The sequence below is a fragment of the Coregonus lavaretus genome (assembly GCF_964263955.1).
Source record: "Coregonus lavaretus genome assembly, chromosome: 8".
Lineage (NCBI taxonomy): Eukaryota > Metazoa > Chordata > Actinopteri > Salmoniformes > Salmonidae > Coregonus > Coregonus lavaretus.
The window spans coordinates 45,507,687-45,577,709 of NC_139995.1; the positions used below are offsets into that span (position 1 = coordinate 45,507,687).

The 70,023-nt window shown below is 43.7% G+C and overlaps 5 protein-coding genes, 1 long non-coding RNA gene and 1 pseudogene across 9 annotated transcripts in view; 5 read left to right on the forward strand and 2 right to left on the reverse strand.

Moving 5' to 3' along the window:
* LOC311134240 (helicase ARIP4-like) overlaps positions 1–11,692 on the forward strand; it is a 23,048-nt gene extending 11,356 nt beyond the window's left edge. The window contains exons 7-22 of the mRNA XM_084167860.1: positions 65–247; positions 543–676; positions 917–1,113; positions 1,623–1,965; positions 2,252–2,429; positions 3,001–3,225; positions 4,934–5,052; positions 5,285–5,409; positions 6,088–6,187; positions 6,602–6,807; positions 7,046–7,221; positions 8,211–8,407; positions 8,643–8,827; positions 9,257–9,346; positions 9,748–9,840; positions 10,245–11,692. Of these exons, the coding sequence (XP_084023986.1) occupies positions 65–247; positions 543–676; positions 917–1,113; positions 1,623–1,965; positions 2,252–2,429; positions 3,001–3,225; positions 4,934–5,052; positions 5,285–5,409; positions 6,088–6,187; positions 6,602–6,807; positions 7,046–7,221; positions 8,211–8,407; positions 8,643–8,827; positions 9,257–9,346; positions 9,748–9,840; positions 10,245–11,242 (3,549 nt within the window). The 3' untranslated portion in view covers positions 11,243–11,692. The remainder of the gene's footprint in view (positions 1–64; positions 248–542; positions 677–916; positions 1,114–1,622; positions 1,966–2,251; positions 2,430–3,000; positions 3,226–4,933; positions 5,053–5,284; positions 5,410–6,087; positions 6,188–6,601; positions 6,808–7,045; positions 7,222–8,210; positions 8,408–8,642; positions 8,828–9,256; positions 9,347–9,747; positions 9,841–10,244) is intronic.
* Positions 11,693–16,383: 4,691 nt separating this feature from the next.
* LOC311134069 (transmembrane reductase CYB561D2-like) lies at positions 16,384–17,813 on the reverse strand (annotated as a pseudogene). Its single transcript has 4 exons — positions 17,800–17,813; positions 17,181–17,269; positions 17,017–17,054; positions 16,384–16,856 (listed from the first exon to the last, which is right to left on the reverse strand). The product of its transcript is annotated as a transmembrane reductase CYB561D2-like (transcript).
* Positions 17,814–20,161: 2,348 nt separating this feature from the next.
* LOC311134394 (ras association domain-containing protein 1-like) lies at positions 20,162–31,622 on the forward strand. 2 transcript variants are annotated; one of them, XM_084168074.1, is made up of 7 exons: positions 20,162–20,387; positions 21,617–22,231; positions 26,369–26,502; positions 27,833–27,937; positions 29,353–29,641; positions 30,031–30,146; positions 30,318–31,622. In XM_084168074.1, the coding sequence occupies exons 2-7, from the start codon at positions 21,859–21,861 to the stop codon at positions 30,465–30,467; spliced, it is 1,167 nt and encodes a 388-aa protein (XP_084024200.1). In that variant the 5' UTR covers positions 20,162–20,387; positions 21,617–21,858; the 3' UTR covers positions 30,468–31,622. The 2 variants fall into 2 exon arrangements, with proteins under 2 accessions (XP_084024200.1, XP_084024201.1); XM_084168075.1 differs by having other exon boundaries at positions 21,621–22,231.
* Positions 31,623–31,761: 139 nt separating this feature from the next.
* Positions 31,762–38,435, forward strand: LOC311133209 (tumor suppressor candidate 2-like). Its single transcript, XM_084166693.1, has 4 exons — positions 31,762–31,901; positions 34,116–34,407; positions 36,696–36,816; positions 37,185–38,435. Exons 2-4 carry the CDS (start codon positions 34,253–34,255, stop codon positions 37,248–37,250), a joined length of 342 nt encoding a protein of 113 aa, XP_084022819.1. The 5' UTR covers positions 31,762–31,901; positions 34,116–34,252; the 3' UTR covers positions 37,251–38,435.
* A 5,351-nt stretch (positions 38,436–43,786) lies between these two features.
* LOC311133307 (hyaluronidase-2-like) lies at positions 43,787–54,308 on the forward strand. 2 transcript variants are annotated; one of them, XM_084166808.1, is made up of 4 exons: positions 43,787–45,094; positions 48,299–49,274; positions 51,827–51,916; positions 52,412–54,308. In XM_084166808.1, the coding sequence occupies exons 2-4, from the start codon at positions 48,315–48,317 to the stop codon at positions 52,802–52,804; spliced, it is 1,443 nt and encodes a 480-aa protein (XP_084022934.1). In that variant the 5' UTR covers positions 43,787–45,094; positions 48,299–48,314; the 3' UTR covers positions 52,805–54,308. The 2 variants fall into 2 exon arrangements, with proteins under 2 accessions (XP_084022934.1, XP_084022935.1); XM_084166809.1 differs by lacking the exon at positions 43,787–45,094 and adding an exon at positions 46,443–47,465.
* Positions 54,309–58,667: 4,359 nt separating this feature from the next.
* Positions 58,668–60,478, reverse strand: LOC311133308. The gene is made up of 3 exons (XR_014613575.1): positions 60,404–60,478; positions 59,712–59,927; positions 58,668–59,605 (listed from the first exon to the last, which is right to left on the reverse strand). It is a non-coding gene; the product is annotated as an uncharacterized lncRNA (long non-coding RNA).
* A 454-nt stretch (positions 60,479–60,932) lies between these two features.
* On the forward strand, positions 60,933–66,621 carry abhd14a (abhydrolase domain containing 14A). Its single transcript, XM_084167317.1, has 5 exons — positions 60,933–61,036; positions 61,486–61,768; positions 62,093–62,208; positions 62,814–63,049; positions 65,273–66,621. Exons 2-5 carry the CDS (start codon positions 61,506–61,508, stop codon positions 65,453–65,455), a joined length of 798 nt encoding a protein of 265 aa, XP_084023443.1. The 5' UTR covers positions 60,933–61,036; positions 61,486–61,505; the 3' UTR covers positions 65,456–66,621.
* Positions 66,622–70,023: the final 3,402 nt, after the last annotated feature.

Sequence of the window (70,023 nt, forward strand, 5' to 3'; positions counted from 1 at the left end):
CCCCCCCCCCCTCCTCTCGCTCCATCTCTTACCTCCCCCTTCTTTCTCCCTCCCTCCCTCCCAGGTTGGTGGGATCCGGTTCCTCTATGATAACCTGGTGGAGTCTCTGGAGCGCTATAAGGGCAGCAGCGGGTTTGGCTGTATCCTGGCTCACAGCATGGGTCTGGGCAAGACACTGCAAGTCATTTCCTTTATAGACATCCTGCTCAGACACACCGGGGCCCACACCGTACTGGCCATCGTCCCTGTGAGTAGACCGTTAAGGAGATGATGGGTGTGTCTCTCTCTGTCTCTCTTCTCTTGCTTTCTCCCTCTCCCGCTCTCTATTCTCCCATTGCTCTATGTGCGTCTCCCCTGTGTGTGTGTCTGTCTGTTTGTCTATCTGTGTGTGTGTGTGTGTCTGTCTGTGTATGTGTGTCTGTCTATCTGTGTGTGTCTGTCTGTCTGTTTGTCTATCTGTGTGTGTCTGTCTGTGTGTCTGTCTGTGAGCACAGCTGTGTCTTTATCTCTCTTTCTCTCTCTCTCTCGCTTTCTCCCCCCAGGTGAACACCCTCCAGAACTGGCTGGCGGAGTTTAACCTGTGGCTTCCCACCCAAGAGGCCCTTCCCCCTGATAGTGACCCTGCCGTCGTCACAGGACGCACCTTCAGAGTCCACATCCTCAATGACGAGCACAAGTACGTGACATTATATAGTAGAGCTGACTAACACACTGCAGTGTGTGTCAATTGTATACTATCGTGTGTGTGTCAGTTGTTTACTGCTGTGTGTGTGTGTGTGTGTGTGTACTGCCGTGTGTGTGTGTGTGTACTGTCGTGTGTGTACTGTATAACCATGAGGTACATAAAGACAGCACTGACGTGTGCCTGTGTGTGCGAGCATGTGTGCGTAACATTGCTGACGTGTGTGCCCTACAGAACCACGGTGGCCCGGGCTAAGGTAGTGGAGGACTGGTCCAGGGACGGAGGCGTCCTCCTGATGGGGTATGAGATGTACCGCCTGCTGTCCCTGAAGAAGAGCTTTGTGACGGGCAGGAAGAGGAAGTCCAAGAAGCCCCAGGGACCTGTCATCATCGACCTGGACGAAGAGGAGAGGCAGCAGGAGCTCATGAAAGGTCAGGGGTTAGAGTTCGCTGCCGGGCCCATTGTGATCTGGGGCCGGAGTAGTAGTAGTAGTTACAGATTAGGAGTGCTGATCTAGGAACAGGTCCTACCTGTCCATCTAATACTATTAATTGTGATCTAAAAGCCAAAACTGATCCTAAATCAGCACTGACTCTGAGACGCTTTATGAATATGGCCCTGATCCATTGATAATGAGAAACAGCACACCAATATAATGATACAATACTGTAGGCTGACAGGAGTTCACTAGACGCTGGATGAATAATGCCTTGTAAAAAAGCTGCATAAATTACAATATTAAAATGCCAAGGCTGATGAATTGCCTGCACATCAATGACATTCTACTACTAATAGTAGATCAGAGAACATTATTATTTTATCTATTCATCATCATTCATGTAACCTGTGTTTTACTCTTTTTTCACACACACATTCTCCCAACCTGTGTTTTACTCTCGCTCTCTTCTCTACTCCCACAAACACACCTACACCCACCTAGGTATTGAGAAGGCGCTGGCCAGGCCCGGTCCAGACGTGGTGATCTGTGATGAGGGTCACCGCATCAAGAACTGCCACGCCAGCACCTCGCAGGCCCTGAAGAACATCCGCTCCAGGCGACGTGTGGTCCTAACAGGCTACCCCCTCCAGAACAACCTGATAGAGTACTGGTGCATGGTGGACTTTGTCAGGCCTGATTTCCTGGGCACCAGGCAGGAGTTCAGTAACATGTTCGAGAGGCCCATTCTGAACGGGCAGTGTGTGGACAGCACGCCGCAGGATGCTAGGGTGATGAGATATCGAAGTCACGTCCTCCATAGTCTGCTGGAGGGCTTCGTCCAGAGGTGAGCGCAGAGAAGAGTGCAGACTGTCTGGTTTAAAATGATTCACCTCCCTCGCTCACCCTTTGCTTTTTATATCGCTCTTTCTGTCTCTCTCTCAGGCACTCTCTCGCTCTCTCTTTCCCTCTCTATGTTTCTCCATCTCTCTATCCTCTCTATCAAATATGGTTTCTTATCCCAAATCAAACCCTAACTCTTAGCCCTACTCTCTCCTATAGATCTGTAAAGGATTGGTGAGGTATATGCAGTCTGATAATAATCTGTTGTGGTTCATCCGTGTCTGTCCCAGGCGAGGCCACGACGTACTGAGGGACCAGCTCCCCTCCAAGGAAGAGCATGTGATCATGGTGCGCCTGTCGCCCCTGCAGAGGGCCCTCTACGCCGAGTTTATGAACCGCTTCAGAGAGGCAGGCAACAGCGGCTGGCTGGGCCTCAACCCACTCAAGGCCTTCTGCGTCTGCTGCAAGGTGAGGCTGAGATCGCTGTACTGGTGCTGTGGGGTTACAGACAGACAGACAGGCAGGCAGGCAGGCAGGCAGGCAGGCATACCACAGACCCCTCAAACTCAACTCTGGACCTCGAAGCCAGTTCCACTGCATTTTTTAATTGTTCCCCTCTAATTAGGGACTGATTTAGACCTGGGACACCAGGTGGGTGCAATTCATTATCAAGTAGAACAGAAAACCAGCAGGCTCTGGACCTCATAGGGTAAGAGTTGATTACCTCTGCCATAGACCATAGTGACCATAGGGTACTGCTGTGGGTTAGTCAGCCTAGCCAGGATATACACCCTCATCTTAATAATAATAATAATATGCCATTTAGCAGACGCTTTTATCCAAAGCGACTTACAGTCATGCGTGCATACATTTATTTGTGTATGGGTGGTCCCGGGGATCGAACCCACAACCTTGGCGTTACAAGCGCCGTGCTCTACCAGCTGAGCTACAGAGGACCACATCTTAAAACCTGGAATCAGTAACACTATTGAAGTCAGTCCATTGATGTGTGCGTGTGCGTGTGTGTGTGTGTGTGTAGATCTGGAACCACCCTGACGTGCTGTACGAGACCCTTCAGAAGGAGAACCTAGCCAACGAGCAGGACCTGGACCTGGATGACATCACGGCGGCCGCCAACCCCCGCTGCCCCGGCGCCAGCCTAAAGGCCAAAGCGGCCGACTCGGCCAACAGTCGGATCAACGTCGGCCTGCCCCCGCTCAACCCCATCCAGGAGAGAGCCAATCAAGTCATCACCTACGAATGGGTACGTAACGCCACTCTCTCTCTACCCACAGGCTGGCTGAGAACATGTTAGATACTTCTCCTATGTTAGCCTGGGTCCTATGCATTAGGAAGAAAATGGGCCAAAACGGGTAGAAACCTAGAGTCTCACCTACCTGAGTTTGTCCAATAAGAAACGCTTGTTTTCATGTTCGTTTGAAAATCGTTTTGCTACGGTGTGCACTAATGAATAGAAGCCTTGTTAAACCAGACCGAATGCTGTGCTCATTATTGCATGATTTTCCACTGTAAAGATTCTAAAGTTGTATTGTGAAACCTAGGGATGTAATGATTCACCGATACGCATAGGCTCACCAGTTTAACTGTTTAAGATATGAGCGCATCGGTCCGCGGTACCCCAAACCGATCCAAATGTAGCATGCATCGGTCAGAAAAGCGATTCAAAAGTCACGAATTGCTGGTTCACAATTTTTTGGGGGTTGCTCAAATTACTTTCTTTCTACCTTCAGAAAATACCTCATATTTTGTGACAACTGCGTCCTCCCCTTCGGTGTCTAACTAACCATGCCATTATGTTGACAGCCATAGATCTCCAAGTCATTTTGCATGCCGATCAACCCCAGACTATATGAGTAGCCTAGTCAAACTGCATGCCGATCAACCCCAGACTATATGAGTAGCCTAGTCAAACTGCATGCCGATCAACCCCAGGCTATATGAGTAGCCTAGTCAAACTGCATGCCGATCAACCCCAGGCTATATGAGTAGCCTAGTCAAACTGCATGCCGATCAACCCCAGACTATATGAGGAGCCTAGTCAAACTGCATGCCGATCAACCCCAGGCTATATGAGTAGCCTAGTCAAACTGCATGCTGTGCACAGCTTTGCGCACCCACCAACAAGAGGTAGACCCTGATCTGACACATCTACGTGTCACAGGACAGCATTCAAATGTTTGTAAAATGGCTTGCGCAATATTAGGCTTTATTAGTTGAGTGACAACCAGTGTAATTTGCTAGGTTATTTTTATGAAATGTGCTGTTGAAAATTGTGTTTTACCTGAAAAAAGTAGCCTAAGCTACTGCCCGGTCGACGCAGCAGAAGAGAATCTCACTAACCATTTGATTATTAGACGGGGGTGCAATCCAAAGTTGTTCTATTTATTTATTGGCTATGTCATAGTTCATTTTTACAGATAAATATTGATAAATGAATTAGTGGGTGATGGTGATTTCAGATCAAAAGTGGGGGGACAAAAAGCAAATATTGCCCCCCCAACTGATAGTGGGGTGGTAGATGGCCAGTTTCCCTTATGGCTCAGCTCAGGTGCCCACATCCACCATATACATCATTTACACACACACACAGAAGCCAGCTCAGACAGATCCAGCTCAGACAGATCCAGCTCAGACAGATCCAGCTCAGAGGCCCAGCTCATGAGCTCCATCAGCAGCAGATTTTAATTTAGAATGGAAAATGAATGCGTTTATGCAACAAATGCTAGTGCATCGAACCGACTCACATCGATTCGTTCCTCTAATCAAACCAAATCGCACTGTATGTTTTCAAACTAAAACTTATTGTTCCTGAATCGTATCTCATGTATCGAATCGTCTTAAAAGGGAAATCTGCACATCTCTAGTAAAACTTAAGACCTCCTCGTTGGTGTGAAATAATGAACTTCATTCACCCACCTCCTGTCCTGTTCCATGGATCTCTGTCTCTCCAGGCCAAGGACATCATGAGCAACTACCAGACTGGTGTTCTGGAGAACTCTGCCAAGATGCTGCTGCTCTTCCACCTGATCGACGAGAGTGTGAGCAGAGGAGACAAGATATTGGTCTTCAGGTTGGACCTATTCCTATGTCTGACGTGGAACACTTCATTCAGACACTCCAGACACTTCCTACGACCAGACTCATATACTTAGACTTTATTGTCTTTTTTCTTAGAGAGACTGGAAATTAGTATTTTTGCTTTTCACCTCGAAGTATCAATGTGGTTGTAACTAACTGACTTGAATGTGTTTTTAATGTGTGTGTGTGTGTGTGTGTTTGTTTGTTTGACGTGTGTCCATCAGTCAGAGCTTGTCCACTCTGACAGTCATTGAAGGCTTCCTGTCCAGACGGCCGATGCCAGCAGGCCGAGTCTCCCCCGACAACCAAGGCCAGAACCAGACCTGGGTCCGCAACATCAACTACTACAGTGAGTCACACGGCACAACCCTGTTCCCATGGCAACCACTACTACCCAGACCATGCCATCATCATTATTCCCATGGCAACCCTTTGACTCTTCACTTGTGACAGCTCAGCTGTGATTTGAACCCAGATCCCACTAATGTACTCTGTTGTTCCAGACTAACTATTAGACTAGTTAGCTTGTTTTCACAGCATCCGGTGGAATATTTTGGCTTCAAACTGCTAACTGAACTATCTACACTCACATCAGTCTTTCTGTGATTCCTCACATCCTATCTCCTCGCCTCCTCAACTGTCTTGTAAGGAAAGGTCCAGGGTCTCCATCAGACTTTCTTCTCCAATGGGTTTTGAAGTGGAGGCAAGAAGAGACAATACGAGGAATTGATGAAAGATGAATTAAGAAAGAGCCATGCTTTTTCTCAGACATCGATCTCTGGGTTAATTTTCTAGATCATACTGCCCCCTACTGGAATGGCCACCACACTACACTAGATACAGTATGTATTGTGTCCCAAATGGCACCCTATTCCCTAAATAGTGCACTACTTTTGGCCAGAGCCCTATATGGGCCCTGTTCAAAAGTAGTGCACTACATAGGGAATAGGGTGCCATTTGGGACATAGCATATTTGCTGGAATCGCCCCATGATGCTGATGTAGTGAATGTGTCTGTCTACCCCCAGGGTTGGATGGGAGTACGTCTGCCTCGGAGAGAGAGAAACTCATCAACCAGTTCAATGACCCAGAGAACACCTCCACATGGGTCTTCCTCCTGTCAACGAGGTAATATACTGTACAGACACACTGATACACATAAAAATATAAGTGAAATTGATGTAGTGTGATGGGCTCTTCCCTTTCTAGTAATTATATTTCTATGCTTATATTCTTCACTCAAATACACAACAAAAGCTGCGTTTACACAGGCAGCCCAATTCTGAATCTTTTTTTTTCACTAATTGGTCTGTTGAACAATCAGATCAGCTCTTTTGCCTATAATTGGGCAGAATATCATAATTGAGCAACCTGTGTAAACGCAGCCAAATGCACTCAATTAGACACACTAGCTCACACATATTTATTCACACACATAATTGGATATATTGCCCCTCCCTTTTACATACACTTGATTAGCCATTCACTTACACAAACACACTTGTGCATGTTCTTAATAAGCCTGTGTTGTGTGACTTGCAGGGCGGGCTGCTTGGGGGTGAACCTAATCGGGGCCAACCGGGTGGTGGTGTTTGATGCGTCATGGAACCCGTGTCACGACGCCCAGGCGGTGTGTCGGGTGTACCGCTACGGACAGAAGAAGCGCTGCCACATCTACCGCCTGGTCTGTGACTTCACCCTGGAGAAAAAGATCTACGACCGACAGGTCTCCAAGCAGGGCATGTCTGGTAAGAGAGAGGGGGAGAGGGAGGGAGGTTAGGAAGGGAGAGAGAGAGAGAGTGGAGGGGGGTGTGTGTGTGTGATGGTGCTGCTGCTCCTGTGTGTGACAGGGCATGTCTGGTAAGAGTGTGTGTGGTTTAATATATTGAATATGTCATGGCATGAAATTGAAGTTGAAATGCGAATGGCGGCGTAGTACAGGGGAATCTCAGTGGTCAGTAACACACTGTGATTGGTTGTGTCCAGACCGCGTGGTGGATGACCTGAACCCGGTACTGACGTTCACCCGCAAGGAGGTGGAGTCTCTGCTGCACTTTGCGGAGGAGGAGCCTGACCCGGCCAAAGCCCCTCTGCAGCCTCACGAAGAGATGGAGACGGTCATCAGCCAGGCCTGTCAGCTCTACCCCCACCTCATCACTAAGGTACACTCACACACACACACTCACTCATGCACAGATACACACTCTCACACGCGTAGACACTCAGTGCCCAGTTTATTAGGTTCACCACCCCGGTCACGAAAATGGTTCGCTCCTGAGTCACGTGGCCATGGCTTGCTATATAGAGCAGGCAGACGGGCATCTTGGCATTCAGTTACTGTTCGATTGAACATTATAATGGGAAAAACTAGTGACCAAAGCGACTTTGAGTGTGGTATGATCATCGGTGCCAGTTGCGCCGGTTCCAGTATCCTCCTGGGCTTTTCACACACGACAGTGTCTAGGGTTTACAGAGAATGCGGCGAAGAAACCAAAAACATCTAGTCAGCGGCAGTCCTGTAGGCGAAAACAGCTCGTTGATGAGAGCGGTCGAAGGAGAATGGCAAGAATCGTTCAAGCTAAGAGGCGGGCCACAAATAGGTCAATAACAGCGCAGTACAACAGTGGTGTGCAGAACGGCATCTCGGAACACACAACTCGTCGGTCCTTGTCACAGATGAGCTATTGCAGCAGACGACCACACTGGGTTCCACTCCTATCAGCTAAAAACAAGAAGATGCGGCTCAAGTGGGCACGCGATCACCAACACTGGACAATTGAGGAGTGGAAAAACAACCCCTGGTCCGACGAATCCCGGTTCCTATTGCGTAATGCTGATGGCAGAGTCAGGATTTGGCGTAAGCAGCATTAGTCCATGGACCCATCCTGCCTGGTGTCAACGGTACAGGCTGGTGGTGTAATGGTGTGGGAAATGTTTTCCTGGCACCCGTTAGGTCCCTTGATACCAATTGAGCAACGTTTCCATTCCCCAAAGAATTCGGGCTGTTCTGAAGGCAAAGAGGGGTCCGACCCAGTACTGGATTGGTGTACCTAATAAAATGTATATACACACCGTCATGTCATGGATCACTGTATTAATATGGTACACACACCACTCACACTAACATCCCTGTTGATATGTACCCCACCAGGAACCCTTCCATCATGAGTCTCTGCTGGTGGACCGGAAAGAGTCCAAGCTCACTAAAGCAGAGAAGAGAGCTGCTAAGAAGAGCTATGAGGATGAGAAGCGTGCCTCCGTGCCCTACTCTCGCCCCTCCTATGCCCACTACTACCCAACAAGCGACCAGACCCTCACCAACATCCCAGCCTTCAACCAGCGCAACTGGTGAGTGGTCCAATGAATGCACTATTCCTACCACTAATCATACAGCATCCCTAACCAATCCTCCAACAGCGCTGTGTAAGCCTGTTAAGCAGGCCTAAACAAAAGCCTATCCATACAAATGATCCTTCTAGCCTCCAAACTCAACCATGCCATCTGCAGCAATCATCAGTCTAGAAAACTGTCCCAAATCAGACTGTGTATTGATATGATCCTCATGTGTTTTTGAATCCTCCAGGCGTCCCATAGCTCGGGGTGATGAGAAGCCCATGGCCAGCGTCCGGCCCATCCAGTCCACCCCCATCCCCATGATGCCTCGCATGGCGGGCATGGGCATGGCCGGCTCCAGCTCCGGGGTCAGCTTCCCGGTCAACTACCTGCAGAAGGCGGGTGTCTATGTTCAGAGGATCGTCACTACCACTGGTACAATAGATATCCTGCAGGGATAATCACTTTTGAATTGAATTGGTGCTGATAGACACTGAAACGCTTGGCAGGGTCCTGTTCATTTGGGCACATCATGTCCAATTTTTTTGCCGCGTACAATGAAAATGAGTATTTAATAGACAAGGTCAGATAGAACTTCCCAGTTTCGGAGCGGTTTCTTCTGTTTTGGGCCAACTAAACACAACGGGTTAGGAGTTTTAGGAATAACTCCTGGTCTTGGGTCAGGTGAAATGCTTTGGGGCTGCATTAGGATAGACAGGTGATATTGGGCTACGTCCCAAATGGCACCTTATTCCCTATAGAGTGCACTACTTTTGACCAGGGCCCATAGAGAATAGGGTGCTATTTGGGATACTGCCGTGGTATTGTTTGGACCTTTTTGACTCCTTCTGTTTGCCCCTTCAGATATAGTGATCCCTGGAGCCAACAGCACCACGGATGTCCAGGCACGTATCGGTGCAGGAGAGAGCATCCATGTGATCAAAGGGTCAAAAGGTAATAAGAACATACTGTATACTGTAGAAGCTGTACCTCATATCTACCTGCATGTGTAGTTAAATTAATTCTCTACATACTCTAATCAAAATACTGTGCTCAGCTTGGAGAGCGGTTTACAATATCCACATGGACACCTGAATTCCCAGGTTGTTATCTCATTTAGATAGGGCTTGGTACTTTAACCTAAGCATCAAAACTGACTGGTGCTTCCCTGCATGCTTATTTTTATGTTTCTTACTTTACCTTATTTTTTACTGAATAGTTTTATTAGCTAATGTCATGAGAGGAGAGCTTGCAAGTAAGCATTTCATTGTACTGTGTACACTTCTCTGTATCCTGTACATATGACAAATAAAGTTTGATTTGATATCAGACACTAACTGCGGTCTTCCTCACAGGTACCTACATCAGGACCAATGATGGGAGGATTTTTGCCATCCGCTCAGGGAAGCTCAGCAGAGCAGTGCAGGGGGGATCTGCTACTAACAGAGGTGCTCTACATACACAAAGTACTTTACATTACATGATGAGGAATCCATGTAACAGGATATGACAGAACAAAGTGACTTGGTGTTCAGACTACATAGATAGGGCTGGGTGGTAGCCTAGCGGTTAAGAGGTTGGGCCAGTAACTGAAAGGTTGCTGGTTCTAATCCCCGAGCTGACTAGGTGAAGGTACTTAACCCTAATTGCTCCTGTAAGTTGCTCTGGATATGAGCGTCTGCTAAATGACTAAAATGTCAAATGCGCTGGGTAGTAGACTGAGGTATGTAGTAGAGAGAAAAAATGACCAGAGAGGACCTAGTACCGAGCCCTGGGGGACACCAGTGGTGAGACATCAACATGCTGCGTTAAGGGAATAATGACTCTCTTTTGACCCTCCTCTATTCCTCAGGTTCCCAGGCTTCCCTGCTCCACGCCATCGGTAACGGCTGTTTGTCTCCCATGGAGCGCCAGCGGCTGACCCCCGACAGCGCCTCGCGGCCCTCCACCCCCGAGAGCCCCGAGATCCTCAGAGAACTCAGCCGCTACGCCGTCACCGTGGATACCGTCGCCATGGGCAACGAGCTGCCGTCACCATCGGACATGGCTACAGGGGACGGAGAGGGGGGGAGCAGAACGCAGCAGTACAGTCAGAGCACAGAGTCGGACCTCAGTCGGCAGCTCAGAGAGGACATCGGAATGAGTATCAGCGAGGCTCTACGATGCTCCAAACGCAAGATGGCCGCAGCAGCGGGTGGACACAAGCAGGCGGGGGGCAAACGCAGCTCATCTGCAACCGGGTTCCCGGGCCTCTCCCTGGGCAGTGGAGGGCTCAGCTTCCCCCCCCTGAACCAGGCCCTGCTGGGGGGACACATGAGCCACCCAATGCTGATGGGAGGCAGCTCCTCGTCCCCCTTCCTCCAGTCAGCAGGACAGACTCTGGGAGACCTGCAGACCATGTTCCCCTCGGCAGGGGCGGACCTCCTCAGCCATGCCTCCTCAGCCACAGGAAACAACGGACACCTCCCCTCATCCTCCACCTCCTCCTTGTCCTCCACCTCTTTCTCCTCCACCATTGCCACCATGCCCATGCCCATGTCCTCGGCCTCCACATCCTCCTCCTCCACCCTTCCCCCCTACCTGATGAACCCCAGTGTGGCTGGTCTGCTTTCCCCAGGCTTCCCTCTGAACTACAGTCAGTCCCTGTTGCCTGAGCCCAGCATGTACTCCAACAGCCTGGGAGGAGGCCCAGGCAGCACTGGAGGAAGCTCCAGCTTCCTCTCCCACTTCCCCTCTTCCCCCTCCAGCCTCCTGGGTGCAGCGCTGAGCCAGCCCGACTCCCACCACCTAGCCACGGAGAACGGTGGCAGCAGCTCGGACGATGATGTCATTGAGGTGACAGGACAATGAGCCATTGAGCATTCTTAGACCCTGACAACCCCTCACCCCCACTCTAACATGGCTAACCTTCATAGCCCCCCTACACACACACACACTCTCCCATGAGCGTATGAATGAGAGAGAATGAGTTGTACCTCAATGTGCTTACCAAGACAGAGTAACAAATCCTTATGCTGAATATCTTACTGAAGAAGAGACTGAAGATTTGCCCGAGCCTCTGAGTTTGGTGAGGCTGAGCACCGGAGACCATGGATGGGAATGGATGGACGTTTTGTTGAGTGGGACCAGTTGAGATGAACATGGGGCTTCCAAGCACTCCCTCTCCGGCTATATCTTCTAGCATGGCCCAGCCATCCCCTTATTAGACCCCCATGACGATCTCTGAGGCCAGTCAGGATACTATCTGATCTGAGCTCACATCAGATGGAACTATATAATCATCTGTTGGACCGTTTGCATAAAAAAAAAAAAAAAAAAAAAAGTGCTTTTAGAGTCGTTAGCTGTTTGCTAGATATTGTAGCGTCCCTGTTGGAAAGGATGACAAGACAATACAGTATATGTGACCTGGATGTTTTGATTCTAATAGTATTCTAAACTGATCTTGTTGATATTTTGTAAATGGTGGTTATAATCATTAGTTGTTTATACAGAGTGTTCAGACTGGGCCAGGGTTGAGTTCAAAGTTCAAAGGAAAGGGTTGGACGGAGAGACGGTGTGTTCTTATGATCAAGTTGTCATAACGACGGTGACGCCCTTAGCTCGATTGCCGAGGCGGCCATTTGAGTTACTTTTATTTCAAAGAGAGACCTTAAAGGTCAAATGAATGTACATCCATGTCAGCCTTTTGATAACAAGGGGGGCTGACCTGGGTGGGTTCGGACAATGTGTTCTCATTCGTTCGTTTAGCCTTAAACGACACTAAGGGGTCTTCTTCTTGAATCTTACCATTTACACCTTTAGTACACCCTTTCCTCTTCGGAACGACTTCAGACAGAACTACTGAGCATCCAGGCTAGTTGGTGTCCAACTCAAGGGACAGGCTCCACTAGCTCTGGTCCAGGGCGTTACGTGCAGCTTGCCGACACTCCGCAAGCCGCACGTAACACCCTGGACCAGAGATATACAAAACACTATTACACTTGCACTATACTAATAGGGATATGGATCATATACATTCACAAACAGTTTATAGATCTGGGCCCATATTTATCAAGTGTCTCAGAGTAGGAGTGCTGATCTAGGATCAGGTCCCCCTGTCCATCTAATGTTATTCATTATGATCTAAAAGGCAAAACTGGCCCTAGATCAGCACTCCTTCTCTGAGACGCTTTTATGAATACAAGCCCTGACAGAATCCTTTGGAGCCATAGGTTTACTCTGTAGCATGACTGGGTGTATACCTTCAGAAAGCGACAAACACACAACCATTTAGCTACAGTAGTTAACAATGACTACGGTAACCCACCAAGGACTGTGGCCATTTGTGTGGCATTGTTAAGCCAGCCCGTTGTGTGGGGGTGGATGTATAGATGGCCTTACCCAATGAGAAGCAAGCAGCACACAGGAGTAGCCTGTCTGAGATAGCTAGGTGTATCCCTGACCGCAAGGCAGACAGACAGTCAGTGTAAGTAGCTTCTCTCAGTAGTGTATCTCTGTAGCTCTACAGTGCTTTGGGTCTGTCTGTACTGGTCTGTGCTGTTCTGTGGTTGGTCGATACGTTTTTCTTTCTGTGATGTCATCTCAAAATCATAATGTGAGTGGAATGAATCGGGCCTCCAGGTTATTTTTCTCCACTGGAATTGGACATGGAACTCAAGTTGGGCTACAGGAGCCAAGAGAAATGTCTGATATATATCACCCAATTTTGTGTGGAGTTTCAGTTTAGTCTCTACACCCTATTCCACCTATAGAGCTATAAAAGAATGGGGGATTCCACCACACATCCCTCACAACCTCAACTCTACCCACCCACTACTGCATACTTACCTGTCATTATCCTTACAACCTGTTTCTAGTCGATCATGTATGTTGGATGTTTTCCTCCACCTCACCTCGCAACCTCCTTAACCTTTTCTAATTGGCCTGGTCTTGTGTCCATCAAATGATTCAGCCAATCATCCCAGTCCTTTTAAGAGACAATTATTTCCTTGGAGGAAGAAGCCCCATCCTCCCTCCCAATCAGAATTGTTTTACTGTGCTTCTTATTTTTTTTAAGTGTCATCATGAGGAGAACGTGATCCGTATGTTTTTTTAGTAGCAATGTTCTTTTATAACATCTTGATGTTAGCTCGCCTCTACTAGTTTGTCCTTTTATTTCAATGTATGAATTTACCAAAATTATTTATTTATAATGATCGAAATGAATTCATCTGTCGTATTTTTATTTTTTTTGTACATTATGCTCTCGTTTTTTATTCTGTTTTTATCAACGTTGATCTTTTCACCAGTGTCTGTGAAAGAGCAGACCAGTGTCGCAGACTGACTGTGAGATCGGGAGGTCAGTCACCACATGTATCCAGCATAGAGGCGAGCATAAAATGACGACTGTGTTACTTTGTTAATGTTATTTTAACAGTGAATAAAACACTTATCTTGCGTTATTACATTATTTTGGTTGTGTATTACGCTGACGTGATGCTCTTTGCGCAGATGTTTTTTGAACATACTGTATATTCACATGGAGACACAGACCAATATGCTAAATGTATCAACCTTCAATTGCACTCCTGCAGCTGGGAATCTGTGATGGATAATTGATTTGGTTATGATGCAAAACTATGCGTATGTCCTTATAGTAAGACTGCTGCGGGAGTTACAGAATGGATGGAAGCAAATACTGCACAGCTTTTTGACACTACATTGCAGTCAGTCTACCACATCAGTAATTATGACATCTTACGTACAATATTAGCAGATATCTGGTCCTCTGGTTTCGAGACCTGCCATTTTGGGGGCACAACACAAGTGTCAACTTTGGATAAAATAAATGAATCGCAAGAAATGTTCATTGGTCCATTCAAGCCTAAAGGCAATGCAAAGAAAACAAAGCAGCAGCATCAGTAACCAGCTTAAGAAATGACCCATGATGCCTTTTGGCCTCCAGGAGTTGTTTGCATGGTTACACGACACCATAATTGTTGTAAAATAGTATTAACATCATTATCAACAACCAATATCAGCACTTCCTGGGTTTTAGACACAAAACTGGCTTTCTTTTTCTCCTTGGCTCTCAGATACAAAATACTACTGAACTATACATTACTAAATACTCCCAAAGACATCCCTCCGCTGGACAGCAGATGGAAAAAGGCAGTATGGCCACCCAAAAGAACTGTGAAGGAGATGAAGGACTGAGGCCTGTCATGAAAAAAACATCCCCAAAAAGGCAGATGATCGGCAGCAGTGCCGCTCTCTCATGGACGCCTTATGTTCCACATATGAAGTTAGTAAGTATACACTACTAAACTACACTACTGTGTAATTCTCTGCATTACAACACTTTTCTACTAGGCCATGCTGACATGTGCTATCCAATTCTATACTTATTGGTGATTCCATACCACTTCGTTGCTCAAGGTAAAGTTAACACACTCCAAATTGAAACAATGACCAAACTATGAAATGCTCTTCCACTTTGACATTAAAACTAGTTCAGCAGTAGATGTGACAAAATCATAATTGCACCAATGTGAGGCACCGATACTTTTGGGCATTAGGCAGAATGCATGTTGGTCCTCCAAAGAGAGTTCCACAGTAAAGCTTCTATTAAAGCTTTAAAGGGGAAGTTCACCCATTTTTACTGGTGGCCTTATTTTTACTCTTTCTGTGCTTGTAGTTGATCCCCCCCCAAACCGTTTTTTAATATTTTGTTTCGTTACAGAGAAAATTGGTTGTCACATTTAGCTGAGTCATCACTTGCCATGGACTACAATGCATTATGAAAATGTGTCTAAGCATGTTATAAACAGTAGCGGTGCGTGGGTAAAATCACTGGGGAAGCAAAGCCAGAAAGAAAATGCCATATTACAACCTATGTTTTGTAATAATTGCGTTGTTTTCTCTATAACCTGTTAGTTCATTTGCCTTGCCACTGTGATATATATAGGCCTAAGGCCGAGACAATAAGAAGACAGTGGCAGAATAAATTGAACCACCTTTTTTGCATCACAAAACCGAAGAGCATTTTTAGTTTTTGTTGTCCTAGGCCACCTGGCTAGCATGCTTGCTTGCTAGTCTAACTTCCTTTCATGGGCAACAATGAGCCAACTAGCAACATATTGAACTTCCATCCTCTTAGGACAGGGGCACAATGTATACATTTATGGTTAGATCAGAATCGCCGTTATAATCATTGGCCAGTACGGAGAATTAAGTAAAACCACAAGTCCAAATCCCTATCTCCATCCATGGCTAATTTAGGAAAGGGATGATTTTAGCTTGCTAGCCACCGGAGGGCAACAACCCAATGAGATGCAACAATTAAAGTTTTCTGTCAATGACGTTTGGTATTTTGATGTGATGTGATTGGTGTGAAGCCAAATCCAAACTGGCTTCCCTTTACACTTTTTTTTTGCGCCAGGAGCATTCACAGCTGAGCTCACTCAGTTTAGCTCAACGCTGATTGGCTTATTTTATACTTTTTTTTTTATCAAGGGAGGCCAAATGTTCACTGGCTTCCCTTGCATTCAATGCTATGGGCAGCAACAATGTCATACTATTTTTGACCAGACAACATCAGATAGATGGGCTACACATACAGAGACAGAGGGGCGCTGTTTCACTCGCTCAGATGCTTTCTCCGGTGAGATACATTCAGCCTCTTGCAAACTGAAGAAAATTATGAAACACAGAGAGACTGGCTTCCCCTGGCATCCATGAATACACACCACTGGTTATAAAACACTCCAAAACACTCCAAACTACCTCATATTACATCAGAATATTATTCTGGATCATGTCTCTGCACTCAATTTTAGAACATAAATGCATATTTGCATATTTTTGTTGTTGTGAACTGCATCATTCAAACATGGATTTATGGCACAGTGGGGAAAAAATCTAAAATTGAGTGCAAAGGCATTATCCAGAATGAGATTCTGATGTAATATGAGTTGGTTTGGAGTGTTTTGGGGCATTTTATAACATGCTGGTCAGGACACCAATCGTTTCTTAGTCATGTAGGTATTGGACACCTGGCTCATGATGACCAGGGTGCTGACAGCAGAGTAGGGTGCCACCAGGTGTATCTTCCCACAGCGCCTGTAAACCACACAAAGCAGGTGCCCAGGAGCAGACTGGCACTGCCAAGCAGGTAGGTGATGAGGCTAGACGCTGCGTGGTAGCGCTTCAGCCTAGCCAGGGACCAGTCCTTAGCCAGAGAGTGGTAGAGAAGCGGCAGAGCTGCCAGAGACTGCACCCCAACAACACACACCATCCCCAGGTCCACCAGGCCGTGCCACAAGGTGAAGTGGGGTTTGCCGTTCAGGTACTTGTTGTAGGAGAAAGATGCCAGGCCCAAGGTGGCACAGCTGACACAGAGGCACTGCAGGATTCAGTGGACACACGCCTTGGTCTTGTGGGGAAACTTCCGGATGGGAGAGCAGTGTGGAGAGAAGAGGGAGAACTTAGAGGGGAGGAGAGGAAAGGAAAGAGGGGAATCAAAAGGAGATGGGAAGAGAACAGCAAGGAGGATTGTTGAGGAAAAATGTATGTCACACTTCTGTGACATTTGAGTGAGATTAATTTACAAACTACATTATGTACACACAGATGTGTCAACTTACAGCCAGTGACATCAGGAAAGGGTGCCAAGAGAACAAACCTATTGGGTTATTTCATCTCAATTGAAAATATTTATAGTGGGTTAAGGTGGAAGGAACCCAGTAGCTATGTAACAGCGTTGATTGGGACCAGGGTGCTCTGCTGGCACCAAGGTTGGGTTACTCACTTGTTCCAGGCTTGGCCAGTACCGTGATAAACACTGTGAAGACAACACACAGCACGTGAGTCAGTATCCCACATGCGACTTTCCCATAACTGTAAATTCGAGGCTCTGATTCTTAGCGTTTCGACATGGTTTCCAGCCTTTCCTTTGCTCACAAGTTGGACAGGTAGAACTGTGCGTGCGCATCCAATGTCAGTGCAACCCAATTTGAACCCACAGATAGGCCTCGATTTTTAATAGTAAACATTTTTTGTAGATTAATCGAAACCCATAGTAGAGAAAGTTAATTACAAAGTCTTACACCAGTTTCTCACTAAATTCATTACATAAAGTGAAATAGGCTACATGAGAAAGCTGTTGCAACCCGTTATTGACAAGCAAGAGTAAAACTTAAGCAGTCAAAGCTGCAGCCGACCTAACGTTAGTCGTTACACAATAGATGACAAGTTTAGCTAAATAACACGATTAACTACCGGGCCAATAATTAAATTACGCAGATATGGTAAAAAGGCTCATTCATTGCGTGCAGTGTTTTATTCTCATCAACTGAGTCTGTGCGGCATTTCTTTATATTGAAATTCAAGCTACGGTGTGACGTGAACAGAATCACTATCCTTCCTACTTTCTCATGTGCATTTTGGGTATTGTAGTTCAGGTGAGCAGTTGTGTGAGTTCTAGATACAGGCATTGGTTCCACGCTAATTCTTCCTTGACCAGACTCCAAGAAGAGGGGTTAATTACTTAAATTGTCATTGTGGAACAGACTGTGAATTCCAATCGTTAATGAATAACCTCTATGGCACCAACATTGTTTTATATTCAGAAGGAATGTTTAAAATAATCATCATGGAGCACAAACCATCAATCAGCAACCCTACATTGTATTTTCTTTTCTTTACTAAAATAATGAACCTTTCCTGATAATATTTTTTTGGGCATTATAGTAGAGCTTGCAAGTAACAAGCAGTATAGTCCTAGAGACTGAAAACGGAATCAAGAATGCGACTGAATGTCCAGAGTTAATTGCCTAAATCTAGAATATTGCACAGTCTGTAACCTCATCATGGTGTGCATATAATGCTCTCTCTGTGGAGCAATGGTATGATGGTATGATTGTAGCATTGTGCTGTGTGTTGCTCACTGCTGTTATTAAACCGGGCATCTGGAATACCGTCCATTCCAAACCGCACCACTCAATGCACACTCAGTGCTCCTCCATTCACTGGTCATTGTGCTCCAGTTCCTCCCAAACTAGCATGTGACTTGTGCAACATGGCTAGACACTAGTCTGCCACATTCTCACTAGAACATAAAGATACACTGCAACCAACTGTCTGTCCACTAACATGTGCTCACACCATGTTCTCTCTCTCTCTCTCTCTCTCTCTCTCTCTCTCTCTCTCTCTCTCTCTCTCTCTCTCTCTCTCTCTCTCTCTCTCTCTCTCTCTCTCTCTCTCTCTCTCTCGCTCTGTCTGTCTGTTTAATTATACAGTACTTGTCTCTTAGTTTCTATTTCAACTGTGTACAAATGGACAGGAAGGAAACAAGCTGTTTGCCATCATGATAAAAGTGTATTTTTCTTCCTTCATCCTCTTGCCTTCTATTTGCCTTCTCAAGAATGAGGGGAAAAACGGTTTATACAACACAACACATCAAAAGGTAGGAATACACTTTCTTGTAATTCATGAAATGGTTTCGGTTCAGGATTTCAACCTGGGCCAATATTAATAATGCAACATATTTATTGTGAATTAGTTTTGTATCCAGTTTATTAATGTTGGTTTACTGGTCAGAAAATAGCCAACACTGATTGATGAATTGAAATTAGTGGATTCATTTTGGTCTCCAGCAGCCATAGCAAATCAGAAATTCAAAACCAATTAAAATACTTTTTTTCTAATGGGAGAGAAGGAGAGGATTCCTCCCACCATTGTGACCCATGGCCCAGTGCTAGACTCTCTCTCTCAGCCCAGTGTTTGTTATCTACTATGGGCCTCTTGGAGTCCCTTCCCTCCCTTGCCCCTGATAAAGAAGGGACTTCTTCTCTGAGCAAGGAAGAAAATCAAGGATGAACATAAACTCACACTGGGCGCAAATCATAAACAGGAGGGAGCATGATAGTGTATAGGCCAACCATGCAGATCACTATAGGCTCTGGTCTGGCTCCCCATAGCCTACACCTGCTGTTTATCACTCCGTTCATGTTGTTCTATATATTGCCTGCAAAGCCTTGTATACATACTAGAATAAATATATTACATACACTTTAATATTCATACAATATAGTCTAACATCTCTGCTTCCATCTCCACTGTGTGTTTTGGAGAACAGAGCTCCATATTTCTAACCTGAGGCTTCTCTTCGGGTGATTTCCAAAACATTGAACATCTGAACATTTCGTATTTAATCAGTCAGACAGCCAACTTGTCTATAGGGCCAGGCTACATTTGGGGACTTGGAAATTACATAATGTCTTGGAATATCAGATCTGATTAATATTTGAATATACAAAATTACATAGGTGGTCTAGTATTTTAATATCACATCTCATAAAATGGGACTGTCTCACTTTCTCTCACACCTCGCTGCTGATCGATTTCAGCACTTTCAGCACTGGACAGCTCCCTAATTGGACGTACTTGCAACTTGTTTCATGTGAACAATTAAATAAACACTTCCAGGAACTTGTAGCCTTTAGAAGTACTAAATGCAGAAATATTCTGCTCTGTTTGATGGAGAAGAAGCTATCCGGGTAAACCTCATGGCATGATGAGTGAGGAACTACAAGAAACAGGACGGGATTAGGCATCAGTAATCTGTCGACGAGAGTGTGCTTGGAGAGAAAAGAACGAATCTATAGCCCTAAACCTTGGACACCAGTCAACATTTGCCCACGGTTAATACATAACCACCAACGACGAGGAGGGGGTGTACACAAAGAGAGGTGAGCAGACGTCCAAAATCCTCTTTTACAAACATACTGTTTGTGGTGCATCATGGTGGGTCGCGCGCGGTGTCACTAAAACCAGGTACCTCACCCGGTTTCAGAGAGCCATCGGATTAAAACGGGTCGTTAACTGGTCTTTATTAACATCGTCATCAAGAATAGTGCTGTTCTGGAATGTATATATATCTATAGGCTAGTGTTAAATTACGTTGAAAGAAAAGTGCCTAAACGTCGATGTGATGACCTCAATAACATCTCCAATGGTAAATTACAATTTAACACCAATATACACTATAGGCTTTCCTTTTAGCCTATTGATATATATATTTTTAAACTGTTAAACATGTTCGAGTCTGTGTAACTAATTTGTAACCAATGTGGATGGTTGTTGCTGAGCTGCGCGTAGTGGTGACCCAGTTGGCGAGTTGTGACCGTGCAGCGCCTGTTCTTATTCTTGTCAATACATTAAGCTATAGGGGACACAATCGTGGTGCACTGAAGGGAGAACGTTCCAACTCCAACAACTGCATTCCTAATATAAAAAATATTATAGTTGCACTTGCCCTGGTCACAGCTAGGGCACTGCTGGGTTTAGGGGGTTGGCCTCTGTCAGGGCTGCTCGTTTAGCTAAGATATATCACTTCCAATTAAGAGTGAAGGAAATCCTTTATTATATTCCAGAACATATAGCCTAAATGAGCATACGGCACATGCTTGGAATAGCAATATATAGGCTATTGTCATTCAACCTCTCAATTGTATGCATTCCCTAGTAGAATAGTGCCTTTTTGTCTACAGTCTATATAAATAATAATAATATGCCATTTAGCAGACGCTTTTATCCAAAGCGACTTACAGTCATCCGTGCATACATTTTTGTGTATGGGTGGTCCCGGGGATCGAACCCACTACCTTGGCGTTACAAGCGCCGTGCTCTACCAGCTGAGCTACATAGGACCACATATATACATATATAGTCAAGGATTATTTTTCCCACATGTCAATTCCTGCTGAGTGCCTCTTTCCCAACAGTCACATGAATACAGGTGGCCTGTCATGTTGTCATGTTTCTTTCATGTCAAAGACTATGCTCTCCGCTATGCTCCCGTGCAGGAATAAACTAGTCAACTTGTCCCACATTTTATATATCATCTTATGAATCCTGGCTTTGGCCAACAAATATTAATCTTCATTTTTTTCCATTTGTAGGCTGTATTTCATATGTAGCCAGAGCCAGCTGTATTCTACCAACGACTTGTACTGCCTGTTAAACTGTTGAACAGAATTGAAATCTTTCTCTAGTTTTGGTGGATGAAAATGAAGTCTGTGAATGGCATGGTGAAAGGAATGACTGCAGCTAGCTTTCTGTAAAACATGTTTATATTCTGTCTTTCTCTTCCTGGTATAGACAGCAGTCAGAATACTGGGATGTGATGAAGTCTGATTGTGATTATAGAACTCCTGTATAAATGTATAATTCCCTCTGATTTAGAAAGCTTGTTTGGTCTGTCACGGAGCCTGAAGAGGACTCCATGAACAGATGTTGTTCAGCTGACACCTATTCTGGCACACTGCTCATCACGCCGAAGATAGCTTCAGAGCCAACACTTTCTCTGCACGATAGACAACATCTGACATGATCAAGGTTCTAAATACGGATGCTGCGATGGTCCTTGGATGGATTAATTCCAGTGAGACTGAGTTCCCTGTGTGGACCGGGTGTAAGTATAGTCCATGCTAACCATGGGCAGTGAGCCCCCACAGGCCGTTGCCCGGCTGTTTGCCTGGGTCAACGGGATCTCCAAGTGTGAGCTGATTGAGCTGAAAGATCTCAGCCTAAATGATCGCATTGAGCTGGCACCGGACCAACCAGCCCCTCCGCTCCCAGCAGCACCCCTGACTCCCAGGCAGGTGAGGGCTTCGCAGAGGTCCAGCCAGGTGGTCCGGCTGGTGGGGGACAGTGTGAGCGTTGAGGGGCCCTCGTGGTTCACAGGGCAGGGTGGGAAGGGACATGACTTCCAGCCCTGCAGCTACACCCAGATCACCTGGTGTGACCTGTGTGGAGAATTCATTTGGGGCCTTTACAAACAGAGCCTGAGCTGTGCTAGTAAGTACCAACCCAGTGTGTGTGTGTGTGTGTGCACTTGCGTGCGTGTGTGCGTGCATGCATGTGATCACTGTATGTGTGTTGGTATGTGGGTATATACACTGAGTATACCAAACATTTGTACCCCCCCCCCCTTTTGCCCTCAGAACAGCCTCAATTCGTCGGGGCATGGACTCTACAAGGTGTCGAAAGCGTTCCACAGGGATGTTGACTCCAATGCTTCCCACAGTTGTGTCAAAGTTGGCTGGGTGTCCTTCGGGTGGTGGACCATTTTTGATACACACGGGAAGCTGTTGAGCGTGAAAAACCCAGTAGCGTTGCAGTTCTTGACACAAACTGGTGTGCCTGGCACCTACTACCATACCCAGTTCAAAGGCACTTCAATCTTTTGTCTTGCCCATTCACCCTCTGAATGGCACATCTACACAATCCATGTCTCAATTGTCTCAAGGCTTAAAAATCTTTCTTTAACCTGTCTCCTCCCCTTCATCTACACTGAATTTGGATTTAACAAGTGACATCAGTAAGGGATCATAGCTTTCACCTGGATTTACATGGTCAGTCTATGTCATGGAAAGAGCAGGTATTCTTAATGTTTTTATACTCTGTGTATATGTATGTGTGTGCAGCATGTCAATTTGTGTGAGAGTTGAGAGAGTCAGACATTCACACATGCAGGAATATATATAAGTGTGTTAGCATGTTTTCTGTAGCAATCTCTTTTTCCTATAGTGTGATAGAGCCTTAAAATAACATTTCTCTCATATCCTGTGCACTCATCCCAATAGGATGTTTATTGATTAGGAATCAGATCTGTCTTATTGCATCTTAATAAAGATAATTACATAATTATTTCTCAAATATATGAACTACTCCATAAGACAAACAGCCTGCTTTTTGGATTTGTTTCTCATCCAATCAGGTGAAAGCTTGTCCCAGAGCACGACCCTATCAGCAGGAAGCTCTGGGAAGCTTGGTGTTTTTAGAGCATAGGGGACAGCAGGAGCATGGGAACATTCTTGTCTTCTAAAATAACCTTTGGACTGCATGTATTTCTGTGTTGTGTATTTTAAGTGGTAGTGAAGAAGGAAACTGCAACAGCCATCAAAAGTATATGGCCAATTCCAAATGGACCCCTAGACCCTACGCCCTTGTGGAGAGAGTCTAGTAAGCCATTTGGGATAGAGCTAGCCAGTTTGTAATCCTAAAACCCGGAAATGAGTTACCTCTGGTTCGTTCAGCAATCCCTATGGGAAAATATCATTGGGAATGAATAGGGATTTGGAATAAATGCAGAAAATAAAGTCTGAGGTTAATACAGGCTTAGGAGATCTTATATGTTTTGTTCTATGAGCTAATATCAGTCAGTTAACATGACCTTTATGAATTATCAAGCCTTTATGTGCTTTATGTGTTTTTAACTTAAGTGATAATGCCAGAGAAGCCGGTGTTTGGAGGATATATTGGCACGGTGTTGTTAGGCCCAAGACGAAGACGAGGGCCAGCAAACCGTACCAGTATATCCTCCAAACACCGGCTTCGAAGCATTATCACTTTTAAATAACGAGTTACCAACATATTCAAATAATGATTGACATATTTTCAATTAAAACGTTTTTTTAATGAATTTATTCATACTATTTCATCCTTCCACAAGATATAGTCCCGACACATATCTAGGTTTGCTACCCAAGCCGGCTGGTCGTTTGTTCTATCGGTTCGTTTGCCAGAGACTCGACCCAGTTGTTCAGTCTTTTTGTTCTTTCTATGGACTCTTCAACAGTCGTTGCTACCCAATCGTTCGTTCTAAATGTTCCATTGCCATACTGGCTGGCAACGTTCTTATCCCTTACTTGCTAGCTAGCCAACTACGGCTAACTTACAGTCACGTCAAACAGTGCAGCCAGAATAACAACAGTAGCTGCATTTGCATTTGTTTAAGCTGTTTTCTAGTGACATTTATTTGGATACATCCATAACAATGAGCTAATGAGGCACGATTTCGCCTGGCATAGAAAATGTGCTTTCTCATCAGGACACTGTTGTTCATAGGAGCTAGCCAACAACACAGCTAACACAATCACTTCCAACTGAAGCTGGAAAGACTGCAAACTAGCTGCACTTCGTTTCATTTTACTTTTTTCAATTTACATTTATTTGTATATATCCATAAAAACTATGCCAGCTGATTCATGATTTCGACTGGCTGAGAAACGCTGCCTACCTGTTTGTCTCGTCCCGACTCCCGACACATTCATTACTATGGGACAGCTGGAGATCGAATTTGAATATTGAAACAATGTTGCAAATGTTGGAGAGACAAACAGGAAGGTTTATACAAATCTCTGCTGTTGAAAACTAAATGTTAGTCTAAAAGTAATGTGAGATAATGTCTAGAGTTTATAAATTGCCTGGCTGGGCTGATGAGACAGTGGATTGCGCAGTCAGATGGAACAGAGTAAATAGGCATTTTAACGTCATAGATTTAGCCTTGTGGAATAGACACCGGCTGGAATACGCTTTGAACCAATCAGTATTCAGGATTAGACCCACCCGTTGTATAATATTACATAAATGCTTCAAAATTAACAAAAAGTGACATTAGTGGATGAAGATTATCTCATAGAACAAAACATGTAAGATCTCCTAAGCCTGTGTTTACCACCCTACAAAAACCATTCATTTTCTCCATAGGCTTTGTCCAATGAACCATGGCAGAGTTAGTGCCAACAAAAAGACGCCGTTACTATTTGTCTCTATTGGGCCCATGAGAGTTAAATATGTGTAGATAGTATGGGGCTGAATACAGTCAAGTCTGTTTAGCCAAAGCCACTAATTCATTAGACTTGCTTGCCAGACTCATGGCGGCTGTGGGACGAGACTCATTCATAGTTGATGTGGTGGACAGAATCAACAGCAGAGGGCAGTGAAGACCTATAGTGCATTCAGAAACTATTCAGACCTCTTGACTTTTTCCACATTTTGTTACGTTACAGCCTTATTCTAAAATGTATTAAATTGTTTTTTTTCCCTCGTCAATCTACACACAATACCCCATAATGACAAAGCAAAAAAAGGTTTAAAAAAACCTGGAAATATCACATTTACATAAGTATTCAGACCCTTTACCCAGTACCTTGTTGAAGAACCTTTGGCAGCGATTACAGCCTCGAGTCTTCTTGAGTATGACGCTACAAGCTTGGCACTCTGAGAGTCTTTAGGTGCCTTTTGGCAAATTCCAAGCGGGCTTTTACTGAGGAGTGACTTCCGTCTGGCCACTCTACCATTAAGGCCTGATTAGTGGAGTGCTGCAGAGATGGTTGTCCTTCTGGAAGATTCTCCCATCCCCACAGAGGAACTCTAGAGCTCTGTCAGAGTGACCATCGGGTTCTTGGTCACCACCCAGACCAAGGCCGTTCTCCCCTGATTGTTCATTTTGGCCGGGCGGCCAGCTCTAGGAAGAGTCTTGGTGGTTCCAAACGTCTTCCATTAAAGAATGATGGAGGCCACTGTGTTCTTGGGGACCTTCAATGCTGCAGAAATGTTTTGGTACCCTTCCCCAGATCTGTGCCTCGACACAATCCTGTCTCGGAGCTCTACGAACAATTCCTTCGACCAGTCAAGTCCAATCAAGTTGTAGAAACATCTCATGGATGATCAATGGAAACAGGATGCACCTGAGCTCAATTTCGAGTCTCATAGCAAATGAATACTTATGTAAATAAGTATTTCTAAAAACCTGTTTTCGCTTTGTCATTATGGGGTATTGTGTGCAGATTGATTAGGATGTTTTTTATTTAATCCATTTTAGAATAAGGCTGTAACGTAACAAAATGTGGAAAAAGTCAAGGGGTCTGAATACTTTCTGAAGGCACTGTATATCTGCTGTGCTGCTCGATGATAATGAGAAAGCTGGGAAGGGGAATTCAGTTACCACTTTAGTCTCCATGTCATGCACAAGATGAATGGTAGAATAAACACATTTGAGGCAAATAGTTGATCCAAAATGTGTGAATGGTAATGTTGAAGCAATCAACCGTCTCTCTTCCTCACATGTGACCCATCTCCCTCTATGTAACAATGTACATATTGCCAAAGCTTACTTTGGATATTTACACTCTCTATCTCTCTCCCTAGACTGCAGTTACACCTGTCACTACCAATGTCGACCGTTTATCCAGTTGGATTGTAGCACAGATAGTAGGCTCCTCACTACCAACCAAACTGATGTTTCTGAAGACACCGTGGAGACAGATACTAATGTGGATGTGGTAAGTAGCCAAATGTCATCAAATGTAAATCCTGTGAGGAACTTATGTAACGGGACAAGTAGAGTAGTAGTAGGAATGGTAGAATATTAGAATGTGTATTGGGGAGCTTATTGTTAAATTGAAAATAATTACCTAGGCTATGATTTTGAGAATTGATGACAATTAGTGAGGGACGCACAAATACGTTAACATTGTAACATAGAGATATGGCATTAAAAGAGGCAATGGAAAAGACCACATCATTTGAGATGACTTGGGCAGCGCGACCAGCAGCGGAAACTGTAGCCAGGATGACTCGGACTCGGAGCTGGAGCAGTTTTGCACCGCGTGCACATCCTTCTTTATCAAAGTCAAAAGGAAAACGGTAAGGCGTCCGCGGCAATAAATAAAAAAAGTCAGAAGTCTGGTCTATCAAGTTAATAAGATAACATACTACCCTATGTAGCCTAAACGTTTGTGCAATGTCTTTGTTGATGGACTGCATTGTAGTCGGTTTTCAAAACAATGTCGTTTCTTATCATGCTATTGCCATTTGATGCAATTAAGTAACTCATACACAGAAACTCTCTGTAACACAGAGTTGGGTCAGGTAAATGAGATGTTTGTGCACACAAAGCTCCACACTAGAATAGTGTGTATTGCTTTTTTCCCAGCTGGGAATGATTCTGTTTTTGCATGACACATTGGAGAATTCGTTCAAAGAGAACTTGTGTTGCTGTGTGGAAATTCTTAATATGCTGGTTGGAACTGGCAGAGATATGACACCAAAGCCTAAATTTAACCTGTGTATGTGTGTGTGTGTGTGTGTGTCCTCAGTGAATTCCTCTCCTCTGTTCTTGTGGAAGGCAGGGATTCCTGATGTGCTTACTAGCTGGGCTTGGTAGGGAGGGGGTTGAGAGAGCAAGGTTGGCCACAGCTTCCATCTGCTTCATGCACCTGGCTTTAAACCCAAGGGAGTGAACTCGCTGTTTACTGGACAGAAAGAGAGGTTGTGTTATCGTGGGAATAAGTTATGCCAGAGGACATAGGATACTGTACTTTTGTACTACTCTTCTAACTACTGTATGCGGAAGGGACGTAGTCCACGTTGACTTACCACATGGCAAAAAAATATTTAGGAAAAACTTGAAAAAAATCACTTGTTTCATGAAAAAATAAAAACATTTGGGAGATCACTGATAGAGCAGGTGTATAATAAAGCTGTACAACAACACAAGTAAGTTCTCTGCTGACCTCTTGTGGTTGGTTAGACAGTGAGCCTACAGCCAGACCATAGGAATAGGTCCTAGGAGATTTGTTTTGAAACTCACATTCCTTTCCTCTATTTCAGATTGAACCAATTGACTGGGGGAAACAAGTGCTTTCTGTCAGTGACATCCAGCAGAAGGTGAAGGAATACAATGCTCAGATCAACAGCAATCTCTACATGGTGCTGGTATGTAAATGTAAATGCAAATGCATGTATACACACACACACACACACACCTGTGTCGAATGGCCAGTTAACCTCACTTTGTAAATTAGTTGCAGACCCATTATATCCTCTGTCCTGTATATGTATGTGATAATCTGTAAGTTAATATACTGAACAGAAATATAAACGCAACATGCAACAATTTCAAAGATTTTACTGAGTTACAGTCCATATACGGAAATCAGTCAATTGAAATAAATTCATTAGGCCCTACTCTATGGATTTCTCATGACTGGGAATACAGATATGCATCTGTTGGTCACAGATACCTTTTTTTAAAGTAGGGGCGTGGATCAGAAAACCAGTCAGTATCTGGTGTGACCACCATTTGCCTCATGCAGCGCGACACATCTCCTACGGAATGTTGTCCCACTCCACTTCAATGGCTGTGCAAAGTTGCTGGATATTGGTGGGAACTGAAACACGCTGTCATACACGTTGATCCAGAGCATCCCAAACATGCTCAATGGGTGACATGTCTGGTGAGTAATGCAGGCCATGGAAGAACTGGGACATTTTTAGCTTCCAGGAATTGTTTACAGATCCTTGGAAATGGGGCCCTGCATTATCATGCTGAAACATGAGGTGATGGCGGCGGATGAATGGCATGACAATGGGCCTCAGGATCTCATCACGGTATCTCTGTGCATTCAAATTGCAATCAATAAAATGCAATTGTGTTCGTTGTCCGTACCTTATGCCTGCCCATACCATAACCCCACCGCCACCATGAGATACTGTTCACAAAGTTGATATCAGCAAACCGCTCGCCCACACGATGCAATACACGCTGTCTGCCATCTGTCCGGTACAGTTGAAACCGGGATTCATCCGTGAAGAGCACACTTCTCCAGCATGCCAGTGGCCATCGAAGGTGAGCATTTGCCCACTGAAGTCGACTGCCAAATTCTCTAAAACGATGTTGGAGGCGGCTTATGGTAGGGAGATGAACATTCAATTCTCTGGCAACAGCTCTGGTGCACATTCCTGCAGTCAGCATGCCAATTGCACGCTCCCTCAAAACTTGAGACATCTGGGGCATTATGTTGTGTGACAAAACAGCTCATTTTAGAGTGGCCTTTTATTGTCCCCAGTACAAGGTGCACCTGTGTAATGACCATGCTGTTTAATCAGCTTCTTGATATGCCACACCTGTCAGGTGGAGGGATTATATTGGCAAAAGAGAAATGCTCACAAAGAGGGATGTAAACAAATTTGTGCACAAAATTTGAGAGAAATAAGCTTTCTTTGCATATGGACGATTTCTGGGATATTTTATTTCAGCTGTGTATATGAGTTCCTCAGGCACGTTATGTTCACACTGTATTGACATGTCCATTGACAATCCATCTAAGGACTCTGTATCCTTTTTTCAGAACCGAGACGGATCATACACTGGCTTCATCAGGGTCCTTTTTAAGCTGACTCGTCCTGTGTCACTCCCACCCCCTCGGAAGGTGTCTTCACCACAGGAAGAGGGGCAGCTGGAGGGGGGGCTGAAGTGCCGGACTTCTTTCTACCTCCCAAAAAACACAGCCAAACACCTGCACATAAGCTCCCGGACACAGGCACGAGAGGTCATAGAGGCCCTGCTCAACAAGTTCACTGTGGTGGACAACCCGGCCAAGTTCGCCCTGTTTGAGCGCAGTGAACATCAAAACCAGTGTGAGTGTCCATTAGCACAAATCATTCCACTTAATATGATACCAAACACAATGTAAGAAAATGTCCGGGTCACTTTTCTCTCTCTCTCTCTCTCTCTCTCTCTCTCTCTCTCTCTCTCTCTCTCTCTCTCTCTCTCTCTCTCTCTCTCTCTCTCTCTCTCTCTCTCTCTCTCTCTCTCTCTATTCAATTCAAAAGGGCTGTATTGGCATGGGAATCATATGTTTACATTGCCAAAGCAAGTTAAATAGATAATAAACCAAAGTGAAATAAACAATCAAAAATGAACAGTAAACATTACACTCACAAAAGTTTCAAAGGAATAGAGACTTCAAATGTCATATTATGGCTATGTATCTCTCTCTGTCTCTTTCTTTGTTTTACCTTTCTAGTATACCTCCGTAAGCTGTCTGATGATGAGCGTCCGCTCCACCTGCGTCTGTGTGCCGGACCTAATGAGATAGTCCTAAGTTTGGTGTTGAAAGAGAATGAGACTGGGGAGGTCAACGTGAGTCATCTCCAAAACCATACAAATATAATATATTTCTATGTCCCAAAAAAATACACAAAGAGGGCTCTCATATGCTCAACACTGAAAATGAAGTGTATTGGAAAGTGTTGACAGAGTAATTACTTTACTGCATTGAGATTGAACATTGAGTTACTCTCTCTCCCACAGTGGGATGCATTCAGCTTTCCTGAGCTGCACAATTTCCTGCGGATCCTTCAGCGCGAGGAAGAGGAACACATCCGGCAGATCATCAAGCGCTACGCTCTGGCCAGGGACAGGGTGAAGGAGGCAATGGCCAGCGTCACCACCCCCGGCTGATGTGATGTGATGGCATCATGGTGGAGAGGCATGCACACTATTGACCAGCAGCCACCAGGAGCATGGTACACAATATGGTCATGGTACACAATATGCCATTCTGAGTTCAAAGGTCTTTAGAGCTGTCCTTGCTGTAGCAGATAGAGCACAGCACAGCAACCTCTGCAGCTGTAGATGGCAACTACGGCCAAAGGGGGTTAGATAGGGGGAGAGACAGGAAGTCAGAGATCAATCATGAACATGTCCTTGAGACGGACTTTGGCCGTGTTCCAGAGGATTAAAATCGTAATGTATCATGGGTAAATTGTGACTGACTGTCTGATCTACAAATAATAACGAGTCGTTATTTATGATGCAAGGTTCTTTGAAGATCAGTTAGTCGGCAGTCGCATGCACTGTCAGCTGCAATGTAGAACAAGCCCAGGGACATAGTAGTGTAAGCTAGGAGAGAAGGTAGGGATATTTAGTGCAAACCAGTGGGCTACTACTACGGGTGTTGTGTGGCCTTGATTGGGTACTACTATGATGACTGGAAGAAGTTGTCTGAGGAGTGAGGACAGATGATAAAGTCATTGACTGGACACGCAGGAGATGTCCTGGTCTGGACACTGCTTAACCTGAGAACTGGAGTTTTTCACTGGGAAAATGTTTGCTGCTGCTCAGATGTTGGGCGAGGGTGCGATAACTGAAGATTGAACTGTATTGAGCTGTTGTTACTCTCATAATTCCCCTTGTCGTTAATAAAGGGATCATTGAATGCGTCTGACATGTCAATCTGTTGTGGGCTTTCTCTAGATTTCTATCTTAGTTTAGGGACGTGTTATGAAACTTGCCAACTGTTTTCGATCAGGGTTGTGTTGAGTAGGGCATACTATAGCAAAATGTTTTTCAATGGAAAACAAAATTCTGTGTTCTTATAGGGACAGTTTAGGTCTCTCCCCGTTTCGAAAACATCGTCTTCCTACTGCACATGGCCCAGCTTTCTGGGAAGACATCTGTCATAAATACTCAGATAAATCCTTTAAACTTTTAGCTAGCCAGTGTCATACATGTTTTATTATGGGAATTACATATCTAAGGAAATGAATCAATTTTGCAATGTGTTCATATTTCCACGAATAATAAAAAGATAACAAATTAGTCATTTAATCTTTATTTTGTTATCAGTGTTGTTATTATGCCTTACATCATTTAGAGTAGACTATTTTGCACTCTCTTTCCTCATCTCCTTTCCTTCCCAACAAGGAAAGTAAATAAATAGACGGGAAGTGACGCAAGTACATGCCCTCGATTTAACGGAAGTGAGGGAGAGGCTGAGGCTAGATTTTTCAGCGTGAGAGAGCTGTTTGTGTTTTGAAGGCATTCGTCGTCAAAGGAAGTTGGCACATCCTTGATTTCATTCGATTGATCGACATCAAGCTGAAATTACTCTGGGTATGGTGATAGTGAATGCGCTTTCAAGCATGTAACAAATCAAATTGAAACGTGACAGCACGTATTGACAGCAAGTATGGCGTTTTGTAGCTAGCTATCTGATATTCTGAAGGGCCTTAGCTACAACTAGCATATCACAGCCTCAGACACGCTGGAATGTTCTGCCATAAGCTCAATAAATACTTAAAGCTGTTTCAGATATGACATGCTGCTTTTTAACAGGAAAGTTATAAAAGTGAGTAGTCGGCTAGCTAGCTACGGATGATGACAGGACGTCGTTGGTGTTAGCAGCTAGCTAAGCTACATTGGTTTGGGAAACTAACGCCAGCCTCAAATCCTACCTTGCTAGTTTTTTTTTTAATAAACTGGGTGGTTCGAGTGCTGATTGGCTGACTGCCGTGGTATATTTAAGCAATAAGACCCGAGGAGGTGTGGTATATGGCCAATATACCATGGCTAAGGGCTGTTCTTATGCATGACTCAAAGCAGAATGCCTAGACACAGCCCTTAGCCGTGGTATATTGGCCATATATCACAAACCCCCGAGGAGCCTTATTGCTATTATAAAATGGTTATCGACGTAATTAGAGCTGTAAAACTAAATGTTTTGTCACACCCGTGGTATACGGTCTGATATACCATGGCTTTCAGCCAATCAGAATTCAGGGCTCAAACCACCCAGTTTATAGTTAATTGATAATGCCCGAGAAGTCGGTGTTTGGAGGATATTTTGGCACGGGTGTCGTTAGGGCCAAGACGAAGTCGAGGGCCGGCAAACCGTTCCAATATATCCTCCAAATACCAGCTTCGAGGGCATTATAACCTTTATACAACAGGTTACCAACATATTCAAATAATGATAGACATATTTTCATAATTGTTTTTATTTTGATTTGTTTATTCATACTTCCACAAGATATAGTCCCGACACAAATCTAGGGTTGCTACCCAAGCCGGCTGGTCGTTTGTTCTATCGGTTCGGTTGCTAGAGACGCGTCCCAGTCCTTCAGTCTTTTTGTTCTGTATCTATGGATGCGTTCGTTCTAAATGTTCCATTGCCATACTGGCTGTCAACGTTCTTGCTTGCTAGCTAGCCAACTATGGCTAACTTACAGTCACGTCAAACAGTGCAGCCAGAATAACAACAGTAATTGCAATTGTTTAAGCTGTTTTTAGTGACATTTATTTGGATACATCCATAACAATGAGCTAATGAGGTGCGATTTCGCCTGGCATAGAAAATGTGCTCTCACGTCAGGACACTGTTGTTCATAGTAGCTAACCAACAACATAGCTAACACAATCACTTCAAACTGATGCTGGAAAGACTGCAAAATAGCTGCACTTCGTTTTAGCTTTTTTCTATTGACATTTCTTTGTATATATCCATAAAAATGATGCCAGCTGATTCATGATTTTGACTGGCTGAGAAACGCTGCCTGCCTGTGTCTCGTCCCGAATCCTGACATGTTCATTACTATGGGACAGCTGGAGATCGAATTTGAATATTGAAACAATGTTGCAGATGTCGGAGAGACAGACAGCAAGGTTTATACAAATCTCTGCTCTTTTGTATAATGTGAGATAATGTCTAGATGCTTTTTATAGTGGAGATCAAGTTTATGAATTGCCTAGCTGGGTTGGTGAGACAGTGGATTGCGCAGTCAGATGGAACAGAGTAAATAGGCATTTTAACATCATAGATTTAGCTGGTGGTCATTTGTGGAATAGACACCGGCTGGAAAGCGGTTTTAACCAATGACTATTCAGGATTAGAACCACCTGTTGTATAACAGACCGTATACCACGGGTATGACGTTTATTTTTACTGTTCTAATTATGTTGGTAACCAGTTTATAATAACAATAAGGCACCTTGGGTGTCTGGTATATGGCCAATAAACCACGGCTAAGGGCTGTATCCAGGCACTCAGTGTTACGGCGTGATTCAGAACAGCCCTTAGCCGTGGTATATTGGCCATATACCACACCCCCTCTGGCCTTATTGCTTAAGTATAGAATACTAGATTAAAGACTGCTAACCCATGCTAAATAGTCACAGATAGCTAGCTAAGTAGTTAGAAAAATAATATCAACATAGCTAAGATTGCAGGTAATTTGATCTCTAGCAAAATCAGCAGCTTCCAGGGAAACATTTGTCACCATTCATCAATATCTAGCTTCTAGTAACTTCCTTTCTCTGTAATTCCTTTAGATTCTAGCTAGCTACGGTCTTCTACTTGATAAACAACGTCCCTGTTGCGAGAATTGTCAACACCTTCATCGAGCACCAACTAGCTAAATCTCTCCTGGGTGCAGTCCGGCCAAGAAAATAATGTCCTACAGTTGAAGATGGGAGGTAGTGGCTCCAAAACCAAAGGTTATTGGCCTTTTGCTGGTTCAGGCAGTGTTGATGGTGATCCAACCAAAGAGGGAGTCGATGAACAGTCGCTGGCGAGGCTCCGAAGTTTCCGAAATGCGACGCCCTTCGTGTTTACCAGACGGAGGTAAATATAGCATCACAAGTAGCTACAGTGCATTCTGAAAGTATTCAGACCTTGACTTTTTCCACATTGTTACGTTAGACTTATTCTAAAATTGCTAAAATTGTTTTTTCCCCCTCATCAATCTACACACAATACCCCATAATGACAAAGCAAAAACTGGTTTTTAGAAATTGTAGCAAATTTATTTTTAAAAAACCTGGAAATATCACATTTACATAAGTATTCAGACCCTTTACTCAGTACTTTGTTGAAGCACCTTTGCAGCGATTACAGCCTCGCGTGTTCTTGGGTATGACACTACAAGCTTGGCACACCTGTATCTGGAGCTCTGTCAGAGTGACCATCGGGTTCTTGGTCACCTCCCTGACCAAGGCCCTTCTCCCCCGATTGCTCAGTTTGGCCGGGCGGCCAGCTCTAGGAAAAGTATTGATGGTTCCAAACCTCTTCCATTTAAGAATGAAGGAGGCCACTGTGTTCTTGGGGACCTTCAAAGATGCAGACATTTTTTGGTACCCTTCCCCATATCTGTGCCTTGACACAATCCTGTCTCAGAGCTCTACGGACAATTCCTTCGACCTCATGGCTTGGTTTTTGCTCTGACATGCACTGTCAACTGTCAATTGACCTTATATAGACAGGTGTGTGCCTTTCCAAATCATGTCCAATCAATTGAATTTACCACAGGTGGACTCCAATCAAGTTGTAGCTCAGTTGGTAGAGCATGGCGCTTGCAACGCCAGGGTTGTGGGTTCGTTTCCCACGGGGGGCCAGTATGAAAATGTATGCACTCATTAACTGTAAGTCGCTCTGGATAAGAGCGTCTGCTAAATGACTAAAATGTAAAAAAAATAAAAAAGATCAATGGAAACAGGATGCACCGGAGCTCAATTTTGAGTCTCATAGCAAAAGGTCTGACTACTTATGTAAATAAGGTATTTCTGTTTTATTTTTAATACATTTGCAAAATCTCAAACAATGTGGAATAAGGGAAGGGGTCTGAATACTTTCCGAATGCACTGTATGTCATCATAACATAATGCACATGCTACTGTCTGCTTCTCAGGATTAAGCAAGGCTTGGATTTCCCAATGCCTTATGCCCCTTTGATCTGAAGCAAATATTGTACACTTACAATATAAAGGGTACACTATTGTGTATCTTTCTAGAAACATCCCCTTACGATGTCAGTAGGCATAATAATCTCCGGGAGTGCACAGATCAACACATGGCACAGAGAGCTTATATTTGACATCCCTTTCTAGCTCTGTGTGGCAGTGCGCAAGGGGAGGGGTTTACCGATGCCACAGCTGTAGAGGGTAGACATTTGTCATGCTCTTATATCTCTGGACCACACCTAGTCTGATTTAATCAGGCTGTAATACACAATTAATTGGTATATACAGCCTAAAACGAATGCTTGCAAAATCGTTTAAATGTTCCTTACAAGACAATGTTGAATGAAATTTGTCCTCTGTAGCTCAGCTGGTAGAGCATGGCGCTTGTAACGCCAGGGTAGTGGGTTCGATCCCCGGGACCACCCATACACACACAAAAAAAATGTATGCACGCATGACTGTAAGTCGCTTTGGATAAAAGCGTCTGCTAAATGGCATTTGTTATTATTATATTAAAATTACATTTAAACTTAGTCTACCGGTTTTCTGTGTGGTTTGACCTTCAGCCTCTAGAAATTTGACAAAATCTACAGGAAAGGATTGTTTACCCGACTGTTTAGAGAGCCAGTAGGTGTATGGTTCTGTTCAGCACCAAAGTAAAGTTTGTTTTATATTGGATATTCGGTTTTCTCTCATCAATAGCTATTGAACCAAGCATGCCATGACAATGAACATTTTATATTCTGAATCGGGAGGATGGAGAACAATTCACGTGTTTTTTTTGTATTTTTTTGCACACATTGGTGTTGATTTGTTCTCCATCCTCCCCTGATTCAGAATATACCATTTTCATTGTCATAGAATGCCTGGTTCAATAGCTATTGATGAGAGAACAGAATATCGAATATATAAATCAAACTTTCCTTGGTACTGAACTGAAACAACCGGCTCTCTAAAAAGTTGGGATAAACAATACTTTCCTGTGGATATTGTCAAACATGTAGAGCAGCTGAAGGACAAACCGCACAGACAATTGGTAAAGTACGTTTAAATTACATTTTATTCAACAGGCATTAGTTCCAGGCTGTATATACCAATTAATTGTGTATTACAGCCTGATTAATCAGACTAGACCACACCCAGCAGTAACCCTTATGTGTTATCTGCCTTCAGCTCCCTGTACTTTGACGAGGATGGAGACCTGGCCCACGAGTTCTACGAGGAGACGGTTGTGACGAAGAATGGCCGCAAGAGGGTCAAACTGAAGAAGATCCAGAAAAACCTCATACCTCAGGTAACAGCCCCCTCTGTCAAACCGTTGGAATACAAAATTCAGGGGTGTATTCACTAGGAAGCAAACAGGACGAAACGGGGAAGTTCCTATCTGAATTTGTCTAATAGAAACTCTTGTTTTTGTTGCAAAATAGTTTGCTATAGTGTGCACTAATGAATACACCCCCCTGATTAAACAGCAATTTGGTATTTTGATGTCATCCTCTAGTCCTCTAGTATACATGATTTAAATTGTCCCGCCCCCAGACCAGTATATCCGATATGGCAATATCCTGATCACATATCTGAATGTTTCGGTAACTAAAGAATAATCATGATGCTTTAGTTTTATTTGTGTTCATCATTCCGTCTCTTTCGGTTCCCCTATAGGGAACCATAAAGCTGGAGCACCCCTGCATCCATGTGGATTTCCCTGTCGTTCTGTGTGAGGTTTGATGAAGCCTGGGGCCACGTTTTGAGACCAGACTCAGACTAGCCACGGTGTCAACTCCGTCCCCCTGTTTTCCTCTCCACCTATACTTTACCCTGAAGCCCTCCACCTACCCTCCTCTAATCCACCATGGTCTCCCCGTGATGATGTTTGGCCGGAACCCTGACCTGTGATGATAGACAGGCTGTCTAAACACATGGTGTTGAGCCCCTGCATGTGGACTCTGTAAAGTGTGGCCCGTGTGCAGTCACGTTACACACAGTAGTAAGTGGCCACTTACGGAGACTGTCGATCTGTGAAACACCTCAGATAAGTTGGATGCTCCCGTTACCCTCAACCTATTCATTATATACAGTGTGTGAGTGTTAGTGGATATGGAATGAAATGTGACAACAGCTTGTCTGCTGGTCTCGCAGCAGCAGTGTGTGCTCTGGTAGGATGATCCATTGTACTTTGTAAGGAGAATGTAGTAGGACAATTTGAGTTGAACCATGAGCTGTTAAGTAGAGTAGTGTCTCAGAATAGGCCGGCAGTCCTATATCTGTAAACCCCGGCCTATAGAGTTAATTTACCATCTATACAGAGCTGCGAGGGGAATGGGTATTAAGGGGTGAGATTTTCCAATACCTGTTCAGTCTTCAGAGCATCCAGAGTAATGATAGGGCTTCACCTATTAGGGCCATATCCTGAGGTCAGAGATATAGGAACATTTAATGCACATTTTACATGTACAAGTAAAAACAAACGCCCCGTCATGGCTTGATATAATTTCCACCATGCATGACGCTGGCTCTGCTTCTGTCATTTCCCCATGGAGTTAGACAATCGGTGGCCAATGTAATCTAAGCTGATCTTAATGTGATGTTTGACTGGCTGTGGTGATCATGGTGTGAAGACCAGGGCTTGTAGTTATGAAGCGTCTGAGTATGCGCTGATCTAGGATCAGTTTTAACCTTTGAGATCATCATAGTGAATCACATTAATGGGGGGATCCTAGATCGGCAATCCTACTGAAGTGCTTTTTTAGTACGGGCCCAGGCCTCAGAGCCACGCATGTACAGTGAAGCAAGAACTCTAGTCCCCCTGGGAAAGTCCTCTGTTCCGTCGCTGCTTTGGCACGATACATTTCACTGTTAATTTATTATAACTGTTACAATGGCATTGTTTTTTAAATTACAACTCAAAATGTATCCAGTCGGCTCTTGGTCCCTTTATTTCTTCTATGCACCATTACACAAACTGATGTCTCCCTCTTTCAACAATAATTTCTGTCCTCTCTTCTCCCAACATCTGCGTTTGTAGATAGTGTTATGGAATAGGTTAGGTAGTTTAGACGGCACACTACAGCTCACTGCCATTCCCCCAGGGGGCAGCAGCAACCTTGTCCAGATGTTGAGCCTGGTTGATAAGCTCATCAGGTGCTGCCAATTAAGGTGGTCATCAGTCAGTGTCCCAGCTTGAGAGCTGTGATGCTGCTGGGTTCGTTTGGTGGCCACGAGGCCTTTCGTTTTGATTTTGAATCTTTAGTTTAGGCATGCCTGTTTTGTCGTTTTTTTTATTAATTTGTTTTCATCACCATCTGAACATAATAATCCGCTTGGGCTCGCCGACCCAAAGGAGGAAAGTCAGAGCTGGACCTAAGGCAAGGTTGCTGTCTCCCTGGGCACATGTGCATCCAACACGGTCCTCAAATGCTGATTTCTCATACAATGAACAAAAATATAAACGCAACATGGAAAGTGTTGGTCCCATGTTTCATGAGCTGAAATAAAAAATCCCAGAAATGTTCCATATGCACAAAAATCTTATTTCTCTCACACATTTGTTTACATCCCTGTAAGTGAGCATTTCTCCTTAGCCAAGATAATCCATCCACCTGACAGGTCTGGCATATAAAGAAGCTGATTCAACAGCATGATCATTACACAGGTGCACCTTGTGCAGGGCCCACCCATGGCTGCACCCCTACCCAGTCATGTGAAATCCATAGATTAGGGCCTAATGAATTTATTTCAATTGACTGATTTCCTTATATGAACTGTAACTCAGTAAAATCTTTGAAATTGTTGCATGTTGTGTTTATATTTTTGTTCAGTATATAAATGCACACATTCACTCAGGTTACATACAATGTAACTAGGCCTAGGAACCCTAGACAAAGCAAGGACAACAATATCCATAGGCTAGTTATTGGTTTCGTAACAGTAGTAGTGCCTGATTCAGCCACGAGGGAGTATTTGTCATTTGATTCTGCAGGATCTTTGCCCTTTAGCCTCCAGTACTAGTGATTGGCTCAAGCGTTTCCCCTAGCGACCCCAATAGAAAGGCGATTCCCCCCGCCCACCCAAAAAAATAATATCTCTGCCCAATACAACACCATTGTACTGACCAACCGATGAGAGCATTGCTCCAAGGGACATTTTCAGACGCTGTACAGATGATTGCATTATCAGCCATTATCAGCCAGTCGTATTGAAGTGGAGGAAGCCTGCCCTATCTAACGGGTGTAACTTCCAGACCTCTCCCTGAAAGTGGAAAAGATCAACATTGGGCCAGATCGTGTTATAATAATAATAATAATATGCCATTTAGCAGACGCTTTTATCCAAAGCGACTTACAGTCATGTGTGCATACATTTTTACGTATGGGTGGTCCCGGGGATCGAACCCACTACCCTGGCGTTACAAGCGCCATGCTCTACCAATTGAGCTACAGAGGACCAGTATTGAATCACCATGTCCACAGACACACACCTCTCTAGCCTGCCTCTTAGGGGGACATTAATTTAATTTCAGAGCCCCCATTGGCTACTCTCCCACACACGGGTCCCCTGTAGTATCTCATTTCCTTCTGAGGACAGACTCTGAGCTCCCTGGAAACAGTAAGATGGGTTTTAATTGGGTAAGGGGTGGGAGTTTCTAATCTTATAATCTATACCATATGGGCCCATCATGTCTGTCTGTGTTATGGACTTTTGTCTGATAAATTGCTTCTTGTATCCTTAGTTAACTCTGAGCTCCATGGAAGAGGTATACACAGTGGTAAAATCTAGACTGTGCTTGAGTTCTGGGCACAGATGACTCCTGCAGTGTCAAGCCATATTATAAAAAACCTTGTACACTGTTAGGAAAGTGATTGGGCTTGTTTGACATTGCAGCCGATGTGATGCATTTTCAGTCAATTGTGACTGACTGATCTGCAAATAATATTGAGTAGTTATTTATGATGCAAGGTTATTTGTAGATCAGTCAGTCAGCAGTCGCCTGCAAGGCTGGCTGCAATATCGAACAAGCCCATTAACTCATTCTTGACAACCAGGGTGGTACAGTGTCTGGGAGGAGAGGATGGAGTTCATCAATCATGTGAGGGTGTGTTTCTACATATTATAAATAACTTCTCAAGTGGTCCTTCCACTCTGTCACTATTCTAGGTTGGAGGGTGTGTGTGTGTGTTGCACATAGCATGCCGTTCTGTTGTAAATTGTGTTTGTCTGATTGCTAGCAGATTACCCACAGAACTTACACTGTGACTTCATTCGACTTCAGAGCAGTGGATAGACGCCACAGAGGCTGCTTCTGCTGCCGTTCTCTACCACTGATCTGAGCATGTGTAGTCTGGGGTGCACTACTTGAAAAGTTGTAATTGTCATCCAATAAATTGTGTCTATGAAAAGTGAATTGTAGATGTTGATTGTAGATAAAATGACTAAAGGCACTACTTAAAACATTATTTCACGACAAGAGGTTAACATTAGATCTTGTTGACAGGCTTGAGAGACATTGTTTTGCATCTCACATTGTGAAACTATTGAAGGCTGTGAAGCTCTGTGTTTACACAAGTGTGAGTCTGTGTGTGCCCTTGACCTTGGTACAGTTGGCAGCTGTAGATTGCACCCAGGGCAATACCACTATGTTGAGCAACAGCATGTGGCATGTCCTTGGCCCTGGTGTCACACTGGCGGGTACTGTGCTGACGTGCGGTCGTCTGTGTCACGCAGTCGTTGCAGCCACAGTCCACCAATGTTCCTGTTGTTTTGGAAGGCATCTTCCTGTCCCCCGTCCTCTATGGGTCTGGACATGCTAAGAGGGGAAATTGAAACCTGGGGAAGATGTCACTGACGTCTACACATGGTGGAGGAAACGACCCCAACTACACTCTTTAAAAAAAAGGGTTCCAAAAGGGTTCTTCAGCTGTCTCCATAGGACAACCATTTTTGGTTCCAGGTAGAACCCTTTTGGGTTCCATGTAGAACCCTCTGTGGAAAAGGTTTTACATGGAACCAAAAAGGGTTCTTCAAAGGGTTCTCCTATGGGGACAGCCGAAGAACCCTTTTAGGTTCTAGATAGCACCTTTTTTTCTAAGAGTGTACTGCACAGGAAACAGCAGAGGGCAACTCTCACCAGGGTTGTTTGAGCGGGTATATTGGTGGGTGTGTTTGTGTTCGTGGGGCTACCTTTCACTCTCATACCTTTTCCCTATTTATTACTCATGAGGAAGGTGGGTCGTTCCACCTCCAAAAAGCACAATAAATAGGTTTTCTACACCCACCATTTCAGATAGTTCTGAAAATGTTTCTGTTAGAAACAGTTAAGATTAGCATTCCTGCAACATTATTTTATTGAGATGGTGGATGTCATGGCTTACTGAAATGACATGGAATGACCCAGGTGTCTTTTATAACCCTGTTCTTTGCCCATCTGAAAGTGTATGTTGAGTGTGTGTGTTTGTCCTGCAAAGAGGTCTGTGTTATTGTCTGCTTAGAGGATAAAAGAATGCTGGGTCATGATCCACTTCACTTTATTACTTTTATACAAGGTTTTGTTCTTGTCTTTTCAGCGTACAAAAAACTCTGCGGTGAGTCGCTGTGTACTGCGTCACAGGAGGGAGATTAAACAACAGTGAACTGTTGTTTCGCTGCACTTTTCCACAAAGATAGAATAAACTAGAATAATATTCCAGAGGTTTGGTGAAGGGCTATGCACAGGTAGGTTGTGTTCTGAACTTCATAATCTTTCTGTGGGGCTTTCAAGAAATCCCAAATTATCTTTGGGTTAAACGAAAAGGGATCATGAGTGTCCTATTTCTTCATGTTGGCTTTTATACAAGCATATTGTTATTATTTCACATAATATATGCCTACTGTGGCAGTCTCAGAGTATTTATGAGGAAACTCAATGTCCATTCCCACTGGAGGACATTTTTCTTTCAGTTCAGGGAAAGAACAAGTATTAATAGAAGAAGATGTCTTTCTAGCATCCCACTTCCGGGAATCATAATTTTTTCTGTCCCTGGCTGTCATATAGCGAGGCACTCCCTTCAGAATGTTTTGCATAGTGCTCCTTTTGTAATTGAAATTTCAAAGAATTTGGCATAATGTTGCAATTAGTGAATTACCATGAAACATGTTTGTGGGTGGGACTGGAGCCAACCAAACTGTAAACAAACGTAAACACTTCAGAAAAGCTAAGGATAGGAAAGCAAACGAAAGCCAAAGACAGACTAGAAGCCATTTTCCAGTATTCCTGGCCATCTCTTATGTCCTAACAGACCTGTGGGGTCAAAGGTGACATTCTCCCTGCAGGACAGTCAGACAGGAGTCTTTGAACTGGCCCTGTCTCGTCTCGAGTTACACTACCGTTCAAAAGTTTGGGGTCACTTAGAAATGTCCTTGTTTTCGAAAGAAAAGCAATTTTTTTGTCCATTAAAATAACATCAAATTGATCAGAAATACAGTATAGACATTGTTAATGTTGTAAATGGCTATTGTGGCTGGAAACGGCTGATTTTTAATGGAATATCTACATAGGCGTACAGAGGCCCATTATCAGCAACCATCAGTCCTGTGTTCCAATGGCACGTTGTGTTTTTATCCAAGTTTATCATTTTAAAAGGCTAATTGATCATTAGAAAACCATTTTGCAATTATGTTAGCACAGCTGAAAACTGTTGTGCTGATTAAAGAAGTAATAAAACTGGCCTTCTTGAGACTAGTTGAGTATCTGAAGCATCAGCAATTGTGGGTTTGATTACAGGCTCAAAATGGCCAGAAACAAATAACTTTCTTCTGAAACTCGTCAGTCTATTCTTGTTCTGAGAAATGAAGGCTATTCCATGTGAGAAATTGCCAAGAAACTGAAGATCTCGTACAACGCTGTGTACTACTCCCTTCACACAACAGCGCAAACTGGCTCTAATGAGAATAGAAAGAGGAGTGGGAGGCCCCGGTGCACAAGAGGACAAATACATTAGAGTGTCTAGTTTGAGAAACAGACACCTCACAGGTTCTCAACTGGCAGCTTCATTAAATAGTACCCGCAAAACACCAGTCTCAACGTCAACAGTGAAGAGGCGACTCCGGGATGCTGACCTTCTAGGCAGAGTTGCAAAGAAAAAGCCATATCTCAGACTGCCCATCTTAATCTTTTTTTTTTATTGGCCAGTCTGAGATATGGCTTTTTCTTTGCAACTCTGCCTAGAAAGTCAGCATCCCGGAGTCGCCTCTTCACTGTTGACGTTGAGACTGGTGTTTTGCGGGTACTATTTAATGAAGCTGCCAGTTTTTATCCATAGAAACAAACTAGAATATGGTGTGATGTCTGATAGCACGAGACTAGTACAAAGGTACTGCTAAACCCTACATATATTTCAGACTGAGTAACCTGTTGAAGATCAGAACTTGATGATCATAGTTAATACTGGGATTATTACCCTATTTTTACCCTTATTCATCTCACTTCAGCACCAACCCCACTAACTGGCACTGATGATTATTCACAAGCCTAGCTTCTTAGTTTAGTGACTGTTATCGGCTTTGATCTATGACCTAGGAACTGTTGCTTATGCCCAGCGTATAAAAGCAGCTTTTGTTTCTGCCTATACAGGGACACATTGAGGACAGGGTCTATCACACAACGAGAAAGTGACTATTATATAAGGCTCAACACAATGCAGCACAAAGTGGCAATGTTCCTACCACAGAGGTCTTTTGTGTCAACAGTCACCCAAAATATCCAATGCAAAGAACAGAATGCACATTCATGATCATTTTAATGTACTTTCCACAGCCTTTAAAGTGCTGATTAGACTGAAAACTATGGGTTGCCGGAGACTTCTCACGCTAGCTCCAAGCGTTATCGTGTATGTGTGTGTATGTGTATGTGACCCCAGGCATACCCTTCCTCCCAGTACAGAGTCAGACTGAACTGTATACCCTGAGCTGGACAATAGCTGGACAATGGGAGACGCTTGAGGTCGTACTGCAGTCAGATGATCAGTGACAAAAACAAAGGAAGCCCCTGGCTTCAACACTAAACCCTACCATGTGCCTTAACACACACACACACACAGGATTTTTGTAGGGTTTGGGCCTTTGGGGATTGTCTTCTAATAATTGGTCTTGTAAAATAAGTAATCTTTATGCCTCAGAATGTATACCTAGTTTAATACCTGATCCAACAACCTGGCAGTTTACCATTAAATGAAGGGATAGGGCAGAATTAACTCTTGTGAGCATGAGAGGGAAGGAAGTACCTTCTGGTTTGTTTGAGCCCTAAGCCTAACTGACCCTAACCTTGGTGAGAGTGGTGAGTTATATTGTATTGAGTTCATGAACCTGGTGTCTATTTGGCATGGTTGCGTGGGCAGGACAGAGGTGGGGTCTGTCAGAGGTTGAAATAAGATGTGAGGCTGGACCTCTGCATTTAACTACTGGCACACTCAAAGGATTGTCAATGCAGGAGGATCCAGGACACTTTAGCCAACACTATAGGGGGGAAAGAAACTGGTCTGTACTACACATCCAGTCCTCTTCGGTGGATTTGAAAGGAAAAGGACTCTAGCCTCTGTTGGGTAAGTGGGAAAAACTTTAGAGACCGATTCATTCAACAACTGATTATCACACATTTGTCTGCATTCCTATTTATTTATTTTACTCCATTTCTTACTATGCATGTATCCATCATCTAAAATTAATGTGCTCTACTCCTGAATCAATTACCCAGGGTTGATTACCAGCTGCATTTCAGACACAGTTTGTCATAGTCTGCTATGACAGGAGGCACATCACATTGATGCCTTTTGTAAAATGTCTAAACATATCACACATAGGCCTCAGTGTGTTAAGTAATTTTAATTTGATAATATTCCAAATTCCTCTAACATTTATTTTCAGCATTTTCATAGCTGTTTAGTGTGTGTGTAGTCTATGCATGGGAGATTATTGTCTAAAAGTTGGGTTTTGTTAGCATGCTATCAGTTAGGGAGTGTAGCGTAAAACAAATCCATCCCTAAACTTCCCCTCTAGAGAGTTTCTTCCCTGGATAGCTGTAGCTACTTTAAACTACAAAACACATTCCCACAACATCTTTGTCATTCTGCCCCGCCCCTCAAAAACACTCAGTCAAATCCTCTCTGGTTTGCTGAATGCTTTGTTCCTGTCTGGATTGGCGGCAGGCCATGGATTTCACAACAGTGGACCCCAGGCCAGACTTCAAAGCACCACACATCTGTGCCTGTAGTTGCCTAGCTGTGTGTGGGTGGCATACTAAGGCACTGATTGCATTGCGCTAAATGCATTCTACTGTGGTCAATCATTCAATCAAATGTATTTATAAAGCCCCTTTTACATCTGCAGTTGTCACAAAGTGGTTATACAGAAACCCAGCCTAAAACCCCAAAGACAATTAAGCAATGAAGAGGTAGAAGCACGGTGGCTTCATTACTACTGTATGTTACCTCCAGGTGTGTGTTAGTTAGTAGCAACTCCTGATTACTGCCTGCTCCACAGGTCTTAGAGAGGAGGAGAGGGCAAGGCTTTAAACCATGGACATTCAGTGGTGACCAGACTACAGACAGATGCACCTGGCACTGATGTAAAGCAGGCAGACCCCGTTTACATGATACGTTACTTTTAGGTAACTCTTTTAGGTTACTCCCGAGTGGCGCAGTGGTCTAAGGCACTGCATCGCAGTGCTACCTGTGCCACTAGAGATCCTGGTTCGAATCCAGGCTCTGCTGTAGCCGGCCGCAACCGGGAGACCAATGGGGCTGCGCACAATTGGCCCAGCGTCGTCCAGGGTAGGGGAGGGAATGGCCGGCAGGGAGGTAGGCGTTTGCAACGCCAGGGTTGTGGGTTCGATTCCCACGGGGGTCCAGTATGAAAAAAAAAAAAAAAAGAATAATGTATGCACTAACTGTAAGTCGCTCTGGATAAGAGCGTCTGCTAAATGACGTAAATGTAGGTATCCCAGGTGACTTAAAATTGTATGGTCTTCTGTGTTCCCTGTACTTAAATTACATCTGCGAACAAGCAAACAGAGTGAGAAAGAGAGCGATAAATTCCTGCTGTCTTATCCTGCGTGGTCAGCAGTCATGAGAGACGCTTTCCCCTTCATAAGTTTGACCCCGCATGGAGTCAGTGGTCGCTCCCAACTTTCACAGGAACAGTAGCTATGTCCTCAGCGGACATCCTGCTTCCTAGCGGGTGAGCTGTGGATTTGTGGATGTAGTTAGACAGCTGTAAGCTTTATTTCAGTTTCCTGAAAGATTTGAAAGATTATGGTCACATAGCTTTTCAATTCCTGAAAAGTATCAGTAAGGACTACATTAAGATGACTGAATTATAACAAACACACAGTCTAAAAGTAATCTACTTCCAATAACGTTCATTTGCTCGTTTAAAGTGAAAATCCACACTCCTATAACACGTAGTATTTATAGACTAACTAGTCTTTCAGCTGTTCAACTCAAGCAGTGCCAGTGATATCCTACCCCTCAGCTAAATTTGAAGACATTTAAAAGGGGTGATCGTAAGCAAACATCAAACCAAAAACGCTACAAATACATTAGTATGTCTTTAACATACAACAATATATATATTGACGTTAATTAGTCCAATGAAATATATGTATTACTCCTTATCACGACGAAGTGGCCTCAACATTGACGTCAATTTCTGAACGTATCCCCCCTTTCCCGTAGAATGGATCGAGCAGTGCCGAACTCTTAGCACATCGCATCGTTTCTCTACTTAGAACTGGGCGCGATGCGTTGTTGGCAAGATGGGATTTTTCACGAAAAATTGATTGATTATAATATGTTATTAGAAAGAAGGTTGGTGGAATATTTCCATCATGAGGGGATATGTATACCAGGATGTCGGCAGAGTCTTCTATTTCGTTTTTTGTTTGAAACCGCTGTCCTGATCTAGTCGTCTGCTACGGTAAGATTCCCTTGGTCAATTAGTGAAACTTGTGTTGCTACAGTAGCAAGTAGTGTAACATTATTGCACAGTTCGCAACTGTATCATTCACTTTTCCGTTCTATTGAGTTTGGCTACAATGTAACGAGGAAATGCAAGGACTGTGAAACTAGCTCGTGATAACTTTGTGCGCGTGTACAACTACAACGCGTGTTCGTACTAGTTTGTGGTGAATTTGGTATGCATATAATGACTTATTTACGAATTAGCGAGTAATGATAATCATTCACATTGTGTTAAACTGGTGAGTATTTTTGAGCGTATTATTAGTTTCGAGGACAGCAGAAACGCCAAAAACAGGGTAAAATGCAGTCATCAGTATCTTTTTGTCTAGAATGACATGGACAGAAATAATATATTATCTCCCCATGCATTGGCAGCCAGTTTTGTGTCTGTCTTTTGTTTGTGTTATTTACTGTAGGCCTAAATGACCTTGCAACAATGTTACTATGAAGAGTAGTACCAAGATACTCTCTTACATTTCATAGATATCCTACAAGCTAGCCATGTCATAATGGTTGGCAATCTCCTACCATATGTGTGCCAATCAGTGTTATAAAAGGACATTAATGCTGATTTGCAGTTGAAAACACACACACTCTTGCTCAAGGCGTATTATTACATAACACAGTTAGAAATAGTTTGTGAGGGCGCCTGGAGACCATGTATATTAAGTAAACATGCCATTTCATTCAGCATATATAGTCTGTACAAAGAAACTGAGGAATTGGAGAAACTAATTTCCTAGGCTGTGATTTTTAAAGACCTACATTGACATTGTGGCTCTCTTCCAGGGCAGAGAAGGTGGCCATGGGGGTAGCGCCTCACTCTCTCCTGGCCCTGATTGGCCAGTTGCTCTGGCTGATACTGCTGCTCCTGGCTCTGCTCACTCCCTGGAATGTCCTCGGAGCTAAAGAGCTGAAGCCCACTAGATGGCCCCTGTTCTCCCAGAAGCCTTTGCTCCTCGCCTGGAATGCCCCGACAGAGGACTGCCGCCCCCGTCACGGTGTGCATTTCCCGCTGGAGCAGTTCCAGATTGTGGCGTCGCCCAACGAGGGCTTTGTCAGACAAAACCTCACCATCTTCTATAAGGACCGGTTAGGGCTGTACCCGTATTACGAGCGTGATGGCACCACGGTGAACGGTGGACTCCCACAGGCCGCCAGCCTCACGCAGCACCACGAGAAGATGCCCGAAGGTGTTCACAAGTACATAAGTGAACCAAACGCCAAAGGCCTCGCCGTCATCGACTGGGAGGAGTGGCGTCCGCTGTGGATCCGCAACTGGGACATCAAGGACGTATACCGGAACCGATCCCGGCAACTGGTGGCCAACAAAAACCCGGCGTGGCCCCTGGAGCGCGTGGGGAAAGTGGCCCAGCAGGAGTTTGAGCTGTCGGCCCAGAAGTTCATGCTGGAGACCTTGCGGCTGGCCAAGAGCCTGCGGCCCAACCAGCTGTGGGGGTTCTACCTGTTTCCAGACTGCTACAACCATGACTATCGGAGCGGCATGGAGAACTACACGGGCCGATGCCCTGACGTGGAGGTGGGCCGCAATGACCAGCTGACCTGGCTGTGGACTGAGAGCACGGCCCTGTTCCCATCTGTCTACATGAGCACGGTGCTGCGCTCCACCACGTTTGGGCGGCAGTTTGTCCGCAACCGGGTGAAGGAGGGGATGCGTCTGGCATCGACGGGCGACGGGCTGGCACGGCCTGTCTTCGTCTATACCCGGCCTACGTATTCCAACGAGCTGACTCCGCTGACTGAGGTGAGAGGGCCCATGTTATAGGCCTGATTCTGTCCCTATGGATATGATTAGCCTACTCATTGTGACCATAACTTGTGCTGTTCAGAGACCTGATATCTCTGTTACACAGTAGCTTTGAAATTCTCAGCTGCCTCTTACCACAACTGTTTTTGGTCGAGAAAGTGTGTGTGAGACTGAATTAATCCTGATGTATTTAGAATCACGTTTCAACATGTTAACCAAGAGTGCAGTCTGAGTGATATACTAGAGTCTGTCAGTCCCCTCTGGTCTTACAAGGCAAGTGTTACTCTAACCAGGGCCTAGAAATATAGGTCTGGTGGTTTCACAGACACAGATGAAGCCTAGTCCTGGACTAAAAAGCGTTCTCAATGGAGATTCTCTATTGACCATGTTATTTAGTTCAGGACTAAGTTTAAAGGGATACTTCGGGATTTTGGCAATAATCAAGAATCAGTTGCTGCTTGAGATACAGTATTTTGTGCACAATGGGTGTGTTCTCTCCCGCTTAGTTATTGGAAAGTTGGCCATGGGTAATGATATTTGGTGTAGAAACCGCAGAGAGACATATTTAGGTTTCAGGGAAAACACAGGCAGCTCTGTGTTGCTGGACATGCGAAGCTCGGTCATGTATGGGTGTGTGTGTGCGCATGCCAATGTTCTGTATTTAGCCTTGACATATTAGCATGGGTTTCTTTAACACTACGATCCAGACAACAAAGCATTCAAATCATTATGGGCCGGTTTCCTGGACACAAATTAAAGGGATACTTCAGCATTTTGGCAATGAGACCCTTTATCTACTTCCCTAGAGTCTGATGAACTCATGGATACCATTTTTATGTCTCTGCGTGCAGTTTGAAAAAGGTTGCTAATTACTCATGCTAGTAGATACCCATAGACTTCCAGTCATTGCGCTAACACTAGTTAGCATTGGCTCACGAAACGACCTCTAACCTTCTTCATACTGGACACAGAGACATACAAATGGTATCCATGAGTTCAACAGACTCTGGGGGAGTAGATAAAGGGTCTCATTGCCAAAATGCTGAAACCGGCCCATAATGATTTGAATGCTTTGTTGTCTGGATCGTAGTGTTAAAGAAACCCATGCTAATATGTCAAGGCTAAATACAGAACATTGGCATGCGCACATACACACCCATACATGACCGAGCTTCGCATGTCCAGCAACACAGGGCTGCCTGTGTTTTCCCTGAAACCTAAATATGTCTCTCTGCGGTTTCTACACCAAATATCATTACCCATGGCCAACTTTCCAATAACTAAGCGGGAGAGAAAACACACATTGTGCATAAAATACTTTATCTCAAGCAGCAACTGATTATTACCCACACCAGAGTCATGAATGAATTGATTAGGCCATAGTAGAGCCATTAACCTAGTCAAAATAATTCCCTTGGCTCCTTACTGTCCAGTTTTGCTCTGATTAGGACAAATGCAGGAAGGCAGACAGACTGTCCCCAAGTTCAAGTGAATTTCCATTGTTTGTGTGTGTGTGCATGCATGCATTGGTGTGTGTGTGTACATGTGGATGTACTGTTTAACCACTCTATTGAAAACCCTGTGGAAAAACTCCATTGCTCATCTGGAGAGTGACGTTTGTTTGCTGGTTTCCATTTCTGTCATCAGCTTTCATTAACTTTCCTGCAGCTGTTTCACCAAGGGATAGAAGAGGGGAGTTAGACTAATTCACCGAGTAGTGAGTCAAGAGACAATTGAGACAGGATAGATGAAATGAGAGGTTGGTTGTGTGCGTGTGCTGAGGGGGTGCGGTTGGAGAGGTTGATACTAATGTGTGTGTGTGTGTGTGTGCAGGGAGGTTGGTTGTGTGTGTGGATGAATGAGGTGCTGTCAGGCAGCCAGGGCATCAGTGTTTACTTTCCCACTGGACCACTCTTCCCTCAGACACACTGGGTGGGAGAGGGAGAGACAGAATGTGTGTGTAAGATTATTCTGAATGAACGAGACATCATGGTTAGCCTATATGTTGTACCATGCTTCATTTCTTACTTTGTGTGTCTGAAGCCTCCATAAGGATGTGTTGGAGAGAAAGGATGTGCGTGGGAGAGTGACACATCTGGTGTCTGTGTCTAAACCAAGGAGTAAAGAGATATCTGTCAGTTCCTCTGACATTCCATTCTGAATCACCATCATCATCTTTTCCATATAATGTGACCTCATCATCTACATGAACTGTAAAGGGTGTGGGTCAGCTCAGCTGGTCAGTGTTAAATAAATGATTAAATGATGTGTGTGTGTTCCTGTTCATAGAGGGCAGGGCAGTGCGTGTGATTCGGATCGATTACATGCAATGTCATTGTAGTCAGCCACTGCAGACTGACTGAACTACAAATCACCTTGAAACATGATGACTACTCATTATGATTTGACGGGTCGTCGCCGACTGCAATGAAGTCGATCTCAAACATGGCCAGTATGTTCATAATGGGCTGCTGACTGCCATACTGAACTTGTTTCTCTCTGTGTGTGTGTGTGTGTGTGTGTGTGTGTGTGAGATTGTGTGTGTGCAGACAGACTTGGTGTCCACCATTGGGGAGAGTGTAGCCCTGGGAGCATCTGGGGTCATCGTCTGGGGAGACCATACCTACGCCAGCAGCAACGTGAGTGTTCTCATCACTCAAGCTATTTAATCATTCATAGATTATGCATAGCCTAGTTTGAGTCCTCTGTCTGGTGTTCCCCTCTGTAACATACATACGGCTGCAGCAATGTGAGTGTTCTCCATGAAGATTCCCTACATGACTCAAACTATGCATAATCTATGAATGTTCGAATTGGGGTGTTTCCTAAATGGCACCATATTCCCTACATAGTGCACTACTTTTGACCAGGGCCCTGTAGAGAATAGGCTGCCATTTGGGACACATCCCCTATTTGATCATTCATAGACTATGCCTAGTTTGTCATCAGTCTGGTGTTCCCCTCTGTAGCTACTATGTAATTACTATTTCCTGTCTATCCACATTAAATGTTAACATGTGTTGGTGTCTCTGTTTGCCCAGTATCACACTTGACCTCCAATTCCCCACTTTGTTTCTCCTTTCCATTCCATTCTGAGTCTGCGCCTCTGTATGTTTGTGTCTCTCTCTCTCCAGGCCAGCTGCTCCAGTCTGAGTGAGTACCTCCGGGGTCCGCTGGGCCGGTACCTACTCAACGTCTCCACAGCAGCAGAACTGTGCAGTCAGAAGTTGTGCGGCTTACATGGCCGCTGCCTCCGCAAACACTCAGACACTGATGCTTACCTGCACCTCAGCCCCCTCACCCACATTATCAGCAGCCAGGGGGGGGGGCTGAAGGTGACGGGGCAACTAGGCCAGGGGGAGCTGGCTGAGTACCGGCAACACTTCCAGTGCCAGTGCTACAGTGGGTACAAGGGCGAGGGCTGTGCCCAGAGAGAGCTAGGGAAGAGTGGTGCTGCCCCTGTCTGGAGAGTCCGGTCTGTACTGACTCTGCTGCTCCCTCTGGGGCTTCTCACTGTGCTCCACTGAGGCTGGGAGGCGCAGGAGCTGACAACGTGCAATATGGGGGAAGCCACAACAACCACACCGTGGTCCTGGTTTTAGTCCTGGCCTCTACTGGGGCTCAGGGGGCTTCCTGGTCAGGGATGGGCACTAGCTGCTCTGTGGGACTGATCCATGGAGGAGAGGACATGGGAGTGCCTGCCTCTCAACAGGATGAAGGATACCCTTCAGTTACCCACACAAGCTAAAGGGACAGCATCTGAAGTGGGGAAAACAATAAGCCTTCTATTTTGACTTTCTGTTTTTAGTGAGTGGGTGCGCTTCAGGTGTGGCAGAAATAAAGGTCTATACTGAAGTGATCTATCCCTCCCTTCACCGAGCTGGAAGACATCTGGAGCTAACAGCCAGAATTAGAACTAAGACCCTCCCCTAACCTAACCCGGACGACGCTGGGCCAATTGTGATACAGCCCGGGATCGAACCCGGGTCTGTAGTGACGCCTCTAGCACTGCGATGCAGTGCCTTAGAACCCTGCGCCACTCGGGAGGCCCGTTCCTCTCTCTTTTTACTGATGTTGAAACTTACTCATGAGGGAATTGAGAATTTTCAACAACAGAGAACCTAACGCATCACACAAGAATGCTACTTTTCTACAAAGAGACTGCTACTGTGAAGCTTCTGTCCAAAGAGACCTGTGCTTTGATAGTCCTACCTCTCGGCTAGACGGCTACACCCTCACCCAGTTCTGATCTGGCCGAACTGCAGATACGGCAAGGAAAAATGTGTTTTTTTTCCCCAGCATCTTTTTGTAATGGTCTCTTTTTCTACGGTCTTATTTTTTTTATGCCTCTAATGTTGCTGTGGAAAATAACTGGAATATTTGGAAAAGACTGCTTCATTTGAATATTCACGAGCTTCAGTAAGGCTTAGCATTGTGGCAAGGAACTCATTTCATCTACATAGCTGTCTGTGTCACACGCGGACTGCTTTTGCAAACTTGAAGCACCTCAGTCACATTAACAAGAAACGACTCGTCTAGGAATATGTAAGAAATGTTTGTAACCCACAACATGTTCTTCGACATTTTGTAAACACACGAGTCATCTGCACAGAAGACGGTATGCCAGTGTGAGGTGCCTGTCCAACGTGTGTTTGGCCTAGCGTGTCTGTGGTCATGTTCCTTATTCTAGTGCCTCTACTATTTCTCTGTGTAGATGTTTTCTGACTGTCTGTGAGGATTGTAAACCAAAGCTGAAAGCACTTTTGCTCATTTTGTCTTTACTCTATTCTTCCTTCTGTTGCCTGAAACCAAATTCCTTAGAAAATGGCTTTGTCCTCTCGTGGGCTTCTTCAGGGGACCACAGTCGGACCTCAGTGTGGGTCTGTCATTTTCACTGCTCTTATTTATGTCCCAAACATGCTTCTCATTTACTCTCTTACATGTTCATTGGATGTAATTGTAATTAGTAGTTTCTTTTTATTACATTAAACTTGAAATATGAGAAGGCTCTCAATGAATTTGTATCTTGGAGTTGTGCTGTTGTCCTGTCGTTATTAACATCATGGTGGGTCAGAGTTCACAATCACATACCACGTGTTGCAAACCATGTAAGACGTTTGACACACATTTTGGAAAAGTTTGTTTTAACTATTCATGATCAGTACAGTGACACAACATTTAGTTCTAGTTGGATTTAATGACATTAGAAAAATAAGGGAAAAGGGGATACCTAGTCAGTTGCACAACTGAACGCATTCAACCGAAATGTGTCTTCCGCATTTAACCCCAACCTTTCTGAATCAGAGAGGTGCGAAGGGCTGCCTTAATCGACGTCATCGCCTCATAGGCGCCCGGGGAGCAGGCTATAACGTGTCTGGTAAGGTTTTCACATGAAGGCCTTCGCACCTTGGTAACTGTTCCTTGTGCTCCTGAGTCACCTACCCCTCTGTCCTGCCAACATTTAACTTTTCCTCATTTTCCCCTCTCCATTTTTGGGGATCTCTTCCATTTATAAAGGGGGTAATCTCATGGTGCCAAAATCAATATTATTGGGCTGGGAGTACAGAGAAAGCCTTGTTTTATAACTAAAACCAGACTTCGAGCTCCCCCGATCTTCCAGTTCCGACCCCCCAGGAGCAAGGGTACTGCTGTTCACTCATTCAACAGCATCCCAATCGTTTGGCACGTGTAATACTATTGATGTGTGTACAATTGGACTATTAAAGGCAATGTGTGGACAAGATGTGAATTCCATAAATCAATAGACTGTGAATGCAAGACTGCTGTTACTGTAGTTGGTAGGTAAATAAAACAATAATGAACAAACATGTTAATAAAGCCCTATAACATCTTAGCCAATTCACAGGACCTTTATAACATTTTTAGATTGATAGGAAAATGTAAATCCCTACTTCTGCCCTTTTTCGGTGAAAGTTGCCTTCTTGTATGTGAGAGTAAACTGTATGGTATGAATTGTTTAGAAAGAGAAGCCGTTTTTAACAAATACGAGTTAGATGTAAGAGAAAAAAACCAAGCCATTGTGAAACGCCAGGTGTGGATGGTGAGGGATGAATACCATCCTCTAATCTTTCCTTATACAAGTCTGGGCCACAATGATGCTCTGTGATCCACTCCATGTGGACACTTTGGAACAAAAAGGATATAGTGTTTTTTTTATTACACCATCTCTTTGTTTTATTGGTCATCGACATCTGTTTCATTGTTCATTTCCAAAATGTTACAAAAGAGGTAAGAATATACTATATGCATGCAAGCTTCCTAATTGCTACAATAACAAAATGTTGAAGGATATTTGGAGATATATGCCTGGTCCTATACACATTCTTCAGTGGTTATTCGATACAGGAAACAAGATAACAACATTTATCGTTTGATTTTATAATTCTCATTGTTAAAATGCATGATACAATTTGACTTTTTTAAACACAATACAACCACAAGTTTGAAAACGTATTTCCATTGTGGTACCCTTGAAAATACATGAAAACAAAATATACACAAGATTATAAAACGGGTAGTTTGGGTCCTGGATGTTGATATGCTGAAAGCCGTGGTGTATATATAAGCAATAAGGCCAGAGGGGGGCTAAGGGCTGTTCATATGTACAGCGCAACGCAGAGTGCCTGGATACAGCCCTTAGCCATGGTAACAGACATTATAAACTGGGTGGTTTGAGCCCTGAATGCTGATTGGCTGACAGCCGTGGTATATCAGACCGTATACCATGGGTATGACAAAACATTTATTTATACTGCTCTAATTACGTTGGTAACCAGTTTATAACAGCAATAAGGCCCGAGGGGGTGTGGTATATGGCCAATATACCACCACTAAGGGCTGTATCCAGGCACTCCGCGTTGCGTCGTGCGTGAGAACAGCCCTTAGCTGTGGTATATTGGCCATATACCACACCCCCTCGGGCCTTATTGCTTAAATATACCACGGGTATGACGCATAATTACTTGTTTACTGTTCTAATTACGTTGGTAACCAGTTTATAATATCATTAAGGCACATCAGGAGTTTGTGGTATATGGCCAATATACCAGGGCTAAGGGCTGTATCCAGGCACGCTGCGTTGCGCCTAAGAACAGCCCTTAGCCGTGGTATATTGGCCATATACCACACCCCGTCGGGCTTTATTGCTTAATTATAACATCTCAAATACATCTCATCAATAGGGAGGAAACAGCAAAAGGAATAAAATAGATGACCAAGTAATGTTCATTGATACAATTATACTTTCTTTTAGCCTGTGCAGTTTTAAAGCATTTTGCCCATAAACCATTTATTTTCCCATCTTAAAACTCCCTAGTGTAGGGATGGATTTTATATGGTTTGGTACACCATTCCATTCTTCTGCACCAGTTTTAAGGAAATAGCTTTTTTCCAGCCATCCCACTGGGCAAAAACTGGTTGAATCAACATAGATTTTTTGTGTGGAAACAATGTGATGACGTTGAATCTACGTGGAAAACGTATCGTATTTTCAAAAAGTAATCAACGCACAGGAATTTCATGGTGAAATGTTTTGTTGATTTCATGTTGAATTCACGTTAGTTGACAAAAATCTAAAATAGATGTTTAACTGATGTCTGCGTCTAGTGGAATACTACTATAGCGCAACTGTCTAATATTGGCAACACTGGCTCTGGTGTGATGGCTATGAGGGTCTATAAAAACATTTAAATAACCAGACAATACAAGATACCAAGCCACAGCTCACTATATACAAAGACACACCAACAAGTTTTACAAAATTAAATTAAATTTCACTTCTAAATCTCTCAGATGATCAAACCCAAAAGGGAGTTATTGAACAGTTCCATATCGGAATGAATCCATAATTTTACTCCTTTGTCCAACACAGTTTAGTAGACGGTGCCTCTTCAGATAGTAAAGTCCTCTATAAGTATTTTTACAAACATAGCAGGTATGATGTTGCTGCTTGGAGTGGCTCTGGATGAGCTTTAGTAGGGCAGATGCTTCAGACCAGCCCAGTTTCCACTTGGAGCTCTCAGAAACATGGCTCTCCTGCTTGGGTGTGTTATCATGGTGGCGGGTGTTGAGGTATTCCAACCACTTGTTTCTGTGATTTCGTTCATGCTTCTTGAGGTTGTCTGCCCTGTGGAATACTTTGTAACACATTGAGCATGAGAAGGGCCTTTCAGTAGAATGTGTGTACTGGTGGCGCTTCAGATGATCCGCCCGGCTGAAGCTTAGGCCACATTCCTCACATTGGAACACCTTGCCAGCCTTAGTGTGAGTGTGATACCTATGTCTCCTGAGAGAGTTACGGTCCTTGAAAGTTGTCCCACAAGCCTTACAAAGATAATTTCTCAACATTGTGTGCATTTTACCGAGGTGGGTGTTTAGGTCCCCCTGTTGCCCAAATGTATCCCCACAACAACGACTAAGGCGAGGTTTCTCGTTGGTGTGCAGGTTCTTGTGCCGTCTCAAATGCCCTCGCCTCTTGAATTTCGCACCGCAATATGAACAAACATGGGGAGTTTCGTCCGAATGGATCATTCTGTGTTTTCCCAGCTTTTTCACTGTATTAAATGTCTTGCCACACTGGTGGCATGTATAACCGTCTGGTCCTGGATGATCAACTTCATGATGCAACATCAGTTCCTTTGGATGTTCAAATTGCTTCTCACACAGTTGGCAGATGTGGTTTCTCACCCGATGAGTCTTTTCATGCTTCCGCAACTCTCCTGGATCCCTGAATCCAATGCCACAATCAAAACAGATAAAGGAACTGCCAGAATGAGAATAGCTGTGGCGCTTTAAGTGATCCTTTCGGCCAAAGCCTTGGCCACATTCTTCACAGTGGTACAGCTTGGAGGCTTTTACATTGCTCTCCCGATGTCTCCTAGAGTCTTTGCGATCCTTTAAACATTTTCCACAAAAATTAAATGAAACATGATATATGAAACATTCCCCACAATCCTTGCAAATAAATTGTCTCGATCCATCTTCCTCTGTCTCTCCTATTTCAGTTGCCTCCTGATTTGTTGACTGATTGTCATCCCTTTGTGTCGGCAAGACTTTCAAGGTGTCTTTAATGATACATGTCCTGGCACTGCCTACTGCTTTTAGGGTCTTGCGGTATTGGTCTGGGTGTACGTCCCTGGCATGATTCTCAAACTCCAGTCCACTGGCGAGCTTTAGGACACAGAGTTGACAATAGAAAATATCCCCCCGTTGGCTCACCCTACCTGCCTCTATGAACGCCTTTACATGCTTACGCAGGTGGAAGCACTTATGCTTTTGGAAAATATCTGCCTTTTCAAAATGGCGGTCACATTCACAGCACGTTAAAGCAAATGTGTTTTTATGCAAGTTATTTTCCCGATGATACATTTTCTCGTGTTTGGTGCAAGCTTTTAGCTTGTTGAATGCTCTACCACAAACCGGACATCTAATCTGTTCTTTCACTTCCGCTCCGTGCTCCTGTTTAAGAGGCACTATTTCACTTTTGCCCTGTGCCCAAGCATGTCTTTTCTGGTGTTTTTTGTAAGATTTGAAAAACTTAAAAACCCTCCCACAGTCCAGACAAGGAAACGGAGGAGAACGTTTAGAGTCAGAAGGAAACGGAGGAGAACGTTTAGAGTCAGGCGTTTGCTGCTCTGCAGTGGTGGCTAGTTCATCATCAGAAGATATTAGAATACATGCATCCTGATCCTCAGTATCTTCGCTGTTCTTCCTGTTTTTCTTGATGGCCCTTACACGAGTTTCTGTGGCATCTTTCCTATTGCCTTCAAGACATATAATAATCTCGGAACTTGAAGGGTTCCTCTGTTTTCTTCTGCTTTTTTTGGTTAACATGATCCTGTGAGTCTTCTCATGTTTTATGAAAGAAGTTAGGTATTTGAACTCCTTACCACAGTGCCTACAGGTGTGAAGGCCTTTCACTTTCTGATTGACACTTAGGCCTACTGCTATGATTGACTTTCCATTTCCTCTCGGTCTTGGTACAACGTGAGTGGTCTGGTGCTTTGTGAATGAAGTTAGGTATTTAAACTCCTTCCCACAAGTCTTGCAGGTGTACAGGGCTTTGATATGAGTTTCCTCATGTTTTCGAAATGAAGTTAGGTATTTGAACACCTTCCCACAAGTCATGCAGGTGTGCTGGGGTGAGACACCTTCTGTTTCCATTGACTTGGCTTTCGGTCTTCCTCTCTCACTCGCTACATCACATATTGAATGAGAGCTTATGAAGTGCTGCTCCAGCTCTGGTTCGCTAGTGAAGGAGGCTTCGCAGGCATCACATGGAAAGAACTGGAGTTCCACATTCGCAAAACCTTTAAAAAAAGACAGAGGCAACAAGTACAACATTTAAATTATTTTGACCTCACAACCCAGTTAATCGCAAGTTAGCCTAACCCACAACCCTTGTTATTTTCTTACCATGCCCATCATCGTTATGAAAGTCAGCATCCATCTCCAAGTCCAGGCTGCCATGGTTACTTTCAGGTAGGTTGTTGTCTTTTACCTCGAGAACAAGCAGGTCTGGAGAGACGTCTGTGATCTCCAGGGTCATTATCTCTCCATTGGCATATCCAGATAGTGAGCTAGGAGGGTCCTCCCTCTCCAAATCAATGGACTCCATGTTATCGTCTTATCCTGAGAGACGTATCACCAAAGCACACAAAAATCATAATTCTACAAACATCTATCTAAAGATGTTAGATAAAGAAGCCCTTCTCATTGTTGATAGGCACGCTCAAGATGTGCACTTTTCAATTGAGAAACAAAGCAGAATACAAATTCTCGGGTGATCTCAAAGTTGAATGCTATCATGGCCAAACTAACACAATTATTTGGTTTGAAGCTACTTAAAGACTATTTGGATTTTTTTTAACATTACACGGTTGCTATCACTTCCATTGATTGTTAGTTAGCTAGCTGTGGCTAAAGTTAGCGGATGTTGGCTGTAAAACCCCCCCCCCAAAAAAAAAACCAACCATGGATTCGGTTTTCTACCATAGACTACTTTCAGGGCGAGGAACCATCTAATCATCAAAATACCAAACTTCCGCAGAAAACCAGAAAGCACGATAGCTATGCCTAATAAATGCACTAATTTACCAGATACAAACCTAAAACAACATCGAGTCACTCCGTTCTTTTTCTGCTGTGGTTACCCAGTCAAGGCTAGAAGAGATCCAGCTTTGGTCAAATTAACGTCAAAAGTTGATTTTTGTTGCATTTTAGTTAACCTTAACCGTAACTCTTGTCATAACCTTAACCTAATTATCCTAACCTGCTACGTTAATTCTCCTAACCTGCTGCGTAAATTCTCATAACCTGCTACGAAAAGTCAAATCTGATGTTAATTTGACAAAAGCTCGATCCATTCTAGCCATGTCCTGGCTTTCACCCCGCCATATTGTTTTGCAACCCACAAATGTGTTCGATTAGAAACAACAGTTTAATTGCTAGATTTGATCTATATGAAAAACGTTTTCATTACCAGATCTTTTAGATGTAATTGTTAATTAGTAGTTGATTCTTCGATAACTGATGCTGAGTTACATTAATTGTATATATTTTTTACAAGTACCTTGATTTGTCTTGGAACGAAAACAACGCAGAGTAGTAGGTCTTTTCCGGAATTATTTATGTGAAACACACTTTATATCTGCCACTGCAAATAGCAGAGGATTTCACTACGCATCCATTCGCAACTGTCATGGACTAATAACAACTGCGATTACCCAGCTATTCATGAGGTATATTTTCATATAATTGTATGTTAGCTATGACATTTGTGTCACAGGACGAATGACTGTCGTGATAATCTGATGAAGGCTTATATCATGCATGCTAGCTAGGTAGGTAGCTAACGACGTTAGCTAATTAGCTTAATTTCTCATGGATGGGTGTATTGACATTGGAACTATTTCGTGTCCTACCTTAGCTGCAATTCAGTTCAGCACTAGCCACTGACGTTATCATAATAATGTTCAGTACTTTAAACATAATCATCATAATCAAAATCATACAAGTGTCATAGAGCAATGAATTATGGAGTACACAGACAAATACTCTCCTCTTTATTACATTTACATTTACATAATTTAGCAGACGCTCTTATCCATGGATAGTTTAGTATATTAGAAACTACCTATGGATATTTGGTTTGCTTCATACTAAAGCACCACTCTGTCATTCTCTCCAGATCAAACATATTTGGCTGAAATGAATTTTCTACGTAACCGTCTTGTTGTGCTGGGCCTGGTGTTGCTGGCCACTGTGCTGTTGTACCTGCTACTGCCGTCCATTCGTCAGGGCAGCATGGAGCCTTCCCTGGATGTCCAGAGGATGGGCTTGGTGGCTGTCTCTCCTCCTCCGCCTCCGGCCATCAATGTGTCCGTCCGCACGGGGCAGCTGCCCGGGGACCCTCCACTCTTCTTCAGGGAAGCTTTGCCGGTCGATGGATCTGGTAGGCAGATACTGCCCAGGTGAGGGTAGTCACCACCAGCAGCAGTAAAAACTAGCGTGACAACGGTCAGACATCCACACACTGAACTCTCTCCTCATACGACATAATCCTAGCCCAGCAACCTCTTATCTGGAAACTGCTTAAAGTAAGGATTGCAGAGAACACAAGCCCTTGTACGCAGATTTAACAAAAGACCTAAAGGATGTGTTGATGCATAAGCACTGTAGTTACTCAATAATTATGGTTACCCTGTGCAAATGTTAGTCACTGGTTTGCCATTACAGTAGTGAGGGAGTCTTGAGAGAAAGAGTGACTTAAACACCTGGTTGTCTTTCCTATACAGGCTGCAAGTGGTCCTTCTCCATGGCCAAGCTTTCTCTTCCAAAACCTGGGAGGAACTGGGCACCCTGGCCTTACTGGCCACAAATGGATACCAGGCCTTGGCTGTGGACCTACCAGGTTCGAGCTACAATAACATTCCAGCCTGAGAATGTTATATTGTTTAACTGGCTGAAATGCAGTTAAAGCCCCATTAAAGCTGGAATCCTTAATGGTGAAACTGCCACATGTTTGCGATATTACAACAACAAAGAAGTTACTTCAAACAACGAATACAGTTTTTTCCCTCAGACATCATTGCACGTCATTGCACGTGCGATAGAACAGTATGTAATTATACTTTTTTTACCACGATGCTGGATGCTCTTTTCCTCTGTTTCAACAACAAAACAATAACAAATGTGCTGGGGCGAAAAGTGGCGCTCTTTCCCCTTATGCAGATTTCAGCTTTAACTGTGGTTTTAATGTGCTGCACAGTGCTGTTCACTGTGTAGCACAGCATCACCGACCCAACTGTTGGGAATTGCAGCGTGAAGGAATTGGAGTTGAAAGGGACAACTATAATGAATGCACTTAAATACATATCAAGTTAGGTTCCTGGATTCTCATTGAATTCCACAAATGCTTATTTTACACCCACACAAAATGCCAAAATGGGATGGAGAAGATATTTGTATAATGCTTTATCAGTTGTTTCTCTCTCTCGCTCTCTTTTCTCCCTCCAGGATTTGGGAACTCTCCAGACTCGGATGCTGTGAAGACAGACCAGCATCGGGTGGACCTTCTGGGCAGGTTTATGGAGGCGCTTGGTGTGAGGACAGCGGTGCTGCTCAGCCCCTCTATGAGCGGCCACTACTCCATCCCCTTCCTCATGAAACACAGTGCCCAGCTGCACGGCTTCATCCCCATAGCCCCAGTAGGAACCCGCAGCTACACCCCTCAGCAGTACCAGGGCATCCAGGTGAGAGCTTTAATGCTGGGTTTCTGGGTGGTTGGGAGTTCAGTCCGATACATAAGCCTAAAAAAGCAAAGAATTGGAGGACATTTTGCGTGGAACTAGATACTTTTTTGGGGTGTGACCCAGCTTCCAGTGGGATGCTTCTAGTAGTAGCAGCGGAAGCAGGTCGAAAATGCTATCGGAAAGATGGCAATGATTACTTAAAGGCATACAGTGCCTTCAGAAAGTATTCATACCCTTTGACTTATTCCACATTTTGTTGTGTTACAGCCTAAATTCAAAATGGATTTAATTGATTTTTTTCTCTCACCCATCTACACACAATAACCCATAATGACAAAGTGAAAACATGTTTTAGAAGTTTTTACTAATTTATTTAAAATTAAATACGGATATATGTAATTTACATAAGTATTCACACCCTTGAGTCAATACTTTGTTGAAGCACCTTTGGCAGCGATTACAGATGTGAGTTTTTCTGGGTAAGTCTCTAAGAGCTTTCCACACCTGGATTGTGCAAAACTTTCCCATTATTCTTTTTAAAAATCTTCAAGCTCTGTCAAATTGGTTGTTGATCATTGCTAGACATCCATTTTCAGGTCTTGCCATAGATTTTCAAGTAGATTTAAGTCAACTTGGCCACTCAGGAAAATCCACTGTCTTCCTGGTAAGCAACTCCAGTGTAGATTTGGCCTTGTGTTTTAGATTATTGTCCTGCTGAAAGGTGCATTCATCTCCCAGTGTCTGGTGGAAAGCAGACTGAACCAGGTTTTCCTCTAGGATTTTGCCTGTGCTTAGCTCCATTCCATGTATTTTCTATCCTGAAAAACTCCCCAGTCCTTAACGATTACAAGCATACCTATAACATGATGCAGCCACCACTCTGCTTGAAAATATGGAGAGTGGAACTCCGTAATGTGTTGTATTGGATTTGCCCCAAACATAACACTTTGTATTCAGGACAAAAAGTGAATTGCTTTTGCCACATTTTTTGCAGTATTACTTTATTGCCTTGTTGCAAACAGGATGTATGTCCCTCTGTCAATTAGGTTAGTATTGTGGAGTAACTCCAATGTTGTTGATCCATCCTCAGTTTTCTCCTATCAAAGCCATTAAACTCTAACTGTTTTAAAGTCACCATTGGCCTCATGGTGAAATTTCTGAGCGGTTTCCTTCATCTCCGGCAACTGAGTTAGGAAGGATGCCTGTATCCTTGTAGTGACTGGGTGTATTGATGTACCATCCAAAGTGTAATTAATAACTTCACCATGTTCAAAGGGATATTCAATTTTTTTGAGTCATTCAAAAATCATGTTAAACACTGTTATTGCACACAGTGAGTCCATGCAACTTATTATGTGACTTGTTAAGCCAATTTTTACTCCTGAATTGATTTAGGCTTGCCATAACAAAGGGGTTGAATACTTTTTATTTTTAATGAATTTGTTAATAAAAAAATAAAAACACTGACGTTATGGGGTATTGTGTGTAGACCAAGGGGTCTGAATACTTTCTGAAGGCATTGTACATTTTGTTGACTTTGTAAGGGTTACTGTATATAGTCACTCTTAAGCAGTTAGAATCTGACATAATGGTATTGGGCACAGCTAAACGGTTCTCTTGGCACAGAGAAATGCACTAATAACAACAGCAGGTCTTGTCGTCTTAGATCAGTGCAAGTCCTTGATCGGTTTAAGATTATCCCTGACTGGGCTCACACACAGTCATAGTTGGTGTGTTTGAACTCTATTCACAATTAAATTAAATTACTGAGAGCCTCTATCAGTAATAAATCAGTGATGTTTTTCTGCTAAGGATATTTGCAGGTTTTGTTTACATAAAAAATGTCCCTGACCTGTTTTGAATGTTCTACAGCCATGCAAAATAACCACCAGGTGGCAGAATGGAGCTATGGGTATCTGTAATGCTTTTGCACAAATGACAGTATCCATTTTTAGATGTTGAGAACAGCCTTAAACATTTATTTTTCTCTAATCTGAGTAGTACTACTGTCCATAAATGTACAGTAAAATACTAATGTAGGGTTGCAAAATTCTAGTAACTTTCCCAATTGGAGGATTCCTGGATTTCTTGTTTATTCCATCCTGATTCCAGGAATTATCCAACTGGGAGTTAAGGAAAATGTTGGGAAAGTGGCCAGAATTTTGCAGCCCTGCACAGATGTATTGTATCCTGATCCTTGCTTGCTCCTATGTCCCTGTCCAGACTCCTACTCTGATTGTGTTTGGAGCGCTGGACACCAACCTGGGGGCCCAGTCCCACAAGAACCTCATGCAGCTCCCACACCACTCAGTCCTGAAGATGGAGGGGGCGCGCCATGCATGCTACATGGACAAACCTCGGGAGTTCCACCAAGCGCTGCTGGACTTTCTCAGCAAACTGGAGTGAGATGGGGAGGAGGAAGATAGAGGGAAGGAAAGAAGAGAGAAACAGGGTTGTGTTTGCGTGGAAGTGGAGGAGTGATACGCAAATAAGAAAAAGGGAAAGTAGTCCTCTTGGATAATAGGGCAAAGGCTGCTTTTGATATTACAAATTACCCCGGGCCCCCTAGTTACTCTGGTAGAGTGGCTTACCATGGCCCCTTACCCACCCTGGTAGAGTGGCTTACCCCAGGCCCCTAGCCACCCTGGTAGAGTGACTTCCATTACGATGCTTTTGTTGACATCCCATCAAATCGAGAGCAACTCTAAAAGAAGTTTACTCTTTGAGTTGAGCATGTAGTACAGAATATATGCAAATTCAAAGACTAGAAGCAAAGACTGTTGAGTTTTATTCTACAGGCATCATTATTGGTTCCATGATGAAGATCAACATCAGTGAGTTGAGATGAGATGAGGACAATGAGGTTAAAGAAGATCTAAGGCGATAGTACCAGGGTCGTATTCATTCGTGCACACTGTAGCAAAGTGTTTGGTAACAGAACACAAAAACAAGTGTTTTTTATTGGACTAGTTCAGGTAGTCCCTTCCTGTTTCATCCCTTTTGCTTCTGTTTGGTTAATAGTGCATACGAACGACCCTGTTTAGAGAAATGACCTGTGAAATTTGTGAGATCTGTTAAAAAAAATCAAATGTACGTTTTTTTGTTGAGATAGAATCAATGGTTGCCATTTCACAACTGGATCTCATTGTACAGAAACTTGGATAAAGACTAACAATAACATTAAGATATTTATTTATAGACTTCAGCTCCCTGTTGCAGCATGTTCATGTTCATTCTGAATTTCTTGCTGAAGTGTGTGTGTGTGTGTGTGGGGGGGGGGGGGGTCTGTGTGGGGTGTGTTTGTGTGTGTGTGTGTGTGTGTGTCCAACTATGATTAAGGTATTTACTAAATGAGAAAGCTGTTACAACCAGAAAAGTACACTCCGTTACATTTCTAGGTTATGAGGATGACCACTATTTTAAAATATGATGAATTTGTACATATTAGGTGATTTTGTTTAATCGGACAACAAATGAAAGCCTCAAGTTAAATGACTTAAACAATCATGAAATGTATTTTGAGTTGAGCTGTTATTGCGCTTAAGTTCCTTTAATAAAGACTACAGAAAATATGTTATGTATTTAGTTATTGTCTATTTACAACAAATACTCAGTGAAGCAAATATGCAAAGAAGGTACTTGTCGGAGAAAAATCGATGATTTGGAGATCGATGCACATCCTTTGTGCAGAATGGGAGAGGGAGAGGAAGAGGAGAAGCGAGAGGGGTAACTCGGCCCAAAATCTGTCTCCTCCAGCAACTGGTGTTTTTTTTTGTTTTTTCGCCCTCCAAGCAAGTGGTTTTTGTTAGAGGTCAATAAGAGTGTCGAATTTGTCAACAACAACAAAATGGAGTGGCTTATTTGCTACGTGAGGCTTATTTGATCGAATAGACATTTCGTGACGTTTAGGTTGTTACAAATGTACTGATATAAATACACACACGTGGCATACCGGCAACTTTTGAGAAAAATGGTTTTATATCCGAGTTGTGGCTATTGGTCACACGATACCTGCCTTCTCATTGGATAGAATGGTCCCACGTGATCTCGGCTCCGCGCTCCTGCCGCTTCCTCTTTGGTGGTCAGCAAATTATGAGAAATTACTATCTCGGTCATTATTATACGGATCTCTGTTCCAAGTCAGCAGACCGTGACAGGCAGTGTTGACATGTTCGCGATTTTCCTGAAAATTGGGCTACTTTGAAAACGATGTCGCGGGTGAAAATGTATATGTCGCGGGTTTTTGGGCTATTTCTAAGTTGCACCGCGGCCGCCATGGCATTTCTCTTAAAAATATAGATATTTCACTGTGACCTGCTGCTGACTATAAGTCAGTTTGCGTGAACACCTTAAAAATATCAACATGACATCTACGTGTACATCATGCTTTCACGTCGTGTACACGTGACACTTACGTGTCATGTGTTAGTTTAAGTGTCTGTTTAGTTTATTATTAAAGATCTCACCATGAACGCCTTACAAACTTCTACATGTACATGATTTTGTAAAAAAATAAAAAAGTAATAATTGCCAGAGTAATCTAATCAATTCAATTTGTCGATTTAGCTACAATAGTCATATCACCTCAATACAACAATGATTAGGCTAGTTGATTTGCAGCCAGCCACCATTACTGTGTAGGTATGCCTATTTCTCAAATCAATACGGACGCAAGGGCTTCTTTGTTGGAGGTAGCCCTATTCAGAAATAAGAGGTAGCCTAGGTCTCTAGTGGCGCATTCAAAACAACTCGGAACTCGGCAATCTTTGACTTCCGACTTAAGTGAGTTCAGGACTACTGGGAACTCAGAAAAAAATGAGCTCAGACTAGGAAAAATAGTTTTGAACGGTGATCCAACTCGGAATTCCAATTCAGAAACTCGGGCATCTTTCTCTGACCTGAAAATCACTTATGTCATGATTTGACCTTGTTCTTTCACCAGAGTTCCCAGTTTACTGGTTTAACAGACACAATCACTGTCACCATGCAATCCTTAGGCTATACATTTCTGTGGAGATGTCTTATGGTTAGAAGCAGGGCATGAATTGAGGGGGTATGTGAGGATATAGGCCTAATGCTTGTTATAGAGATGAGCAAAAAGTATATGCTACCCCTTGTTTGCTTAGCCTTAGAAAAACAACGGTCCAGATTATATAAAGAGATCTAGGCTATAACAATGATTAACTCCACGATTATTTCCGCAGTCTACTAGCCTACCAAAGGTCTTGCTCAGCCTCAACATGGTTTCTTGGTAGACCTATAGGCTTATGAAAACGTTAACTTTTAAATGAAAAGCAAGTGTCACTATCACAGGAAAATATGGTTGTTGTTTTATTAAATGCGCCGCAATTTAGAATATTAGTGGTAGGCTATGCCTACAGCAAAATACAAAAAATATAGAATCGGTATGGGTTTATCCATAGACCAAACAACTTAACAGATACACTTTTTTATTCAGGAGAATGGCATTGAATCAGGCTATTCATTTCAGTGCAGTTGCGTTCTTACCCATAACCTTAGCCTAAACGGAATCGAAAACACCCCAACCTGTTTTGATCACAGATCACGATGAAGTCTGAACATTTTAGCTATATTTGTCAATGATTTAGCCCACAATCGCCTACAGATTTGATACACATGAAGACCTATATTTAATCAGGAGTTGACAAACAATAGCCTGACTAGGATCATTTGACTTTTCCCCACGTTATATTTGTTCCCAATTAGGCTAAATGTAGTCCTATTACATTTACATTTTAGTCATTTAGCAGACGCTCTTATCCAGAGCGACTTACAGTTAGTGAGTATTTTTTTTTTTTTTTTTTTTCTCTTCATACTGGCCCCCCGAGGGAAACGAACCCACATCCCTGCCGGCCAAACCCTCCCCTACCTTGGATGACGCTGGACCAATTGTGCGCCGCCCATGGGTCTCCCGGTCGTGGCCGACTGCGACAGAGCCTGGACACGAACCAGGATCTCTAGTAATAATAATAATATGCCATTTAGCAGACGCTTTTATCCAAAGCGACTTACAGTCATGCGTGCATACATTTTTGTGTATGGGTGGTCCCGGGGATCGAACCCACTACCTTGGCGTTACAAGTGCCGTGCTCTACCAGCTGAGCTACAGAGGACCACCTAGTGGCACAGCTAGCACTGCGATGCAGTGCCTTACACCACTGTTTTCCTATTCATTTGCATAGGCTAACCATTGCTATTAATGATATTTACTATCTTCTGTTTTTATGAATAAACAGGCATCGTGGTAAAATAAAATAATAATTGTTTCGATGTCCCCCCCCACACACATTAATGTTACTTACCTTACAGATCACAAAGTCAGCTATTTTCCATTCATATGCAAATACATTTGATTCATACACTGACTTGTCTGGCTGGCATGTTTTCATTTTAAGCTGGCCTTCCCTTATCTACACTGAAATAATATTATTTCAGTAGTCCTCTATAATGATTTTAAAAATCATAGGTCATTAGTACACCCTTGTGGTTGAATATATGTCTATGGTAGGTCCTAGGATACAATGAATAATGTTGAACTAACAAATACCATCAAGGGATACGTTACAATTTACAATAATGAACACCTTGCGAAACAACTGTGAAAACCCACCTGGCAATATTTAAGATTTAAATATATAAACATTGATATTTTTTTTGGTACGTATGACAATTTAATTTCACAGATTTTTTGTACACTCATATGGTAATCATAGACTGCAATACTGAATTCTGGTGTGTGGAATAGAGAAGAGGTGGGTGCTGTGTGGGTGGGAGGTTCTGCCTGTCACTTGTTCTCAACAGGTAGTCAGTCTCGGAAGGGGGACTCGAAGAGGGAGACTGACCAAACGTGTTTTCTTATTTGGCGAACACCAAACGTGTTTGCTTATTTTTTTCTTTAAGCAATGGCTTTTTTCTGGCCACTCTTCCGGAAAGCCCAGCTCTGTGGAGTGTAC

Coding starts and splice junctions, on each gene's coding strand:
- LOC311134394 (XM_084168074.1), top strand. CDS start 21,859: ATGCTAACCATGGGCAGTGAGCCCCCACAGGCCGTTGCCCGGCTGTTT. Junction 22,232..26,368: donor ACAGAGCCTGAGCTGTGCTA/GTAAGTACCAAC, acceptor CTCTCTCCCTAG/ACTGCAGTTACACCTGTCAC. Junction 30,147..30,317: donor ATGAGACTGGGGAGGTCAAC/GTGAGTCATCTC, acceptor TCTCTCCCACAG/TGGGATGCATTCAGCTTTCC.
- LOC311133209 (XM_084166693.1), top strand. CDS start 34,253: ATGGGAGGTAGTGGCTCCAAAACCAAAGGTTATTGGCCTTTTGCTGGT. Junction 34,408..36,695: donor TTCGTGTTTACCAGACGGAG/GTAAATATAGCA, acceptor ATCTGCCTTCAG/CTCCCTGTACTTTGACGAGG. Junction 36,817..37,184: donor AGAAAAACCTCATACCTCAG/GTAACAGCCCCC, acceptor GTTCCCCTATAG/GGAACCATAAAGCTGGAGCA.
- LOC311133307 (XM_084166808.1), top strand. CDS start 48,315: ATGGGGGTAGCGCCTCACTCTCTCCTGGCCCTGATTGGCCAGTTGCTC. Junction 49,275..51,826: donor AGCTGACTCCGCTGACTGAG/GTGAGAGGGCCC, acceptor GTGTGTGTGCAG/ACAGACTTGGTGTCCACCAT. Junction 51,917..52,411: donor ATACCTACGCCAGCAGCAAC/GTGAGTGTTCTC, acceptor CTCTCTCTCCAG/GCCAGCTGCTCCAGTCTGAG.
- abhd14a (XM_084167317.1), top strand. CDS start 61,506: ATGAATTTTCTACGTAACCGTCTTGTTGTGCTGGGCCTGGTGTTGCTG. Junction 61,769..62,092: donor GGTAGGCAGATACTGCCCAG/GTGAGGGTAGTC, acceptor TTTCCTATACAG/GCTGCAAGTGGTCCTTCTCC. Junction 62,209..62,813: donor CTTGGCTGTGGACCTACCAG/GTTCGAGCTACA, acceptor TTCTCCCTCCAG/GATTTGGGAACTCTCCAGAC.